The sequence below is a fragment of the Epinephelus lanceolatus genome, chromosome 13, assembly GCF_041903045.1.
Source record: "Epinephelus lanceolatus isolate andai-2023 chromosome 13, ASM4190304v1, whole genome shotgun sequence".
In the NCBI taxonomy this organism is placed as follows: Eukaryota; Metazoa; Chordata; class Actinopteri; order Perciformes; family Serranidae; genus Epinephelus; species Epinephelus lanceolatus.
The window spans coordinates 10,973-83,061 of record NC_135746.1 but is presented as its reverse complement, the minus strand read 5'-3'; the positions used below and the strand labels follow the sequence as shown (position 1 = coordinate 83,061).

At 41.4% G+C, this 72,089-nt stretch overlaps 2 protein-coding genes and 1 long non-coding RNA gene across 3 annotated transcripts; all 3 read right to left on the bottom strand.

Moving 5' to 3' along the window:
* Positions 1-23,143: 23,143 nt before the first annotated feature.
* Positions 23,144-40,273, bottom strand: allc (allantoicase). The gene is made up of 11 exons (XM_033647841.2): positions 40,057-40,273; positions 39,416-39,466; positions 37,650-37,737; positions 31,660-31,779; positions 31,098-31,177; positions 30,413-30,545; positions 30,109-30,264; positions 25,312-25,385; positions 23,856-23,964; positions 23,619-23,737; positions 23,144-23,386 (listed from the first exon to the last, which is right to left on the bottom strand). The coding sequence occupies exons 1-11, from the start codon at positions 40,144-40,146 to the stop codon at positions 23,225-23,227; spliced, it is 1,182 nt and encodes a 393-aa protein (XP_033503732.2). The 5' UTR covers positions 40,147-40,273; the 3' UTR covers positions 23,144-23,224.
* Positions 40,274-41,978: 1,705 nt separating this feature from the next.
* Positions 41,979-45,280, bottom strand: LOC117271279 (uncharacterized). Its single transcript, XR_004502858.2, has 5 exons — positions 45,144-45,280; positions 44,214-44,416; positions 43,409-43,671; positions 42,792-42,954; positions 41,979-42,425 (listed from the first exon to the last, which is right to left on the bottom strand). It is a non-coding gene; the product is annotated as an uncharacterized LOC117271279 (long non-coding RNA).
* Positions 45,281-51,555: 6,275 nt separating this feature from the next.
* On the bottom strand, positions 51,556-71,510 carry LOC117271263 (uncharacterized). The gene is made up of 15 exons (XM_033649413.2): positions 71,386-71,510; positions 67,648-67,750; positions 67,469-67,567; positions 67,102-67,218; positions 64,819-64,935; positions 64,459-64,572; positions 64,258-64,353; positions 63,965-64,043; positions 62,476-62,704; positions 59,817-61,629; positions 59,540-59,713; positions 58,910-59,083; positions 58,632-58,805; positions 55,157-55,203; positions 51,556-54,953 (listed from the first exon to the last, which is right to left on the bottom strand). Exons 2-15 carry the CDS (start codon positions 67,734-67,736, stop codon positions 54,373-54,375), a joined length of 3,903 nt encoding a protein of 1,300 aa, XP_033505304.2. The 5' UTR covers positions 67,737-67,750; positions 71,386-71,510; the 3' UTR covers positions 51,556-54,372.
* Positions 71,511-72,089: the final 579 nt, after the last annotated feature.

Sequence of the window (72,089 nt, the reverse complement as noted above, 5' to 3'; positions counted from 1 at the left end):
AGATTGTCATTTAGGGAAGACCAGAGAGCAGGGCATTACAGTAGTCTAAAAGGCAAGAGATAAAAGCATGCATCAGCACCTCCGTGTTAGCCTGAGAGAGAAACAGGCGGACTCTGGCTATCAAGACGTCTCATATATTCAAAGATGTAACTGGCTCATTTATGGGACTCAACATCCCATAATAGGTCCGTCTGACAATAAAAGAGATTAAATCAGAAGTCATTTCATTCAATTAACCTAAGATATACAGCAAATTATATTCAAATATATGAACACTGTTAAGATAGAAACATGTTTCTGTATGTTAGACACATGACCTCATCACATGACATCACATCACCTCACATATGAACACGCTCTGCAGGCTGTTCCCATCACACCTCACTCTGTTCAGCTGATGGAGCACATTGATTTTTCATGTCTTCAGATCTCTGATTCAGATTTGGATGAAATCAGTGGCTCTGCTTTTAACTCCACTTCCTGTCTCTGAGAATCATGTTATCTGCACTCTACTGATGATGTCTGTTGGTGCTCACTGTGACCCAGCTTCCCTCAGGCTGAACAGACTCAGAGCTGATTGAACTGATTCTGATCAGCTGTTCTGTTTCTCAGCTCAGGCTCAGTCAGCTCAGAGATCAGGATCAGGATCAGGATCAGAGTTGGTTGAGCCTGATCTCTGAAATAGGGCCCAGAAGTTTTATCAGAAATCCCAGAGAGCTGCCACTGTGATTTAAACATGAAGTCACGCAGGCGGTCAAGTCACTTGCTGATTAGACAGTTTTAGTGATGTCATCCAGCATCACAGGCGTGTGTGTGTTTGCTAAATGTAACCACGTGTGTGTGTGTTGGCCAAACGTAACCACGTGTGTGTTGGCTAAACATAACCACGTGTGTGTGTTGCAGGGCAGGAATTTCACGAGGGCCACAAGGGCCATGGCCCTGTGCCCTTGAAAAAAATATCTGCCCTAAGGCCACAGTGGCCTTGATGCCACGCCCGCACTCCCCCAGGTGATTTTTCGGTTTTCTCCTCTGCCTCTTTCCTGTCAACACGGCTTTGACACCTGTGTCTTTTGAGAAAAAGAAATGCGATGACATTCTGGATTTTTATTGGGCAACATCAAAGGAGACCATGCGTACATCACCAGTGGTGGGTTTGATTTGAACCTGGCATGAACCGCTCGGACGGGCTATAACAACATACATATCACCGGCCAACCTGGAGACTTCATCAACCGCACCCCCATGTGTCTGCGTCCACGAGGCTGTGATGTTGATGTTGGGTCTGAGACTGAGGAGAGGAGAAAAGTCAAAGGAGCTGAGGTAAGACAGAGTGATAAATTAGCGAACAAATAAGATAGGAATTTCAACATATAGTTAACGTTAAATTTACACAATACGCATTGCTCATACAGTATATTGCTACAACGTTGACCCAGTGTTTAACATGCAGACCGTAGCCTGTAACATTAACGTCAACAAACGCTTGCTAGCTTACTGTCAAATTTTTAAGCCTGGTAGGCTAACACCAGTGGCTGGCTTCATTACAACATTAACATTTACTCTTATTCATTTACCCCCAGCAATTATCATGCCAAACAAGCAACAGAGGGAGAGGTGCCTTAAAAAAAGCTTTCACGATGCAGCTAAAAACTGCAAAACCATGGATGTTTATTTTAGGAGGTGAGTGGTAAATTATGTTTCAAGAGGAAATGATATACTGTAGTTTGTTTGTTTGTTAGCTATCTAACAACACATCAAAAATAATTATAAGCCAGTCTTGTTCAGTGAATCAGTTTATCATGTACACTCAAAAAACATTTAGACCTAATATTAAAGATTGTTTGCTTATAAATGCATAAGCCTGGTTGTTCTATATTTAAAACACACTGGGTTTATTAGTGCTATTAAATAAATCATAATTACGTGTTTCTTTCTTTTCTTTTTTTTTTTTTTACAAATATGCATCACTTTAAGTTTATTAGTCTGTTAAAACTATGTAATCCAAATGGATGGAAATTTCATATGCAATTGAAATACATACATGTAAATATTAAATATTAGGCCTAATATTTTTTTAATGTAATTTTCTGTTAGCCATTTTTACCTAGTTGATTATGTGTCAATATTTTTCAGTTGGAGTAAGGCAGACCAGTTAGGTGACACAGGAGAGCCAGAAAACAAACGACAGAGAGTTGAACATGAAGGAGAACAGACAAGAGCAGAGAGACAAAGTCCAGTGCACAAAGATGAGGGAGGAGGAGACAATGAAGGACCAAATTATGAGAGAGAAGGAGAAAAAACAGGAGGAGATTTTGAAGTACCAAGACACAGAGATGCTAGAGTAGGAGAGAGAGATGAGAGAGGAGGGGAGAAGGCAGGAGGAGACAATGAAGGACCAAGAAACACGGATGAGAGAGGAGGAGAAAAGGCGGGAGAAGATGAGACAGGATACAGAAACAAGGGAGAGAAAAGGAGAGAACAGGTAGGAGATATGGAAGGACCGGGAAAAGGGGATGAGCAAGAGGTAGATGAAACCAGGAAAAGAAAAACCACTGCCACCACTGTAGAGTCCTGGGGTTATGACTGGCTGCACTTTGAGAAGGACAAGAAAGGCTATATTACAAAGTTGTGGTGCTGCAGGAAGCACTATAAAAAGCGCACTGCACAACACATATACATACATAATACAGATACATACATAACTGGCAGCACAAATGTTAAAAAATGCACAACTAAAACACATATTAACTCAAAAGCTCACATCACAGCCTGCCAGCAAGCAAACCAGGCTCCAATTAATTCTAATACAGTTACACAGCTCCAGAAACTTAATGACAAAACTGAAACAAAGATGTGCAAATTATTTGATATTGCATACACTGTGGCATACACTGAGCAGCCTTTTAGTCTGTAAAAGACTTTAGTCTCTGTGGAGCGCAAGCATAGGGTGGAGCTGGGGGTCACCTACCACAACTCAAAGTCCTGCTGCATATTTATCCAGCACATTGCTGGAAACATCAGAGACCAACTTCAAGCTCTTACAAAATGTGAGCCTTTCTACTGCTCCTTACTGTTCGATGGAAGCACAGACAAAGGAACATCAGATAAAGAAGTCATAAGCATAAAGCTTATTGAAAATAGCTCCCCCAGAATCAGACTACTTGGGTAAGGATAATGTAGACTAATAGTCTCTGTTGAATATGTTTTTTTCCCCACATGTAATTGTATGGTTATTTTTGCTTTATTGGAATAGTGTCATTCCGTAGAAAAGGGCAGGAAAGTTGGGAGAAAGGATGTCATGATGCAACATAGGTTGGGGTGATTGTAATTAAACTTCCAGTTCATCAAAAGTTTGAAGAACTAATTCTTCATTTCTTTCTTTGTGGTCCATATTTTTTAAAGTATTGCAGAGACAACAACATGTGATGCTGATGGGGTTTTTGAGGCCATAACGCAAAAGTGTGCAGAAAACGACCTGGATCTGAGTGGCTGCCTGACTGCAACAGCAGCTGATGGAGCAGCCGTCAACTTTGGAAAGACAAATAGTGTCCTGACCAAACTACAAGAATCTGTGCCATGGATGCTCAAAGTGCACTGTGTGGCCCACAGACTGGAACTGTGCCTGAAGGATGCCTTCAAGGGCACATACTTTGAACAGGTACTTTACTGTTGTTTCTGCAAATAACACTTTTAATGCAAGTTGTTGTTTTTTGGCAACACATTTCATGTTTTGCTCTGCTGGCAGGCAGGGGGTAGGGACTGCCATGTCCAAGGCTATTTATCTTGAAATCTGGAATTTGGTGTGCATAATCATGCCCCCAAAAGGAACCAACCTTGTTATTTTTTGTTAATTCATAAACTTTCCTTTAGCACACCATAGGGCCAAAATGTCAACTTTGCACATGAGCTAACTAATTTATTATCAGATTACCATGATATTTGGGGAGTGTATTCATACTTCCCAACATTTGTGATGCCTTTCTGATGCTTATTCTACATTAACTGAGCTCACTTTATATTTGCCTCATCAGTCATAATGACCTGTTGGGAGAAATATCACTTTGTCATTTAAAGGGCCAGTGTGTAAAATGGGTTGAAAACCGTTGGAAACAGTGACATCAGTGGTCAAATTCTAGATTGCAGGGCTCACTCGCTCACCCCTCCCGTCGGGTAAATGACGGTGGCCTCGTAGGGACAAAAAGCCTTGCGCACGAGTTTTTCAGGAGTAGGTCTATCTAGCGACGAGGTGAATGTTTATTTAGAAATCTAAACCATGTTACAATATTGTAATGAATCCCTCACGAGCAGGAGACCAGAGGAGCGTTGGGGAAAAAGGCCCGTTTATTTGAGCACTCCAGAAACTCCGGTAACACTCCAGGGGGTAAAAGACTCCGTCCCAAACTCTGACTCTTCTGGCGTAACAGACACACTTCCTAACTTTACACACATACTCGTTTTACCGTACTAAGTGGGGACCCCCCTCCCCTCTCTGCTCCGCCAATCTCCAGCCCGCACACTGACTGACAGCGTAGCCTGTAAACAGAGCTCAGCTGTTTATTTAGCCTAGCAATATCTCCGGACTATAGTAGCTGCAATGGACGACTTTGAACGCGATTTTGAAGAGTTTCTTGTAGCGGACACAGACCCAGAGCCATACCTGTTTGAGCCGGAGCATACAGATGAGGAACTCCATGTGTTTGATGCTGAGCAGGTGAGAAGAGAGGCTGAATGCACAGAATGGGATTCGGTGCTACTGCTGCCATCGTTGGGGAGATATATCACCAGGAGGAAAAGCGCCGCAGAGAGTGCATCACAAGGAGTGAAGTTGCGTCTTCTTTTCCTCGCAGATGACGGTTCAGGTTCATTCTCTCCTGTTGCGTGGTAAGTGTGGTCCATTCGCAAACTTTATAACTAAAAAAACTTTTCACTACTCCCTATCGACGAACTACTAACACTCTCTGCTGTTTCCTCCTCCTTCTTCCTTCCTTCCTTCCGCTGTCTTCATTGGTTCATTTATACACGCGAAACGCGTTCTCTGGCTGGCTGGATTGTCCACTCGGTCTGCCGTACATACATGGCGGCGCAAGATGGCGATCTCTCTAAAGCAAGGCCCTTGCTATATATATATATATAAAAAAGCATAATTATAAGGCTACGAAAACCAAACAAATTTTATTTTATAGCGATCATACACTTGTATAAACATATTAATGGGTAGAATATTCAGATTCAGATTCAGATTGACAATAAACCATGCCAAATATTACACACTGGCCCTTTAACCTACAGAAATCAGTCATGATAGCAGCCCATAGAAGCAACTTGTTAATAACATATAATATTCCTACCTAAAATGCAAAATAAAAATTTGTTGACATTTTGATTTGAGGAGTTGCCAAGTCTGTTATACAGCCAATTTACTTTAAATATTCAAATGTGCCTCTTTTGCAACAGATAGGCTTATGCCAGTTAGGGCATTTCTGATTAAACGTAAACGTAACCACATGTGTGTGTGTTGGCTAAACGTAACCACATGTGTGTGTGTATGTGTTGGCTAAACGTAACCACATGTGTGTGTGTTGGCTAAACGTAACCACATGTGTGTGTGTTGGCTAAACATAACCACATGTGTGTGTGTATGTGTTGGCTAAACGTAACCACATGTGTGTGTGTTGGCTAAACATAACCACATGTGTGTGTGTGTTGGCTAAACGTAACCACGTGTGTGTGTTGGCTAAACGTAACCATGTGTGTGTGTGTTGGCTAAACGTAACCACGTGTGTGTGTGTTGGCTAAACGTAACCACCTGTGTGTGTTGGCTAAACGTAACCACGTGTGTGTGTGTTGGCTAAACGTAACCACCTGTGTGTGTTGGCTAAATGTAACCACGTGTGTGTGTGTTGGCTAAACATAAACACGTGTGTGTGTGTTGGCTAAACGTAACCACCTGTGTGTGTGTTGGCTAAACGTAACCACCTGTGTGTGTTGGCTAAACATAAACACATGTGTGTGTGTTGGCTAAACGTAACCACATTTGTGTGTGTTGGCTAAACGTAACCACCTGTGTGTGTTGGCTAAATGTAACCACATGTGTGTGTGTGTGTGTTGGCTAAACGTAACCACGTGTGTGTGTGTGTTGGCTAAATGTAACCACATGTGTGTGTGTTGGCTAAACGTAAACACATGTGTGTGTGTTGGCTAAACGTAACCACGTTTGTGTGTGTTGGCTAAATGTAACCACGTTTGTGTGTGTTGGCTAAACGTAACCACATTTGTGTGTGTTGGCTAAACGTAACCACCTGTGTGTGTTGGCTAAATGTAACCACATGTGTGTGTGTGTGTGTTGGCTAAAGGTAACCACGTGTGTGTGTGTTGGCTAAATGTAACCACATGTGTGTGTGTTGGCTAAACGTAACAATAAATGTGTGTGTGTTGGCTAAACGTAACCACCTTTGTGTGTGTTGGCTAAACGTAACCACCTGTGTGTGTTGGCTAAATGTAACCACATGTGTGTGTTGGCTAAACATATACACGTGTGTGTGTGTGTGTGTGTGTGTGTTGGCTAAACGTAACCACCTGTGTGTGTTGGCTAAACATAAATACGTGTGTGTGTGTTGGCTAAACGTAACCACATGTGTGTGTGTTGGCTAAACGTAACCACAGGTGTGTGTGTTGGCTAAACGTAACCACCTGTGTGTGTTGGCTAAACATAAACACGTGTGTGTGTGTTGGCTAAACGTAACCACATGTGTGTGTTGGCTAAACGTAACCACCTGTGTGTGTTGGCTAAATGTAACCACATGTGTGTGTGTTGGCTAAACATAACCACAGGTGTGTGTGTTGGCTAAACGTAACCACGTGTGTGTGTGTTGGCTCAATGTAACCACGTGTGTGTGTGTTGGCTAAACGTAACCACAGGTGTGTGTGTTGGCTAAACGTAACCACATGTGTGTGTGTTGGCTAAATGTAACCACATGTGTGTGTTGGCTAAATGTAACCACATGTGTGTGTGTTGGCTAAACATAAAAACGTGTATGTGTCGGCATAACTAAAGGTCAGAGATATTCAGAGTTACAGCAGACGGTCGATGTTCTTCCTCTGATCATCGAGACGACTCGACTCTCAGATTGTTTGAGATGTGATTTGGGTGAAAATGAAAATGAGTCGTATTTTCTGTTAGATCTGTGATGACTTCATGAAATGTGCCTTCTAAACTTCAACATCTTCTGGTGCTTAGAGGAACAAAAAGTGGAATGGTTGATTGATTTTGATGCGTTTAAGTTACAAACTCCTGAAAATTAAAAACAGTTTCAAAATTTAGTTTTAGGAGTTTTTTTTAGATTTTTTTTTTTTAAATTTTTAAAGTCTGTGTTTTATTTTTCATTTCCAGTCTGATTCTCAGAGTTGACGTTTCTTCTTAAGTTCAGTTTGTTGTTGCCGACGGTTACTGTCTCTGTCCTGGCTCTGACACTTACATCCTCCTTCTCATCCAGGTGTTTTCACTGATGAGCCATACAGGTAGCAAACACACCTTGAACGTCCTCAGGTGTCAGACAGGTAAAGTCAGAGAGACTCTGAACACGTCTGAACTTGTCTGCAGGTGAGCAGGGGTCCGTTTCACAAAACAGGTTCAACAAACTCTGAGTCAAATCCTGAACTCTGAGTTGATCTACTCTGAGATAGGAAACTCTGAGTTTCTGGTTCCAGAACAGCTGATTTGAATCAGTTTAATCAACTCGGAGTAGTTTCACCTGGAGTTAAGCGCGTGCACCACAACTATAAAAAGCCTGCATCAATGGAGCCCCGATTCGACGAGTCACCATGGCAACGGGGACGGGGAGGGCTGCGTTTTTCACCCCACTAGAATTAGAAATCTTAATGCGCTCATACGGTGAGTTTGAACACGTTTTCAAAAAGAAGTGCAACACCGCTGCAGCTGCAAAAGAGAGGGAGACGGTGTGGGAGAATGCATAAGTTTAAATGTAGTCCTTTGCAATCACAATAATATTACAGGGGAAAACTGCTTGAATGGTAGCCTATTAATTTATTTCTTTTAGGTGCAATCCCGCGGGTGAGAAGCGCACTTGGCAGCAGTTTAGGATGAAATATAAAAACATTGTTCAAACAGGTAAGACCTCGGCATAATCTCATGGGGGAACCTCATTTTGATCATGTTTTACATTGTAAAGTAAATATTAAGTGGCTGTTTGACTGTGCAGTTGTTGTATCCCCAACATAATGCTGTTTTAACACACATGAATGTCTTCTCATCTATATCATGTTCTGTTAAATAATTAAGCCTATTTAAACTAACACAGACTTCTACTCAGCCAACAGAAAGAAGGCAGATGCCCATAAAACGAGCACACTTTTCTGACCGCCCCGCATAAAGTTGCCTTACTCAAGTGCTCAGCATCTCCGACATTGTACAAAAAACTTCCATTTGCAAAGAAACACAGCGCATTTTTATACAGTATGAGCGCAACACACAATATCTGCTGGGATGTGAGAGCATGACTACGATTGGTAATGTTGCAAATAAGGACGGATTAGGTTGTGTATGTAGATGATGGACTGTGACGTGAAACGGTACCGTTCAAAAAGATAATTGTGTGGAAATGCTAAAACATCTATGCGCGGTCTGATAACCATCTCCCGACGAATATTTAATTCTCTGCGCAGTAATGCTACACCTTCATCCACGGGATCGTTATCAAAAGGACATGCCATGTTAGTGAAAAAAGTCACCACCTACTGTGCCTAATGGACTTCTAATATACTGACTCTGATTTTTTAAATGATTTTTTTTAATGACAGACGGCAGAACTAGGCTACGCCAAAACTCGCCTGCTGACTGAATGAATGAGGAAATCAGATGGAGTGTGTGGCTCTGAAAGAGGGCGGAGACAGAGAGAAACTCGAGGTTCATTGAGAAAAACCTGGTCCCGACCAGGTTAGGTTCATAGAGTCTGTTACTACGGTAACTGACCGAGAGCTTAAGTTACCTCTCTCTCTGAAACAGGTTAGAGTTACCCCTCTTTCTCTGGTTTGAGTTACCTCCCTTTTTGAAACAGAAAACTCAGAGTTTCCCTCATTTCAGGGTTAACAGACTCTGAGTTTTCACTAAACCTGCTTTGTGAAACGGACCCCAGGTGAGGCTTTTCAGGTAATGATTCATCACGTGTGACTCAAATGTGACTGAAGACAGACTGACTCACTGAATCTGCTGCTGTGTTCGTGCTTACTCACACAAGTTGCTGATGTCATCTGTGACTCACTGATGATGTCACAAGAGGAAGAACATTTAACTCTTTATAACTCAGCATTTCAACACGTGTAATGTTTCTGCTGAAGATAAATATAAACAATACAATATTTATTTTAGGATTATTCATACACAATCTTATTTTGGAGGAGACGTGATGTTTAACAGAAATATAAATATGTAAAAAATAATATTTCATCCCACAAAGAAAATAAACAACATTTATTGTTGTGTTGTTTAAGTTGAATGAAGACATTATAGTTCTAGTTTACTGATGTATGAACAGAGGTTACATAAAACCAGAGTGACCGTCCTCTACTGACCAATCAGACTGCAGGGTTTCTAGCTCCACCTTTTAGTACCAGATCTGTGTGCTAGGTACCCCAACAGAGGGGGGACCAAACATGGGGACGCCAAGGAACGCTTCTGTTGGGACCATCCACAACTTTCACTGTGGGAACAGAAACTATGAACTGAACCGGACTGCTCTGTGGAAACAAGTCTTCAGTTTCAGAGCTGTGGGTGAGGATCTGGTCTGTAATCATCAGGATTCATCTTTTGAGAACCACGAATATCAACATGAACCCAACTGCAGTCTAGTGAGTTCGTTGTTTAGATTCGTACAGACCTGCCGCAGATGACGAGCGGTTGTGTGTCTCTATTCGTACAGACCTGCCGCAGAAGACGAGCGGTAGCGTGTCTCTACTCGTACAGACCTGCTGCAGATGACAAGCGGTCGTGTGTCTCTACTCGTACAGACCTGCCACAGATGACGAGCGGTTGCGTGTCTCTTTTCGTACAGACCTGCTGCAGATGACAAGCGGTGGCGTGTCTCTATTCATACAGACCTGCCGCAGATGACGAGCGATTGCGTGTCTCTTTTCGTACAGACCTGCTGCAGATGACGAGTGGTCGTGTGTCTCTATTCATACAGACCTGCCGCAGATGACGAGCAGTCGTGTGTCTCTTTTCGTACAGACCTGCCGCAGATGACGAGCGGTCGCGTGTCTCAACTTGTACAGACCTACTGCAGATGACGAGCGGTCGCGTGTCTCTACTCGTACAGACCTGTTGCAGATGACAAGCAGTCGCGTGTCTCTACTCGTACAGACCTGCCACAGATGACGAGTGGTTGCGTGTCTCTTTTCGTACAGACCTGCTGCAGATGACAAGCGGTGGCGTGTCTCTATTCGTACAGACCTGCTGCAGATGACGAGCGGCCGCGTGTCTCTACTTGTATAGACCTGCCGCAGATGATGAGCGGTCGCGTGTCCCTATTCGTACAGACCTGCCGCAGATGATGAGCGGTTGCGTGTCTCTTTTTGTACAGACCTGCCGCAGATGACGAGTGGCGGTGTGTCTCTATTTGTACAGACCTGCCGCAGATGATGAGCGGTCGTGTGTCCCTATTCGTACAGACTTGCCGCAGATGATGAGCGGTTGCGTGTCTCTTTTCGTACAGACCTGCCGCAGATGACGAGTGGCGGTGTGTCTCTATTTGTACAGACCTGCCGCAGATGACGAGCGGCGACGTGTCTCTATTTGTATAGACCTGCCGCAGATGACGAGCAGTCGTGTGTCTTCATGTGTCCGTCCTGATGTTTGAGTCGTGTCTTCATGTGTCTGCTCTGATGTTTGAGTCTCGTCTTCATGTCGTGTATCTGTCCTGTCCAGTGGACTCATGAAGACAACAACACTTTACTGTTGTTAGAGGACATAAAATTTTTCATGGACATCAGAAGACGTGTTGATGAGTTAGATCCTGACAGCGTTTGTCTCCACTGAACTGAACGTCTTGTTAGCAGCAGCACTTCAAATGCTGTGTGTCCGCGAGGCGCTGCGCTTGTCAAGGCTTTACTAATTAGACAGGAACAGATCCCCTGCTGATGTGACGGAGTTCACCAAAGTTCAGCAGCAGGTCGTTGTTTGATGTTTCCTCTGTGCTGCCACAGTTTCCTGTTTCCCTGGAGCTAACCCAGCAGCTCAAGTCAACATGACAGAGACGTCCTCGAGTCCTCAGCCAGCGTCTCTTCTGTCAGCCGTCTCCTCTTCGTTAACAGACGGTGAAATCTGAGTCATTATCAGCTCACCTGAGGAGTGCAGGACAAAAATAGATATATGAATAAATAAAAAAATAAAGAAAACTGAATACACTGATATCAAAAGGAGCACAAACACAGACGTCCTGCAGAGAAAAGTCTGACTGTTATACGACAGATAATTAGAGAAAGATTTAAAGAACACTTCACCTCCAAATGAACATCTGTATATTAATGACTTGCGCCATGTTACTCCAAACTCGTTGAGACAGCAGTTTCTTGAATGCCTCCACGATGAATGGAGAATTTAAACAGAATATGAGAATATTTATGGTGAATAATAAAACAAAGTGACTCAGTGATGGATGTAGCTGTGAACCAACAGATTCTGTTCGGGAAGGTAAAATAAAGAGACGACGTCACATTTCAGTTTCCTGTTTGTGAAGCTATGATCATCTGACTGAATAAATGAGACTTAAACAACCTGCAGGAGTAAATGAATGATTTGATATGGTTTTTGTTGAGTTGTTAAATGTCTTCCCTGTTTACTTCAATTCATCAAAAACTTTCTCAGTGTTTGGATTCTTCGTTCACTGGAGCTCTGAGAGAAAACAAAACGTAACACACACTGAATTACGGATATAAAAATGATCAATTTGGTGGTGACGTTTTTCTTTAAGGTAATATACAGGAAAAAATAATAATTTGACAAGAATGAAATTTAATGATAAGTAGTAGCAGGAAGAAATCGGAAATCATCTTTTAAAGATGTTTACCATAAGCTAGCCGTAAAATTTAGCAATATGCTAACGGAGCAAGGCAAGCTAATTGCTAACGTGCTTGGTTAAAAATTAAAACAGCCACTACTTTGAGACGATTGTCAGAGACGACAGAGGTACGATCACGTTGTTCTGTCTCAGCTGTTTTATTTCACAGTCGCTCTAGAAAAGAGGATTAGCATATCATGAGTATTGGAAAACAGCGGTTCCAGTCTGGCGCCAGAAGTCGTGTCCATAGTTCACACAAGGAACGATGGGGGACAGGAATACAGAGGACAGAGGTAAACATAAAATGTGGAAACAAATCAAGGACAGCCATCAGGACACGTCCCTGATTTTCTGTGAACATTAGTTTGAATTGATAAGTTATCAGTATTTTTATATATTTGTTAAATATTGCGATCAGTTATTTGTTGTCCTGCATACGATCTGTTGAGACGAGTCTTTGCTGTTGGCTGAAACATGAACTTAGCTTAGCTCCGTCACATCAAAGTGACAATGAACAGAGGCACATTTAATAAGAAGCTGTCTTCTTCTTAATGAGCTCCTCCAACATGAATAATATAATAATATAATATATATAATATATTATTTTATTTCAAAGCCGACAGGATGGCGTCTGTGGTCTTCGGGACAGAACAGAGATGTGATGGTTAGAGATGAGAAAGGCCTTAGGCGAGACTCCAGGACACCGACACGTTACAGAGACCTTTACTCTGGATACTCAGACAAGAAAAGACAATGACACAGACTGAAAGTCTGTCTTTCACTGATGAAAACAATGTGTGTGTTCAGAAGAAATAATGATTTAATTTTATTGTTTGAGTGGCTTTAAAGGGATAGTTTGTATTTTTGAGGTGTGGTTGTCTAAAGTTTGTAGAAGCAGGCTGAAGTCCGACACTGAAGCTCAGAGATGTCCTTCTGGGGACAGAGGCAAGAACAAAACATACACCTATAAGAATCAGTATCAGTTTAAGGGTACGATATATTGAGATTATTTTCATCACTTTAATGTCACACAGTGATTTCCAACTTTAAAATGAAGCAGTTATATCTCTCTCATCAGAGCCAGACTTCATTGATAAAACCAATGATTTAACATCAGTGAACTCAGGAGCTGCTGGTCTACTGCTGCTCCATCAGTTAGGGTGTTTGTGTCACTTTGTGACTTTGGTGAATCTCAAGACCTCAAAGAGACAAAATAAGACCTAAAAGAAACACAAGACCTCAAAGAGACACAACAAGACCTCAAAGAGACACAAGACCTCAAAGAAACACAAGAACTCAAAGAGACACAAGACCTCAAAGAAACACAAGACCTCAAAGAAACACAACAAGACCTCAAAGAAACACAAGACCTCAAAGAGACACAACAAGACCTCAAAGAAACACAACAAGACCTCAAAGAAACACAACAAGACCTCAAAGAAACACAAGACCTCAAAGAAACACAACAAGACCTCAAAGAGACACAAGACCTCAAAGAGACACAACAAGAACTCAAAGAGACACAACAAGAACTCAAAGAAACACAAGACCTCAAAGAGACACAACAAGACCTCAAAGAGACAAAATAAAACCTCAAAGAAACACAAGACCTCAAAGAGACACAACAAGACCTCAAAGAGACAAAACAAGACCTCAAAGAAACGCAAGACCTCAAAGAAACACAAGAACTCAAAGAGACACAACAAGACCTCAAAGAGACAGAAGACCTCAAAGCAACACAAGACCTCAAAGAGACACAACAAGACCTCAAAGAAACACAAGACCTCAAAGAGACACAAGACCTCAAAGAGACACAACAAGACCTCAAAGAAACACAACAAGACCTCAAAGAGACACAACAAGACCTCAAAGAGACAAAATAAGACTTCAAAGAAACACAAGACCTCAAAGAGACACAACAAGACCTCAAAGAAACACAACAAGACCTCAAAGAGACAAAATAAGACCTCAAAGAAACACAAGACCTCAAAGAGACACTACAAGACCTCAAAGAAACGCAAGACCTCAAAGAAACACAAGACCTCAAAGAGACACAACAAGACCTCAAAGAAACACAAGACCTCAAAGAGACACAACAAGACCTCAAAGAGACAAAACAAGACCTCAAAGAAACGCAAGACCTCAAAGAAACACAAGAACTCAAAGAGACACAACAAGACCTCAAAAAAACACAACAAGACCTCAAAGAAACACAACAAAACCTCAAAGAGACACAAGACCTCAGAGAGACACAACAAGACCTCAAAGAAAAACAAGACCTCAAAGAGACACAACAAGACCTCAAAGAGACACAACAAGACCTCAAAGAAACACAACAAGACCTCAAAGACACACAACAGATATTGACTGTGTGTTTTGATGTGTCACTGACTGTGTGTTTTGATGTGTCATTGACTGTGTGTTTTGATGTGTCATTGACTGTGTGTTTTGATGTGTCATTGACTGTGTGTGTTTTGATGTGTCACTGACTGTGTGTTTTGATGTGTCATTGACTGTGTGTTTTGATGTGTCATTGACTGTGTGTTTTGATGTGTCATTGACTGTGTGTGTTTTGATGTGTCATTGACTGTGTGTTTTGATGTGTCACTGACTGTGTGTGTTTTGATGTGTCACTGACTGTGTGTTTTGATGTGTCACTGACTGTGTGTTTTGATGTGTCATTGACTCTGTGTGTTTTGATGTGTCACTGTGTGTTTTGATGTGTCACTGACTCTGTGTGTTTTGATGTGTCACTGACTGTGTGTTTTGATGTGTCATTGACTCTGTGTGTTTTGATGTGTCACTGACTGTGTGTTTTGATGTGTCATTGACTGTGTGTTTTGATGTGTCAATGACTGTGTGTTTTGATGTGTCACTGACTGTGTGTTTTGATGTGTCACTGACTGTGTGTGTTTTGATGTGTCACTGACTGTGTGTTTTGATGTGTCACTGACTGTGTGTTTTGATGTGTCACTGACTGTGTGTTTTGATGTGTCACTGACTGTGTGTTTTGATGTGTCACTGACTCTGTGTGTTTTGATGTGTCAATGACTGTGTGTTTTGATGTGTCACTGACTGTGTGTTTTGATGTGTCATTGACTGTGTGTTTTGATGTGTCAATGACTGTGTGTTTTGATGTGTCACTGACTGTGTGTTTTGATGTGTCACTGACTGTGTGTTTTGATGTGTCATTGACTCTGTGTGTTTTGATGTGTCACTGACTCTGTGTGTTTTGATGTGTCACTGACTGTGTGTTTTGATGTGTCACTGACTCTGTGTGTTTTGATGTGTCACTGACTGTGTGTTTTGATGTGTCACTGACTGTGTGTTTTGATGTGTCATTGACTCTGTGTGTTTTGATGTGTCACTGACTGTGTGTTTTGATGTGTCACTGACTCTGTGTGTTTTGATGTGTCACTGACTGTGTGTTTTGATGTGTCACTGACTGTGTGTTTTGATGTGTCACTGACTGTGTGTTTTGATGTGTCATTGACTCTGTGTGTTTTGATGTGTCACTGACTGTGTGTTTTGATGTGTCATTGACTCTGTGTGTTTTGATGTGTCACTGACTGTGTGTTTTGATGTGTCATTGACTGTGTGTGTTTTGATGTGTCACTGACTGTGTGTTTTGATGTGTCATTGACTCTGTGTGTTTTGATGTGTCATTGACTCTGTGTGTTTTGATGTGTCACTGACTGTGTGTTTTGATGTGTCACTGACTCTGTGTGTTTTGATGTGTCATTGACTCTGTGTGTTTTGATGTGTCACTGACTGTGTGTTTTGATGTGTCACTGACTCTGTGTGTTTTGATGTGTCATTGACTCTGTGTGTTTTGATGTGTCACTGACTGTGTGTTTTGATGTGTCACTGACTCTGTGTGTTTTGATGTGTCATTGACTGTGTGTTTTGATGTGTCACTGACTGTGTGTTTTGATGTGTCATTGACTCTGTGTGTTTTGATGTGTCATTGACTCTGTGTGTTTTGATGTGTCACTGACTGTGTGTTTTGATGTGTCATTGACTCTGTGTGTTTTGATGTGTCACTGACTGTGTGTTTTGATGTGTCATTGACTGTGTGTTTTGATGTGTCACTGACTGTGTGTTTTGATGTGTCATTGACTCTGTGTGTTTTGATGTGTCATTGACTGTGTGTTTTGATGTGTCATTGACTCTGTGTGTTTTGATGTGTCACTGACTCTGTGTGTTTTGATGTGTCACTGACTGTGTGTTTTGATGTGTCATTGACTCTGTGTGTTTTGATGTGTCACTGACTGTGTGTTTTGATGTGTCATTGACTGTGTGTTTTGATGTGTCACTGACTGTGTGTTTTGATGTGTCATTGACTCTGTGTGTTTTGATGTGTCATTGACTGTGTGTTTTGATGTGTCATTGACTGTGTGTTTTGATGTGTCACTGACTGTGTGTGTTTTGATGTGTCACTGACTGTGTGTTTTGATGTGTCATTGACTCTGTGTGTTTTGATGTGTCACTGACTGTGTGTTTTGATGTGTCACTGACTCTGTGTGTTTTGATGTGTCATTGACTCTGTGTGTTTTGATGTGTCACTGACTGTGTGTTTTGATGTGTCATTGACTCTGTGTGTTTTGATGTGTCATTGACTCTGTGTGTTTTGATGTGTCACTGACTGTGTGTTTTGATGTGTCATTGACTCTGTGTGTTTTGATGTGTCACTGACTGTGTGTTTTGATGTGTCATTGACTGTGTGTTTTGATGTGTCACTGACTGTGTGTTTTGATGTGTCATTGACTCTGTGTGTTTTGATGTGTCATTGACTGTGTGTTTTGATGTGTCATTGACTGTGTGTTTTGATGTGTCACTGACTCTGTGTGTTTTGATGTGTCACTGACTGTGTGTTTTGATGTGTCATTGACTGTGTGTTTTGATGTGTCACTGACTGTGTGTTTTGATGTGTCATTGACTCTGTGTGTTTTGATGTGTCATTGACTGTGTGTTTTGATGTGTCATTGACTCTGTGTGTTTTGATGTGTCATTGACTCTGTGTGTTTTGATGTGTCACTGACTGTGTGTTTTGATGTGTCATTGACTGTGTGTGTTTTGATGTGTCACTGACTGTGTGTTTTGATGTGTCATTGACTCTGTGTGTTTTGATGTGTCACTGACTGTGTGTTTTGATGTGTCATTGACTGTGTGTTTTGATGTGTCACTGACTGTGTGTTTTGATGTGTCACTGACTGTGTGTTTTGATGTGTCATTGACTGTGTGTGTTTTGATGTGTCATTGACTGTGTGTGTTTTGATGTGTCACTGACTCTGTGTGTTTTGATGTGTCATTGACTCTGTGTTTTGATGTGTCATTGACTGTGTGTGTTTTGATGTGTCACTGACTGTGTGTTTTGATGTGTCATTGACTCTGTGTGTTTTGATGTGTCATTGACTGTGTGTTTTGATGTGTCACTGACTGTGTGTTTTGATGTGTCATTGACTCTGTGTGTGTTTTGATGTGTCACTGACTCTGTGTGTTTTGATGTGTCACTGACTCTGTGTGTTTTGATGTGTCACTGACTGTGTGTGTTTTGATGTGTCACTGACTGTGTGTTTTGATGTGTCACTGACTGTGTGTTTTGATGTGTCACTGACTGTGTGTGTTTTGATGTGTCACTGACTCTGTGTGTTTTGATGTGTCACTGACTCTGTGTGTTTTGATGTGTCACTGACTCTGTGTGTTTTGATGTGTCACTGACTGTGTGTTTTGATGTGTCACTGACTGTGTGTTTTGATGTGTCATTGACTGTGTGTTTTGATGTGTCACTGACTGTGTGTTTTGATGTGTCACTGACTCTGTGTGTTTTGATGTGTCATTGACTCTGTGTTTTGATGTGTCATTGACTGTGTGTGTTTTGATGTGTCACTGACTGTGTGTTTTGATGTGTCATTGACTCTGTGTGTTTTGATGTGTCACTGACTGTGTGTTTTGATGTGTCACTGACTCTGTGTGTTTTGATGTGTCACTGACTGTGTGTTTTGATGTGTCACTGACTCTGTGTGTTTTGATGTGTCACTGACTGTGTGTTTTGATGTGTCACTGACTGTGTGTTTTGATGTGTCATTGACTCTGTGTGTTTTGATGTGTCACTGACTGTGTGTTTTGATGTGTCATTGACTCTGTGTGTTTTGATGTGTCACTGACTGTGTGTGTTTTGATGTGTCACTGACTGTGTGTTTTGATGTGTCACTGACTGTGTGTGTTTTGATGTGTCACTGACTCTGTGTGTTTTGATGTGTCACTGACTGTGTGTGTTTTGATGTGTCACTGACTCTGTGTGTTTTGATGTGTCATTGACTCTGTGTGTTTTGATGTGTCACTGACTGTGTGTTTTGATGTGTCATTGACTCTGTGTGTTTTGATGTGTCACTGACTGTGTGTGTTTTGATGTGTCACTGACTGTGTGTTTTGATGTGTCACTGACTGTGTGTTTTGATGTGTCATTGACTGTGTGTTTTGATGTGTCATTGACTCTGTGTGTTTTGATGTGTCACTGACTGTGTGTTTTGATGTGTCATTGACTCTGTGTGTTTTGATGTGTCACTGACTCTGTGTGTTTTGATGTGTCATTGACTCTGTGTGTTTTGATGTGTCACTGACTGTGTGTTTTGATGTGTCATTGACTCTGTGTGTTTTGATGTGTCACTGACTGTGTGTGTTTTGATGTGTCACTGACTGTGTGTTTTGATGTGTCATTGACTCTGTGTGTTTTGATGTGTCACTGACTGTGTGTTTTGATGTGTCACTGACTGTGTGTTTTGATGTGTCATTGACTCTGTGTGTTTTGATGTGTCACTGACTGTGTGTTTTGATGTGTCATTGACTCTGTGTGTTTTGATGTGTCATTGACTGTGTGTGTTTTGATGTGTCATTGACTGTGTGTGTTTTGATGTGTCATTGACTGTGTGTTTTGATGTGTCACTGACTGTGTGTTTTGATGTGTCACTGACTGTGTGTTTTGATGTGTCATTGACTCTGTGTGTTTTGATGTGTCATTGACTGTGTGTGTTTTGATGTGTCATTGACTGTGTGTGTTTTGATGTGTCATTGACTGTGTGTTTTGATGTGTCATTGACTCTGTGTGTTTTGATGTGTCATTGACTCTGTGTGTTTTGATGTGTCATTGACTCTGTGTGTTTTGATGTGTCACTGACTGTGTGTTTTGATGTGTCATTGACTGTGTGTGTTTTGATGTGTCATTGACTGTGTGTGTTTTGATGTGTCATTGACTGTGTGTGTTTTGATGTGTCATTGACTCTGTGTGTTTTGATGTGTCATTGACTCTGTGTGTTTTGATGTCAATTCAATCAATCAATCAATTTTATTTATAAAGCCCAATATCACAAATCACAGTTTGCCTCTCATCGTCTCATCTGTACATGAAGTTTTCTGTCTGCAGGAGTCAGACTGTGTCTCTGCTGCCCCCTGCTGTCACACACACACACACGCACACACACGCACACACACACACACACACACACACACACACACACTCAGCCACTTAGCCCGTCACCGCCAAGTGACATCTCCAGGTGATGTCACTCATTCACCCAAACACAGTGGGCAGAACAAGATGGATGTGATGTCATTAGAAGAGCGAGGCTGGGCTTTAATTTCCTGTTTGTGCTTCATCTTTATGAACGACAGATGGACACTCGATGGTCAGAAGCCCGCCTACAAATTTTGTTCTGCCGCAGAGTTCATGACGTTGAACTTGTGGCGTGAGTCTAAGACAACAAAGAGCTGCTGTTGTGGTTAGTTTGTTTACATGTTTACATCGATGATGAAACAATCTGAACCTCATCGTCGTCTCAGAAAATCCTGCTGTGAAAGCAGCACCACTGATTACTCAGCCCCAACCGATGCTCGCCTGATGCCACCTGACATCACCTGACATACCTGACATCACCTGAGGACATTTATCGGACTTCACTCTGCAGCTTCCTCTGGAGACACTGGAGGTTACACAGACACACACACGCACAGAGGAAGGCTAATTACCATAACCTGGTTTGAGTGACATGTGTGTGCCTCAGGAGGTCAAAGGTCAGGCTTAGGCTGATTTGAGTTGACCTTGATGATGAGAGCAATCAGCAGGAAACAGACAGATGGAGGAGACTGAAGGATCAATGAACAGGAGATCAATGACTTTGATTTGATTTGATCAGTAATTTCTGCAGCAGAAGAAGAAGATGGAGATGTTATTGATCAATGTCATCCACCACCTGACACAGGTGAGTCGGATTAAACATCATCCACCACCTGACACAAGTGAGTCGGATTAAACGTCATCCACCACCTGACACAGGTGAGTCTGATTAAATGTCATCCACCACCTTTCACCACCAGCTCCCTTCCCTGGTTTAATAATGAGTGTCTTGCACTGTTAAAAGTTAGAGATCAGCTGCTCAAAATTTCACAGAAAACTGGTCTAATCATTGACCATCAAAAATTCACATTGGCACGCAACAAAGTAACATTAGCATTACGAAAAGCTAAAGCAAACTTCTTTTTAAACATGATTGAGAGTGCAAAAGGAAATTCAAAAAAAGTGTGTAAAGAGATAAATAACCTAACCGGCCGACAGACCAAACAGAGCAGTAAAGGACTGGAACTAAACATCAAGAATCAATTAGTGAAAAATCCTGTCACCTTGGCAACAGAATTGAATTCTTTTTTTTTATAAATTCCATCTATTTTGTTTTCTCTATACATAAACGATTTCTTTGATGTCTGTAAGGGTGTCGATGCACAGTTATATGCGGATGACGCGTCATTTTCACCCCCGCGAAAAACACGACAGAGGCTGCCCAAATACTCACAACAGCATTGGCTCATGTTCAGGCCTGGCTCACTGATTCATGTCTTTCGCTAAATGTCAAAAAAAGTGTCTGTATGATTTTTGCTAAAAAGCAGACAAAAATTGTTCATTCTGGTGTGATGGGGAGGAGCTCGCTTTGGTGAACGAGTTCAGGTACCTGGGGGTCATCCTGGACTCGACACTTTCATTTAAGAAACACATCAAAAAAGTGTCTAACTCTGTCAAATACAACCTGGCTAATTTCAGACATATCAAGAATTCTCTAACTACCAGTGCAGCGTTGATGTTTCTACATTGTATGACGCTCTCACATATAGACTACTGCTTAACGAGCTGGTCTCTGGCATGTACAACAGCACTTAAACCAATAGAATCTCTCTACAAGAAAGCCCTAAAGACTCTGGATAAAAAACCCTTCTCCTTCCATATCTGCAAGACCCTCAAAAATCATAATTTTAAAACCTTTAGATTTGCCTGCTTTGTGTATAAAAGCCTCCATGGTCTTGCTCCACCGCCGCTGAACGAATACATTAGGAAAAAGGACTGTGGGAGGTATGAGTACCAGGACTTGTGCTAGAGGAGACTGTGAAATTCCCCACAGGCGCACTACGTTTGGGAGGAATGTGTTTTCTGTTATGGGGGGGAACGTCTGGAACAGTCTTCCCTAAAACGTCATCCACCACCTGACACAATTGAGACTGATTAAACATCATCCACCACCTGACACAGGTGAGTCTAACTAACAATTCAATTCAATTCAATTTTATTTATAAAGCCCAATATCTCAAATCACAATTTGCCTCACAGGGCTTTACAGCATACGACATCCCTCTGTCCTTATGACCCTCGCAGCAGATAAGGAAAAACTCCCCAAAAAAACCCTTTAACTGGGAAAAAAACGGTAGAAACCTCAGGAAGAGCAACTGAGGAGGGATCCCTCTTCCAGGACGGACAGATGTGCAATAGATGTCGTACAGAACAGATCAGCATAATAAATTAACAGTAATCCGCATGACACAATGAGACAGAGAGAGAGACAGAGAGAGAGAGAGATGCAGGTAATGACAGTAGCTTACAACAACATTATTGAAAGTAATAATATTATAGTTATAGTTCTGGCTACTGTGGTACAATATGTTGAAGGTATGTATTAATATCTGGCAGTATACATGTGTGACAATAATCATATGTGTATAATAACAGTAGAAGTATGACTAATGACTAATGATGGCAGCACCAGCAGGAGGCATCTGGCAGGACCACGGCAGCAGCACAACCACACACGTCACGCTGTCCAGGCACCGCTGTGATATGAGTTAATCTGAGAGACAGTGGAGCACAAAGGCTCCGGAGAAGAAGCCGAGTTAGTGACATCCAGAATGGCCGAGTTAGCAAGATGCAGTAATAGAATACGAGAGAGAGAGAGAGAGAGAGAGAGAGAGAGAAGGAGAGAAGGTGCCCGGTGTATTATAGGGGGGTCCTCCGGCAGACTAGGCCTAAGTCAGCCTAACTAGGGGCTGGTACAGGGCAAGCCTGAGCCAGCCCTAACTATAAAGCTTTATCAAAGAGGAAAGTCTTAAGTCTAGTCTTAAATGTGGAGACGGTGTCTGCCTCCCGGACCATAACAGGAAGATGATTCCACAGGAGAGGAGCCTGATAGCTAAAGGCTCTGGTTCCTGATCTACTTTTGGAGACTTTAGGGACCACGAGTAACCCTGCGTTCTCAGAGCGCAGTGTTCTGGTGGGATAATATGGCACTATGAGCTCTCTAACATATGACGAAGCTTGACCATTTAGAGCTTTATAAGTTAACAGTAGGATTTTAAATTCAATTCTGGATTTTACAGGGAGCCAGTGCAGCGAAGCTAAAACAGGAGAAATATGATCTTGTTTCTTAGTTCCTGTTAGTACACGTGCTGCTGCATTCTGAATTAGCTGGAGAGTTTTTAAGGACTTACTAGAGCTACCTGACACCCTAACACTGGTAGATGATGTTTAATCAGACTCACCTGTGTCAGGTGGTGGATGATCCTGACTCACTGACACAGAGTGAAACAGAGAAATAAAATAAATCTGCTGAAGGAATAAAAACAGTCTTGACATTCTTTCTAATCTTAAATGATTCAGACGGGTTGACGGAAGCCTGTGAGGGACAAAACAGATCAGGAAGAATTATGGGATGTTTTGTGTTTATTTCAGTGTACGAGTGTTAAAGACCATCAGACTGTTGAGTATCCACCTGTTTTATTTCTCAAACATCATCAGTCACAGATCACAAACTTTAAATCCTCTCCGAGTGTTCACAGCATCACAGTTTGGACGCCGGTCTATTCTGATTGGCCGTGGGTCGACCCCACAGGCGGAGCCGGCTGACTCCTCCATCAGGGCTGATGATGAGACGGACGTGAGTGACAGGTGAGCTGAGAGTGAGCTTGGACTGGCTGTACAGATGTCTGTGATGAGGACGAAGCTGCAGGACAGACAGGAGGACATGAGGACAGGAAGCCGTTTAAATCCAAACACTCATCATCTTTCTCATTTAAAAAAACAAAACAAACATCATATAAAGTTTAGGATTCATATTTAATTTCAATCTGATAAACTTTTCTAAACATCACAGATATATACATGAAAAATTTCTGTCAATCAGGGACACAAGATGGACGTCAATGGGAACCATTTCACAGGACAAAGACACGTACTTTCTGAGGGGAAAGAAGGACCCGCCATTTCCCAGAATTCCACCTGCTCCTGATGCACTGAGCTTCCTCCTCAGCGGTCAGAGAACAAACCTCGATCCTGCAAGAGTCCGGGAAGTTACCTAGATGGAAACAAACAAACAAAAAAACACTTTAAGATTCTCAGCTGCTCATAAACAAAATTCATTTTAAATTTTAATCTGTAAAATAAAAACAGGAAGTAGTGAGGCGTGTGTGGACCTTTGAAGTGGTTGGTGTCGACTTCGACGCTGCTGATCACTCCGGGATGACCGAGACGAAACACCGCCCACTCCGAGCCGGGGACCTGCAGGATGCCTCGCTGGTCCACCTGCAAGACAACCAGCAGGGAGACATTTAACAGGAGTGGACACATTTAAACTTATTATTCGTGTTCACATCGACCAACAGTTTCAGGAAGAGAAGTTTGTAAAGTGTAGACATCTACAGAAAGTTGGTGAGGACATTTTTTTTTAAAGTGAGGACAGTTTTAAAAGAGACATCAAATTGAAATGGGGACATTTTAGAAAGTGAGACAGTTTTTAGTTAGAGGTCTTTTTTTTTAATGCAGTCTCATTGTGCTGTCATGAGAGGACATTTTAAAATAAATGTGAAATGTGAGGACATTTCAGAAAACATTTTTAGAAACTTGGGTGAGAAAATTTTAAAGACGGTGGAATACTTTTAATTGAGGACATTTTGGACACATTTTAAAGACAGTTTTTGAGAAATTGTTAAATTTATTTTGGGACATTTTTAATTCTGAGACTGTTTTTAAAGTGAGGACATTTTAAACAAAAAGTGAGCTCATTTTGAGGAAAGTCAACATTTATGAAAAGTGAAAACAATGCTTTGTTTTTTGAAATATGAGGGAATTTAAGAAAATTTTAACATTTTAAGAAACTGAGTTCAGTAAACTTTAGAAAGAGGGAATATTTTTTCAAAGTGAGGATCGTTTTAACAATGTGACATCATTCTTAAAAAAATTAAGGACGTTTTGTCTTGTCCTCACTTCCTGAAATGTCTGTTTGAGAATTTAAGCTTTGTTTTAAAGTTAAAATCATGTTAATGTTAATAAACCTGAAGTTTTCACTTACAGCAGTGGCCCTTAGTATGTGTAAATGTTGGCATGGAGGTAACAAAGAACGTTAATATAGAACGTTAATATAGAACATAAATATAGGACGTTAATACAGAACGTTAATATAGAATGTTAATATAGAACGTTAATATAGAACATTACTATAGAACCTTAACAGATAACGTTAATATAGAACGTTAATATAGAACATTACTATAGAACGTTAACAGATAAAGTTAATATAGAATGTTAATATAGAACATAAATATAGGACGTTAATACAGAACGTTAATATAGAATGTTAATATAGAACGTTAATATAGAACATTACTATAGAACCTTAACAGATAACGTTAATATAGAACGTTAATATAGGACGTTAACAGATAACGTTAATATAGAATGTTAATATAGAACATAAATATAGAACGTTAATATAGAACATTAATATAGAGCGTTAATATAGAACATTAACATAGAACGTTAATATAGAACATTAATATAGAATGTTAACAAAGACCGTTAATATAGAACGTTAACAAAGAACGTTAATAAAGAACATTATAATAACAATAACATATTGTACTGTGTGGTAACCTTCAGGTGTTTTGGTCTGTCCAGCCTGCGAGCCGTCTCCCAGCCATCGGCCATGTTCACGGCTCGGCCAAGACCTGCAAACACAGAACACACAAAGTGTCACCAGAGTCACCGGTGTCAGCAGAGTCACAAGAGTCAACAGTGTCCCCTGAGTCACAAGAGTCACCAGAGTCATGAGTTTCACCAGGGTCACAAGAATAGACAGTGTCACCAGAGTCACAAGAGTCAACAGAGTCACCAAAGTCACCAGTGTCACCACATTCACCAGTGTCACCAGAGTCACGAGAGTCACGAGAGTCACATGAGTCAACAGTGTCAACAGTGTCACCAGAGTCACCAGTCACCAGAGTCACCAGTGTCACCACATTCACCAGTGTCACCAGAGTCACAAGAGTCACCAGTGTTACGAGACTCACATGAGTCACATGAGTCAACAGTGTCAACAGTGTCACCAGAGTCACCAGTCACCAGATTCACCAGTGTCACCAGAATAACAAGAGTCACCAGAGTCACCAGTGTCACCAGTGTCACCAGAGTAACAAGAGTCACCAGAGTCACCAGTGTCACCAGTGTCACGAGAGTCACCAGTCACCAGATTCACCAGTGTCACCAGAGTAACAAGAGTCACCAGAGTCACCAGAGTAACAAGAGTCACCAGAGTCACCAGTGTCACCAGTGTCACGAGAGTCACGAAAGTCACGAGTCAACAGTGTCAACAGTGTCACCAGAGTCACCAGTGTCACCACATTCACCAGTGTCACCAGTCACAAGAGTCACCAGTGTTACGAGACTCACATGAGTCACATGAGTCAACAGTGTCAACAGTGTCACCAGAGTCACAAGAGTCACCAGAGTCACCAGTGTCACCAGTGTCACCAGAGTCACCAGTCACCAGATTCACCAGTGTCACCAGAGTAACAAGAGTCACCAGAGTCACCAGTGTCACCAGTGTCACGAGAGTCACGAGAGTCACGAGTCAACAGTGTCAACAGTGTCACCAGAGTCACCAGTGTCACCACATTCACCAGTGTCACCAGTCACAAGAGTCACCAGTGTTACGAGACTCACATGAGTCACATGAGTCAACAGTGTCAACAGTGTCACCAGAGTCACATGAGTCACATGAGTCAACAGTGTCAACAGTGTCGCCAGAGTCACCAGTATAACCAGTCACCAGAGTCACCAGTGTCACCAGAGTCACCAGTGTCACCAGTCACCAGAGTCACCAGTGTCACCAGAGTCACGAGAGTCACATGAGTCAACAGTGTCACCAGAGTCACCAGTGTCACCAGTGTCACCACATTCACCAGTGTCACCAGAGTCACCAGTGTCACCAGAGTCACGAGAGTCACATGAGTCAACAGTGTCACCAGAGTCACCAGTCACCAGTGTCACCACATTCACCAGTGTCACCAGAGTCACGAGAGTCACATGAGTCACATGAGTCAACAGTGTCAACAGTGTCACCAGAGTCACCAGTCACCAGAGTCACAAAAGTCACCAGTGTCACATGAGTCACGTGAGTCAACATTGTCAACAGTGTCACCAGAGACACCAGTCACCAGAGTCACCAGTGTCACCAGAGTCACCAGTGTAACCAGTCACCAGAGTCACCAGTGTCACCAGAGTCACCAGTGTCACCAGTCACCAGAGTCACCAGTGTCACCAGAGTCACATGAGTCAACAGTGTCAACAGTGTCACCAGAGTCACCAGTCACCAGAGTCACCAGTGTCACCACATTCACCAGTGTCACCAGAGTCACAAGAGTCACCAGTGTCACGAGAGTCACATGAGTCACATGAGTCAACAGTGTAACCAGAGTCACCAGTCACCAGAGTCACCAGTGTCACCAGAGTAACAAGAGTCACCAGAGTCACCAGTGTCACCAGAGTCACCAGTGTCACCAGTCACCAGAGTCGCCAGTGTCACCAGTGTCACCAGAGCAACAAGAGTCACCAGAGTCACCAGTGTCACCAGAGTCACCAGTGTCACCAGTCACCAGAGTCGCCAGTGTCACCAGTGTCACCAGAGTCACCAGTCACCAGAGTCACCAGAGTCACCAGTGTCACCAGAGTCACCAGAGTCACCAGTGTCACCAGATTCACCAGAGTCACCAGTGTCACCAGTGTCACCAGTCACCAGAGTCGCCAGTGTCACCAGTGTCACCAGAGTCACCAGTCACCAGAGTCACCAGTGTCACCAGAGTCACCAGTCACCAGATTCACCAGTGTCACCAGAGTAACAAGAGTCACCAGAGTCACCAGTGTCACCAGTCACCAGAGTCACCAGTGTCACCAGAGTCACCAGTGTCACGAGAGTCACGAGAGTCACGAATCAACAGTGTCAACAGTGTCACAAAAGTCACCAGTGTCACCACATTCACCAGTGTCACCAGAGTCACAAGAGTCACCAGTGTTACGAGACTCACATGAGTCACATGAGTCAACAGTGTCAACAGTGTCACCAGAGTCACAAGAGTCACCAGTGTCACCAGAGTCACATGAGTCACATGAGTCAAGTGTCAACAGTGTCACCAGAGTCACCAGTATAACCAGTCACCAGAGTCACCAGTGTCACCAGAGTCACTAGTGTCACCAGAGTCACGAGAGTCACATGAGTCAACAGTGTCACCAGAGTCACCAGTCACCAGTGTCACCACATTCACCAGTGTCACCAGAGTCACAAGAGTCACCAGTGTCATGAGAGTCACATGAGTCACATGAGTCAACAGTGTCAACAGTGTCACCAGAGTCACCAGTCACCAGAGTCACAAGAGTCACCAGTGTCACATGAGTCACGTGAGTCAACAGTGTCACCAGAGTCACCAGTATAACCAGTCACCAGAGTCACCAGTGTCACCAGAGTCACCAGAGTCATTAGTGTCACCTGTGTCACCAGAGCCACCAGAGTCACCAAAGTTACTATAGTCACCACAGTCACCAGAGTCACTAGTGTCACCACAGTCACCAGAGTCACCACAGTCACAAGAGTCACCAGTGTCACTAGTGTCACCACAGTCACCTGTGTCACCTGTGTCACCAGAGTCACCAGTGTAACTATAGTCACCACAGTCAACAGAGTCACTAGTGTCACCACAGTCACTAGTGTCACTAGAGTCACCAGAGTCACTATAGTCACCAGAGTCGCCAGAGTCACCAGTCACTAGTGTCACCTGTGTCACCAGAGTCACCAGAGTCACTATAGTCACAAGAGTCACCAGAGTCACTAGTGTCACCACAGTCACCTGTGTCACCACAGTCACAAGAGTCTCTAGAGGCACTAGTGTCACCACAGTCACCAGAGGCACTAGTGTCACCACAGTCACTAGTGTCACTATAGTCACTACAGTCACCAGAGTCACTATAGTCACCACAGTCATGAGAGTCACTAGTGTCACCAGAGTCACCAGTGTCACCACAGTCACCAGAGTCACATGAGTCACATGAGTCAAGTGTCAACAGTGTCACCAGAGTCACCAGTATAACCAGTCACCAGAGTCACCAGTGTCACCAGAGTCACTAGTGTCACCAGAGTCACGAGAGTCACATGAGTCAACAGTGTCACCAGAGTCACCAGTCACCAGTGTCACCACATTCACCAGTGTCACCAGAGTCACAAGAGTCACCAGTGTCATGAGAGTCACATGAGTCACATGAGTCAACAGTGTCAACAGTGTCACCAGAGTCACCAGTCACCAGAGTCACAAGAGTCACCAGTGTCACATGAGTCACGTGAGTCAACAGTGTCACCAGAGTCACCAGTATAACCAGTCACCAGAGTCACCAGTGTCACCAGAGTCACCAGAGTCATTAGTGTCACCTGTGTCACCAGAGCCACCAGAGTCACCAGAGTTACTATAGTCACCACAGTCACCAGAGTCACTAGTGTCACCACAGTCACCAGAGTCACCACAGTCACAAGAGTCACCAGTGTCACTAGTGTCACCACAGTCACCTGTGTCACCTGTGTCACCAGAGTCACCAGTGTAACTATAGTCACCACAGTCAACAGAGTCACTAGTGTCACCACAGTCACTAGTGTCACTAGAGTCACCAGAGTCACTATAGTCACCAGAGTCGCCAGAGTCACCAGTCACTAGTGTCACCTGTGTCACCAGAGTCACCAGAGTCACTATAGTCACAAGAGTCACCAGAGTCACCTGTCACCAGAGTCACTAGTGTCACCACAGTCACCTGTGTCACCACAGTCACAAGAGTCTCTAGAGGCACTAGTGTCACCACAGTCACCAGAGGCACTAGTGTCACCACAGTCACTAGTGTCACTATAGTCACTACAGTCACCAGAGTCACTATAGTCACCACAGTCATGAGAGTCACTAGTGTCACCAGAGTCACCAGTGTCACCACAGTCACCAGAGGCACTAGTGTCACCAGAGTCACTAGTGTCACTATAGTCACTACAGTCACCAGAGTCACTATAGTCACCACAGTCATGAGAGTCACTAGTGTCACCAGAGTCACCAGTGTCACCACAGTCACCAGAGGCACTAGTGTCACCAGAGTCACTAGTGTCACTATAGTCACCACAGTCACTATAGTCACTAGTGTGACCACAGTCACAACAGTCACTAGTGTCACCAGAGTCACCAGTGTCACCAGAGTCACTACAGTCAACAGAGTCACTAGTGTCACCACAGTCTCTAGTGTCATCTGTGTCACCAGAGTCACCAGTGTCACTGCCGCAGAAGTAGCCAGTGACCAACAGTGACTTTGCGTCATATATTATAAAGAAATCAACAGGGAGTGAACCTACAGAACATTTATACTGATACTAACCAATCATGTTGCGTGGATGCCCAAAGTGGGCATCGCTGTAGCCAAGGCAGACTCCCCCATTGGTCAAACCTACCAGGTCGACATCCTGTTGGGAGGAGACAGATAACCAGTCTCTCTGTCCGACACCGTACGCCCGCAGCCTGGCTATCCCTCCATCTGACCAACAAACACAGAAACACACAAACACACAAATAACAAGTACATAACAAATACACAAATACACTCTGTAGTGTTATAATTATTACTTTTATAGTCATTGACTGTGTGTGTGTGTGTGTGTGTGAGTGTGTGTGTGTGTGTGTACCTGGGTGCATGTTCAGGCGCAGGTGTGTGACTCGGTGGTTGAAGTTGACCTTGAAGTGATTATGGCAACAGTCTGAATATCCAGGCTTCAGCTCCGACACACACACAAGCTCTGGCCACGCCTCAGAGCCCAGCTGTCAATCAAACACATGTCAGCTGTCAATCAAACACATGTCAGCTGTCAATCCAGCACACGTCAGCTGTAGATCAAACACACGTCAGCTGTAGGTCAAACAAATGTCAGCTGTCAATCAAACACATGTCAGCTGTCCACCAAACACACGTCAGCTGTAGATCAAACACACGTCAGCTGTAGATCAAACACACGTCAGCTGTCAATCAAACACACATCAGCTGTAGATCAAACACATGTCAGCTGTCAATCAAACACGTCAGCTGTCAATCAAACACACGTCAGCTGTAGATCAAACACACGTCAGCTGTCAATCAAACACACGTCAGCTGTGGATCAAACACACGTCGGCTGTCCACCAAACACACGTCAGCTGTCAATCAAACACATGTCAGCTGTCCACCAAACACACGTCAGCTGTCAATCAACCACACGTCAGCTGTCCACCAAACACACATCAGCTGTCAATCAACCACACGTCAGCTGTCAATCAAACACACGCCAGCTGTCAATCAAGCACACGTCAGCTGTCAATCACATTCCTCACAGTAACCTTGGCAACAGCAGCCAGCTGAATGTCGGAGGCGGCCATGCCGGTTCGGTCTCCGTCCAGGCTGAAGGTCGGTGGTTTGTCTGGTGAAGAACTTTAAATATTAACATAGGTTCATGTCCGCTCTCACCTACGTCTCAGTGGTCACTTTATTAGGTATACCTTTACATCTGAACACAGTCGTGTACATCAGCTCCGACACCTCTCTGTATGAAATGTATAATTAAATTAACTAAAATGTTAAGTAAGTTTTTTGTTGACACTGCTTGAAAAGATTAAATTCAATGACGTGTGTGTAACTGAGGAGGTCGTAGTTAAACACAGTTTATTATCATCCATCTTGATGTTTCAATTTCCTGGTTGGTTGTTTTCTTTACGTCGGGGTTCAGGAAATGTGACGCTGCTTCCTTCACAGATTACATCTGTATTCGTATAAATATAATAAAACCTGCTGGGTGTTTCTGTTTGTGTCACAGATTAAAGTTTCTCACAGAGTTTGAGGAGTGAAGCATCGTATGAAGTGAAGCGTCTCATACTTTCCGATGAGTATCAGAAGAATTCATACCCAGACAGCTGGCCTGGATGGAAATGTGAGGTGAATGATTTCCAGTGAAGAAGGACGTGTCGACATCAAAACCATAGATCCGTCCTGGTACACCCAGCTGGATGATGCACCAGTCATGACCTTCCAAAAAAAACAAAAAAAAAAATGATTAGGTCGTGTCCATGTCAAACAAAGTCCAACAAATTCATCTGTGCACGTGAACAAAGATTCAGACTATTGACAGCAGCTCTAAACTAAAAAAAACCCCAAACAAACAAACAAAAAAAAAAACTCTTAAGAGTTTTCTGGATCAATAGATTAATATCAGTTAATCACAGATATACTGACACATTCATCAACTGATCAGTAAATGTCACAGATATGTTTGAAGACAATTACAAACAGAAAACTATACTGAACAAAAATATAAATGCAACACTTTTGTTTTTGCTCCAATTTTTAATGAGCTGAACTCAAAGATCTAAAACATTTTCTATATACACAAAAGACCATTTTTCACAAATATTGTTCACAAATCTGTCTAAATCTGTGTTAGTGAGCACTTCTCCTTTGCCAAGATAATCCATCCCACCTCACAGGTGTGGCATATCAAGTTGCTGATTAGACAGCATGATTATTGCACAGGTGTGCCTTAGGCTGGCCACAATAAAAGGCCACTCTGAAATGTGCAGTTTTGCTTTATTGGGGGGGTCTGGGGGGGGTCAGAAAACCTGTCAGTATCTGGTGTGACCACCAATTGCCTCACGCAGTGCAACACATCTCCTTCGTATAGAGTTGATGAGGTTGTTGATTGTGGCTTGTGGAATGTTGGTCCACTCTTCTTCAATGGCTGTGCGAAGTTGCTGGATATTGGCAGGAACTGGAACACGCTGTTGTATACGCCGATCCAGAGCATCCTAAACATGCTCAATGGTTGACATATCCGGTGAGTATGCTGGCCATGCAAGAACTGGGATGTTTTCAGCTTCCAAGAATTGTGTACAGATCCTTGCAACATGGGGCCGTGCATTATCATGCTGCAACATGAGGTGATGGTTGTGGATGAATGGCACAACAATGGGCCTCAGGATCTCATCACCGTATCTCTGTGCATTCAAAATGCCATCAATAAAATGCACCTGTGTTCGCTGTCCATAACATATGCCTGCTCATACCATAACCCCACCGCCACCATGGGCCACTTGATCCACAACGTTGACATCAGCAAACCGCTCACCCACACAACGCCACACACGCTGTCTGCCATCTGCCCTGAACAGTGAAAACCAGGATTCATCCGTGAAGAGAACACCTCTCCAACGTGCCAGACACCATCGAATGTGAGCATTTGCCCACTCAAGTCGGTTACGACGACAAACTGCAGTCAGGTCGAGACCTGATGAGGACGACGAGCATGCAGATAAGCTTCCCTGAGATGGTTTCTGACAGTTTGTGCAGAAATTCTTTGCTTATGCAAACCGATTGTTGCAGCAGCTGTCCGGGTGGCTGGTCTCAGATGATCTTGGAGGTGAACATGCTGGATGTGGAGGTCCTGGGCTGGTGTGAGGTTGTGAGGCTGGTTGGATGTACTGCCAAATTGTCTAAAACGCCTTTGGGGACGGCTTATGGTAGAGAAATGAACATTCAATTCAATTCACGGGCAACAGCTCTGGTGGACATTCCTGCAGTCAGCATGCCAATTGCACGTTCCCTCAAAACTTGCGACATCTGTGGCATTGTGCTGTGTGATAAAACTGAACATTTTAGAGTGGCCTTTTATTGTGGCCAGCCTAAGGCACACCTGTGCAATAATCATGCTGTCTAATCAGCATCTTGATATGCCACACCTGTGAGGTGGGATGGATTATCTCGGCAAAGGAGAAGTGCTCACTAACACAGATTTTAGACAGATTTGTGAACAATATTTGTGAGAAATGGTCTTTTGTGTGTATAGAAAATGTTTTAGATCTTTGAGTTCAGCTCATGAAAAATGGGAGCAAAAACAAAAGTGTTGCGTTTATATTTTTGTTCAGTGTAGAAAACTAATTTAAATGATCTTAATTAGAAACATTCATATTTTAATTGATTGCTCATCATTTTTATTGTAATTTATTTAAAAATCAAAGCTACAACGTGCTTTACAATAAAAACAATAATAAAGTTTGAAAAAACAAACAGACCAAAGTAGTAAGATAAGGTAAGGTAAGGTAAGATAAGATAAGATACGATGATAAGATAAGGTAAGATAGGAAAAGATAAGATAAGGTAAGGTAAGATAAGATCAGGTCAAATAAGATAAGATAAGATCAGGTAAGATAAGATAAGATAAGATACAATGATAAGATAAGGTAAGGTAGGATAAGATAAGATAAGGTAAGATAAGATCAGGGCCCGTATTCACAAAGAATCCTAAGACTAAAAGTACCTCTTAGTGACGTCATTCTAAGAAAAATCTTAGAATTCCTCGATTTCTAAGATTTTTCTTAGAATTTTCCCTTGGTAAGATAAAAGTTATTCACAAAGCATCTTAGGCCTTAAGAGAGCTCCTAAAGTGAAAAACTGTTAAGAGGAGGGAGGAGGACTTTTTAGAAGCCTAAGAGTGTCTTAAACAGAGAAGATGGCGGAAAGACAGAGAGGAAGGAGAGATATTCTCCGTATATTGAACGACAGTGATTTAATAAGACGCTACCGGCTTGATCGTGCAGGGATAATGTTTGTGGTTGACCTCATCAGGGATGAGCTTACTTTTCCCACCCAGCGTAGTAACGCAATAACGCCCTCTTTGGAGTGCAGCATGTACCAGCGCTTCTCACACTCATCACTTGTGCGTAAAAGGAGAGGGAATTGATGTGTCGGGCAATGCGCTCCCAAGTCTGCCTCTTCCCTTGTGCCGTGATCCTGGGACCGAATTTCCCTCTTAAAACTCCGTTGTTCTCCTCCACGAGCTGTGCCAACAGCAGGCACTGCTCTTCTGTCCAGTTCGGCTTTCTCGTTCTTTTTTTCTCCATTTCGTTAATTGTTTTGGTCATTCTGCCAAATCAAACCGCTTTTTACAAGGAGGCCAGCAATCTGACAGCTGAGTCTGCGTCCACCATTAATATCAAATAGATTAAGTAGTAAAATTACCAGCATGGCGAGTAAACGTAACAATAAGCAAATCAATAAAATAATCGGCATGTGAATGAGGTACGTTCAAACATTTTGAAGCTGTGTAACAATTAATTTAATTTTGCTGAGTTTCATCATCATGACATAAAATTATTTTCACAATTACACATTTCTTAATACAGTCTAAGTTCTATGATCGGTTCATTTCACTGTCCATTCATTACTAGGAGCGCATTTATTTTTTCCTTTTTGTAATAACCAATCACAGCTTTTAGAAGACTGCGTCATACCTAGCAATGGGGTCAACCACACCTCCTCACTAAATAAAAGTTTCTGTCCCCTCCTTGCTCAGAGTTGCTCTCAGAAACTTCCTGAATCACTCTTAAGCTAAGATTCCTTGCTAGGAATTTTTAGGCTAAGTTAGGAGCTCTCTGAGAGGAATCTGAGTATCTTTGTGAATACGAGTCCAGGTCAGATAAGACAAGATAAGATAAGATAAGATAAGATATGATGATAAGATAAGGTAAGATAAGGTAAGGTAAGGTAAGATAAGATACGATGATAAGATAAGGTAAAGTAAGGTAAGATAAGATAAGATCAGGTAAGATAAGATAAGATCAGGTAAGTATACTATCAGATATTAATATATACTTTCAACATATTGTACCACAGTAGCCAGAACTATAACTATAATATTATTACTTTTATTAATGTTGTTGTAAGCTACTGTCATTACCGTCTGTCCTGTCTCTCTCTCTCTCTCTCTCTCTGTCTCTCTCTCTCTCTCTCTCTCTCTCTCTCTCTCTCTCTGTCTCATTGTGTCATATGGATTACTGTTAATTTATTATGTTGATCTGTTCTGTACGACATCTATTGCACGTCTGTCCGTCCTGGAAGAGGGATCCCTCCTCAGTTGCTCTTCCTGAGGTTTCTACCATTTTTTCCCCGTTAAAGGTTTTTTTTGGGGAGTTTTTCCTGATCAGCTGTGAGGGTCATAAGGACAGAGGGATGTCGTATGCTGTAAAGCCCTGTGAGGCAAATTGTGATTTGTGATATTGGGCTTTATAAATAAAATTGACTGACTGATTGATTGATTGTTCATTTGTCCATGAGGGGACATTTCAGAGTTTTGAAGCCCTACAGAAGGATCATGGATTGGGAAGAGATGAGTTTTTTAGATACCTGCAAGTGAGACATTATTTTAACAAAAATCTGAAAGAGGTTCCATGAAAATGTAAATCAGGGTTCATGGTGGTGTTTTATAATTGATTAAGCCTGGATCATACAATAAAATGATCTCTAAATTTATATAATACCATACTATTATCCAAACAAGAAAGTGCAGAATACATAAAGAAGAGCTGGGAGAAAATACGCCAGCTACAATGTTTCTCAGCTGGGTCGAACATGTGGCGGGAGTTCTGCTGGAAGAATATTGTGAGTTTTTTTTGTCACACCCACTCAGACACGACATCAAGACAGCAGGAATGCTTGTTGGAGATTTTGTGGGTCTAATGAGGCCAACCGCTTTCATATATTTTGGGACTGCCAGGTGATAAGGACTTACTGGGAGGAGATCCACAAACATATTAAAAATGTATTTAGCATACATACTCCATTCAAATGTGAAACTATGTATTTGGGCGATTTGCTGTTTGAAACATGGAACACTAAAGACCAAAAACTGCTGGCTATATTGTTGGCTGCCAGCAAGAAGTCAATCACAAGAAAATGGTCAAAGGTAGAACCACCTACCATTAACGAATGGATTGACATTGTAATGAGATTTATGTTATGGAGAAGATGGAATTTTCTCTTAGAGTTGAAAAAGAAAAAAATCTATAGGACCTGGACCAAATGGACAGAGTATGTAAAACCGATCAGATCTGATTTAATTTGACTGTACTTGTGCTTTGTGTGAACCAGTCCTCTTTTTCATTTGATTGTTGAAAAGTTGGAGGTGATGTGCTTCCTTGTTTTGTTCTGTTGTTATTCATAACAAAATCACCCATGGCGGCAATATGGATATTATATATATGGAGATTATAGATGATCTGCTATGGACAAAGAATTGCTGTAAACTGTGTCTTAAGGAAATTTGCCTTTCTTAAAAAAAAAAAAAAAAAGATAAGATAAGATAATCCTTTATTTGTCCCACAGCAATGAAATGTGCATCATCACGGCAGCAGAGGAACAAACAGGAAGTGATGTATAAGTATGTATCAATGAAAAGAAAAACACATGTTGGTGTCGCATGACGATCACACACGTTTTTATAAATATTAATATTATTATTATTGTGTTTATGTGTAACATAATATATCTCTGTAACACATTCGGACTTTGTGGAAGTGTATTTTTACTTTATGTATTTTACATATACTAAAAATATATTGTACATACCATGGTTTACCTTATTGTGTTATTGTGTGTTATTGTGTGTTGTTGTGTTATTGTGTATATTGTGCTTGTTATTGACACTGATACCTACAGTTAATAATCGTACAGTTCACACGTGGTGCTGCAGTCAGACTTTCTATAATCTGAGATTTTGTAATGAATACATTGAACTCTTTAGTGTCACCTCTTTAATTTATTTATTTATTTTATTTATTCCCTTATTTTTTAGTTATTTATTTATTTTTCTTTTACCTTTCGGCTTGTGTCTGAAGTCTTATCTGAAATTCACATTATATATTATTATTATTATGATTAATTATCCTGACAGTCAGAAAATATTTATTATAGACAGTTATTAATGTCTCATTTAAATTATTTTAAGGATATTATTAAAGAGACATATTAATGTGTTTAATCTGTGAATGTGCTTTGAAGACGTCATGTTATTCTGATTTTATTTGGGTGAATTTCAGAGAACAGCAGAGTTTGTTTCTGATACTGACCCGTCGTCCTCTTCCTCCTCGTCTCCCATCCGTCCATCCACTTCCCAAACTCAGTGAAGGCTGACGGGATGAATTGCGGTGGCTCTCTCTGTATGAACACACTTAAAGTTAACGTCAGGTGATATTCCCTCACCTTTGTTTACTCAGTCCCACACACACCATCCTGCTGCCCTAAATGTGGATTCATTCACCACTGAAAACAGTCCCCAACAAACGAACTGTTCCCTCTAGTTGGTTTGATGAAGACGACAATAATCAGCTGTTTGACAGACGAACTGTTAGTTTAGATCTGAGACATGAGCACCAAACATATGCTCATTTATAAATCAGTTACTCAGCCTGTGTTACGTTGAATTCAGCTCTCAGACGAACGCACAATCTGAAAACATTCTGGATGAACTGAAGTCAATGGATCCAACATGTTCAATGACAAACTACATCAGAGTGTAGTTTTGTTTTGTTGCTAAATGTGAACCCTGTTGACTTCAGTTCATCAAGAATGTTCTGAGTTTTTGGGATTCTCCGTTCACCTTGATGGTCTGAGAGAAAAACAAAGTTTTCTTTATGACTTCAGTGAAACAGGTGGAGAGTAACTGATGTATATGTGATCATGTTACAGGTGAAGTTTTTCTTTATTAAAAGAAAAATCACTGCCCATGTTTTCCTAATTTACCTCCAAAAAAAGGAATAGATATCATTCTGCAAATTCCCACGCATCATAGAGGTCTCATCTCAAAAATTTATAATACTATCACATCATTCAATAAAGTGATGCTGGATAAGATTAGAGCAGACTGGGTAGAAGAACTTGGGATAAATATCTCCAATGCAACCTGGGATGATGCTTTATATAGAGTAAATGGGTCAACCTCATGTGCTCGCCTTGGCTTAATTCAGTTCAAGGTGCTCCATCGAATCCATTATAGTAGAGCCAGACTCTCTCGGATCTATTCTAATGTCAGTGAAACATGTGAACGTTGTCATATAGCTAAAGCTGATCTGGCCCATATGTTCTGGTCCTGTAATAAACTGTATAATTTTTGGATTACGATATTTAAAACTTTATCTGAAGCTTTTAGCAGAGATATCCAACCTAGTGCTGAAATGGCTATATTTGGAGTCCCAGGAGACGGTTCATCATTGACAAATAAAATTAAAAACGTGCTTGCTTTTTCAACTCTCCTTGCCCGGAGAAGAATCCTGTTGGAGTGGAAATCAGCACATCCACCCAAATCCTCCTCCTGGATGAAAGACCTGATTTTATTTCTAAAGTTGGAAAAGATAAAATATTGCATTAGAGGGTCAACCCAAAAATTCTATGAAACATGGGCCCCTCTACTATCTTATTTTGAGAAACCTGAAGTCCTCCCACAAGACTGAAAATTAAGAAGGCATGATTCCATATCCACTTTTTCTTATTTTTATTTTTTATTTATTTTATTTTATTATTATCATTATTATTGTTTTTACTTATGTATTATTATTTTAATCTTGTATATTTTCATACCTGTAACCTCTTCCGTATATCATTGGAGGTGTGCCTTTCACTCACCGAATTTATTTTTAATATTTAATTTATTTTTCGTGTTGGCAGCATGGTGGGGATGGGTGGGAGGGAAGAAAATAAGAAAAATGATGTATGTTGAATATCTGTGATGAATGTTCATTTCTTCAAATAAAAACATGTTAAAAAAAAAGAAAAATCACTGAACTTTATACTGAGAACAAAAATCAAACATTGTTGACATGGTGAATCAGTGTTGTACCTTCAGCAGGTTGGCAGCAGGAGCGAACCATTCGTCTGTAGCAAAAATAACCTGAAGGAACAAAAACAGAACACACAGTCACCAAACTTCAACGCGAACCAAAAAACAGGCCTGAAAATATGACACAGCATCCAGATGTTAAAGCTCAAAGCTGCACAGATACAGGCCACCATCTGGAGATACGAATAAGTTTATTAATTTCAGATTAGTTCAGACTGAGACTTCACATCCGCACGAAAAGTAAGAAGCTACAGCCGCTTAGCTCAGCTTAGAATAAACATTAGGAACATGTAGAGACCGACCCTGAGGTTGGACTAAACTAACTAACTCTATATAAAGCAGCAGCTCCATCAGTAATGTGCTGCTGTGACCTGATGATGTCACAGACAGTCACATATGTAAACGCTACAATCAGCTGTGTGGAGGGAAACGCATTAAGTGTCTGATGAACGTTAATCATCTCAGATTAATTAAAAAAAATCAATTCACAAATTAAAAAATGTATTTAGGCTACATGTTTGTTTAATTTACTGTGTTTTAACATGTCTGATCAAATGTGTTTAGTTACCAGAGGTTATTAACTTAATTAACATGTGTGTAGAACATGTGAATGTATTTGTGTTTGTATGTCAGTGACTCACCTTCCCGCCGACCGCCTCACAGGCCAGGTCATTAAATTGCAGGAAGTTGGGCTCAGCTGTTGTTGTCACCGCCGCTCTCCTTTCTGCCATGATAACACTTTAAGTTTCTCCTAAAACATGAAGAGAGACATTGAAGCAGCTGCTTGCTGCGTCTCCACCTGAAGGACGACTCAGACCGCCTCTGTCCTGCAGGACAAAGTTCATCGACTGCTCAGTCACACACAGTACACTTTTTATTTATACAGTGAGGGGTCACTGACTTGCTGCAGTCAGGTGTGAAGCTCAGATCGCTCCGTTAATTCTCTGTTGACACGGATCATCGACCTCCATGTTTACAACCTTCAGCTGAACACGTGTGTTACATCACACACGTGAAACACGAATCTGCTCTGCTCTGTACAGGAAACAGGTGTGAAAACAGATACGTGAACTATCATCAGTTTTAGAGGTAGCAGAACTTACAGTAACAGATTACTTTCAGCAACAAAGTAATACAAAGAGTTACGGAATGGGAAATGCTGAGCATTCTGGGAGCGGTGCCGCCATCTTGACAGGATGAGCGTCCGCAGCCTCATTCTGTCAGTCGTTCATCATCAGGAAGAAAAAGAAGTGTGATTAACAAACACTGATACACAGAGAAACATAGACAAGTGAAATATTACAGAAGTTATTATTCAGGATTTAATAATATGTGGTAATAATATGTGTCTCAGCTGCCTGTTTACAGTCGGCTCTGTGCCTTGTCATGATTAATTTACATCGTACCAAAATGATTGTGACGATCAGTGTGTCCCCGAGATACCACCTAAAGATGAATACATGAAAGTGTAATAGGTACATGTATCCTTTCATTTAAAGTTTGTGGAGGTTCTGATCAGGACTCTCAGTGATGATATGGAGGGTGATAACTGCGTGAGATCTGATGCTGCTTCATTTCCAGACTTTATTAATTCTCACAGTTCATGTGAGCAGGTGGAGAAGATGAAGGTGAGCTGACTGAAGAAAGAAAACTGTCAGCACTGGGGCATGTCCGGTGACAGTTAGGGTTACTGCAGTGACCTTACACACAGACCATCTGAAAACGTGAGTCGTACTTGGTGAAATATATTTAAAATAATATCAAAAACTACTGACACTGTTCTTTATTATATGAGAGGATCCACAGCTGACCTCGAGTGTCAGAGGCATCCAAACCATCCGTCCCCTCTGTGCTGCTGCTGGGTTGAATGATAAAGTGAACCACGAGGTGAGAGATGTCGTTAAACATATAATAATTCATCTCACATACAATACATAATACAATCTCAGTTCACCTCACCATCTGTGTCCGAACTGCTCATGGCTCAGAGTTTCTCCACAGCTGCGCACATTCTGACATCAACTCTGTTTTTATAAATCACAATGTATTAGAATTAGTGTTTTGGTTTCTTATGTGGTCTCTAGCACCGCCCTGTGGTGATTGTAAGTATCTGCACTGAAGAGGAGGTGAGCTAATTGACAAACAGGAAACAGTGAGCATCTCATTGTAACAGTCTGCATAATCCTTGGCCTAAAAGTCCACACAACGGCTTCATCTGTAAGTAATCTACACTGCAAAAAGATAACCGTAAAATCTACAGTAACTTGCTGGCAGCAAATGGCAAGTAAGTTGCTGTAGTATATTCTACAGTATGCTTACTGTAAATCACATATACGGTAATATTATTAAGTACTGTATTATTCTTGAAAGTAATAGTAACAGTACTGTAATACTCCTTACAGTAACAGTGCTGTGCTATATTTTTTACCGTATTTATTACTGCTAATATAAGACTACTGTAATAAGAATTATTGCATTAATTTTTAATACTGTGACTCAATAACTGTGGAATAATTACCTACTGTAAAATCAAGACACATTTAGTCACCAAAAATGCATTTATTCTTGTTAATGCCAAAGATTACAAACAATACAATGAATGAAACGTGAACACAATATGTCTTCCAGGCTGAATCTGATCTGAACACACCATCATTATACATTTTCAAGTTTTCTTTTGACAATCCATCAATAACATTAGAAACTTTTTCATCTGGAATTTCAAGCTTTGATAATTCTTCACAAAGTCCACTGAACATTTGGGACATAACATTGTGCAAACTTCTTGGAACTCCTCTATCAGGGGATATTAAGGACACAGATAAAATAATCTTTGTTTAAAACCAAAAGAGACAAGTAAAAAAGAGCCAAATACGTAAGAAAAAGATTTTTTAAAAAAAGAAAAACATGCCTGTTCAGGTAGCTCTGATCATAGCCAGCATTTCTTGTGCGTACACATCAGGGTAGTGGGCTGGTCTCTCACTTGTTCGCGTGGGTGTAAGTCTTCTTCCTGGCAGTGGGTGGAAAAATCAAACATTCATTATAGACAAGAATGATGGTATTTTGTCACCAAGGGATGTCACCAATAAATGGCGTGTTTGTACAATGTGTGTGTGCATTTCATGAAAATATTAAAGAAAACGAGAAACAGCGACGGCATTCAGATCCAGGGCTAGTGTTATGACAACAAGCTGAAGGAGTCAGAAAGCTGTCTCTTTTAGGTCGCCACTGGCGAGGTCATGCAACAAGTTTCCATTAGATAGGTGCAATTCAACCAGTACACACTACAACCAGTCCACTGACACTGACACTAAAACCAAAAGAGACAACTTCCTGACTCCTTCAGCCTAAAGATAAAATGAGTGAATTGTCTCACCTGGTATCAGTTCTTCCAATCATAATCGATGAAGCCCCTTATGAAGGAAGCGACGTGTGGGTTGAGGGACTCGTTCTTCCTCTGGACCGTCTTTCCCGTCCTTCGGCTCACCTGCGTCTTTGCTGCACACTTGCTGTGTTCCGGATTTATCCTGACGAAGAATCTGGAATTACAAATACCGAACCCCAGTCGTTACATCCCAGCACTAGCCTGGATCACACCACAGACTCCACCCACTCCACTGTGTAGGAAGAAGCTTCAGTTTGATACTCTGGCTATCCCAGCACTCCATCCCGTCCCATTGCATCCCATTTTGAAGATGTATAGACTACGTGCTTAACTGTAGGCCACCTCGAGTACTACCTGGATGAAGCACACACATCGGTTTCCTCTCAAATACTAATGGATGAAGTGATTAATGACAGGTGTGCAGTCGGGTGAGGGTATTGTCTTGGTTTAAAAACTGGATCCTTTCTCTTAGCTGTTTGCCTAAACAGAAATATCCATTGCCCATCCGCTCTCCCTCTTCTGTTCTGTCTTCTAAAGACTCTGGGTATATGTCTACTATAGTCTTGGCCAGTTCAACACACTGCCTGAGCGGGGGGGTTCAAGCAAACCTGTTTGATGTTGTCTGCGATGACTCGCACCATATGAAGCCTATCTTCTCTTTTTGGTCTCTCCTTCTCAGCAAGACACCTTCTCAAACTTGGTCGCGTTTTCTCCCATGGCACGGCAAATGTAGACACCCATGTGCTATTCTGGACAGGAACAGGGCTTGTTGTAGCAGCCAATAAAGGCTCTGAATTAGGTGCTGTGTCAGTGCAAGGTACAAGTGTCAAAATAATTTCTTCTGGCCTTGGCTGAGTGTTGTCTTGTGCAGCTAAGAAAGAAAAAGCACCAAATATCTAGGTTAGAGAAGGTGTGTCATGACAACACCATCAATGGCTGCTGCTTTGCACTGTGTGCAAAGCACTGTCTATGCACCTAATAATGCAATATCAATTACATACAATTACAGATCATATTGTTGTGTTCTGTAGTAACAATGGTGAATAAAGGAGATCTGAATCTGAATTAGTGATTTAAACATACATTGTCACTAGATCTTTTACTCAATAACCTGAAGTCTAAATATTAACATATCCGTATTGTATTATGTTCATGGTTGTTTATTCATTGTTGATGATATATGTGACTGTGAACTACATATTTATTTTGTGTCGTCTATTAAGTTCATATGGGCTGAGCACAAACTGAGGTGTTAGACACAAACATTTCTATTAATCAATGAAAATTTCAATGAATGAATTAATCAATCAATCAAACATATGGAATGAATAGTTTCGGGATCAGTATGAGGATTTGTTATTTGTATTTTGTAACAAATTGTACATATTTTAACTCAAATACATAATAATGTACCTTTCTTGAATGTGTGGATTAGTTTCCTGCAGTCTACTGGTGGCAGGATGTGGCTCAAATAAGTGGCATTTATGAATTCCAGGTCCTCAGCTGTTCTCACACCCATGGTTGTCAAGTCTAGTAAAATCTTGTTCAATGACTCATTTTCCAGATAGGGGAGGGCACCTTTTACTGTTTCTTCCATGTCTTCCATTACACTTCACCTGAAAAGACAGAATGATGAAGTGCAGTCACCTCAAGGTCAAAGAGCTTGTACAGTGGTAGTGGGTAATAATCAGCAAGGGTATCCACACTAACACAAACAAAGTGGGCCGCGGTGTCATGCTGCAGGATGTGAACACCTACATCCAAAGCTGGGACGGAGTAAGATTTTTCACAAACAAAATAAACCTTCTCCTGACTGACCAGAAGCAGAACAATCCTACCAACCTCATAACCTTGGTCATTAACCCTGAGGAATACAGCCATTCCTTTCCGATATGTAGTGCCCTTGTATGTGACAGAACCTGTTTCGACTGTGTTTTCTTTCCTAAGACCTCTTAGTCTAACAGCTTTTTGAATGTTGTCATTGTACAATTCATCATGGAATTCATTGGCTTGGTCTACTTGAAGTATGGGTGGGAACAAGTTCCCTGCGTGTAAATAGGCCTGTAGCAATTGATGCCTTTCTGCCAAAGTGGTACAGAGGTTTTTAAAGTTGTGGAGCTTCCGTGCACATTCTTTAAAATATGTATGTTTACTCTCAAAGCGGAGCGTCCAGAGGCGAATGAGTGGTCCGAACTTTATTATAAGGTCTGGGTAATGGAGAAGGAAGTGATGTTTTGGCTTTAATGGTTTGTCTGAAAACACTGTTGCTCTGAGCTCCAAATATTCCTCAACAAGTAACTTAAGATAGGCTACCTGGTTTGTGTGTATTTTGGGAGCACATACCAGTTCGACAATCTCTCGTAGCTTCAGACACAACTGCCAGACTTGGTCTTCAAGTGGATTCTTGATACAGTACAGGCCAAAAGTTTGGACACACCTTGTCATTCAATGCATTTTCTTTATTTTCATGACTATTTACATTGTAGATTCTCACTGAAGGCATCAAAACTATGAATGAACACATGTGGAGTTATGTACTTAACAAAAAAAGGTGAAATAACTGAAAACATGTTTTATATTCTAGTTTCTTCAAAAAAGCCACCCTTTGCTCTGATTACTGCTTTGCACACTCTTGGCATTCTCTCCATGAGCTTCAAGAGGTAGTCACCTGAAATGGTTTCCACTTCACAGGTGTGCCTTATCAGGGTTAATTAGTGGAATTTCTTGCTTTATCAATGGGGTTGGGACCATCAGTTGTGTTGTGCAGAAGTCAGGTTAATACACAGCCGACAGCCCTATTGGACAACTGTTAAAATTCATATTATGGCAAGAACCAATCAGCTAACTAAAGAAAAACCAGTGGCCATCATTACTTTAAGAAATGAAGGTCAGTCAGTCCGGAAAATTGCAAAAACTTTAAATGTGTCCCCAAGTGGAGTCGCAAAAACCATCAAGCGCTACAACGAAACTGGCACACATGAGGACCGACCCAGGAAAGGAAGACCAAGAGTCACCTCTGCTTCTGAGGATAAGTTCATCCGAGTCACCAGCCTCAGAAATCGCAAGTTAACAGCAGCTCAGATCAGAGACCAGATGAATGCCACACAGAGTTCTAGCAGCAGACCCATCTCTAGAACAACTGTTAAGAGGAGACTGCGCGAATTAGGCCTTCATGGTCAAATAGCTGCTAGGAAACCACTGCTAAGGAGAGGCAACAAGCAGAGAAGATTTGTTTGGGCCAAGAAACACAAGGAATGGACATTAGACCAGTGGAAATCTGTGCTTTGGTCTGATGAGTCCAAATTTGAGATCTTTGGTTCCAACCGCCGTGTCTTTGTGAGACGCAGAAAAGGTGAACGGATGGATTCCACATGCCTGGTTCCCACTGTGAAGCATGGAGGAGGAGGTGTGATGGTGTGGGGGTGTTTTGCTGGTGACACTGTTGGGGATTTATTCAAAATTGAAGGCACACTGAACCAGCATGGCTACCACAGCATCCTGCAGCGACATGCCATCCCATCCGGTTTGCGTTTAGTTGGACGATCATTTATTTTTCAACAGGACAATGACCCCAAACACACCTCCAGGCTGTGTAAGGGCTATTTGACCAAGAAGGAGAGTGATGGAGTGCTGCGGCAGATGACCTGGCCTCCACAGTCACCGGACCTGAACCCAATCCAGATGGTTTGGGGTGAGCTGGACCGCAGAGTGAAGGCAAAGGGGCCAACAAGTGCTAAACACCTCTGGGAACTCCTTCAAGACTGTTGGAAAACCATTTCAGGTGACTACCTCTTGAAGCTCATGGAGAGAATGCCAAGAGTGTGCAAAGCAGTAATCAGAGCAAAGGGTGGCTATTTTGAAGAAACTAGAATATAAAACATGTTTTCAGTTATTTCACCTTTTTTTGTTAAGTACATAACTCCACATGTGTTCATTCATAGTTTTGATGCCTTCAGTGAGAATCTACAATGTAAATAGTCATGAAAATAAAAAAAACGCATTGGCCTGTACTGTACGTGTACCTACAAGGACAGGGAGAAGACGTAGTAAGCACCAGTTCTGTGCTGCACTTCCTGCTAACTTCTCACATCAGCTTTAACCACACAAGGGCGGTTATTAGCATCACTGCCTTTGTACTTAAGTTCAGAGATCCTCCTATTCAGCTGCACAAATGTGAAGTGTTTTCCAGTGGATACAAGATGTTTGAGGTAGAGTTGGAGATCTGTAGACACAATACCCTCAAAGAGATCATGACCAAGACATGGCGGAAGTCCTGGTTTGCAGACATGGAAATGCTCCAAAGAATTGAAAATGGAGTCAAATTTTATACCATCTACAATGTTCTCAGATCCCTCAGACAAGATGTCCACACTACTCTTATAGTTTTCTGGTGTCCTTGGTGAGCCTAGCTTTGTAGGATCACTGGCAAATTCATCTCTGGTTATAATACAGTACCTACAGAAATGTTTGCTCTTACTGAAATTCTCAGTGAAGCCTCCAAGTGAATGTGAGCCCAGGTTGTCACTAGCGATTGCAACTACTACCCCTTTCACTGTCTCACCTGACTCCAAAGTAATGCCAGATTGCTCAATGTCTTTTAAGTCTTTTACAAGGGAAGAGAACACTTTCTCATGTCCAAAAAATTGGTAGTCAGACTCCCTGCAAAGCATGACTAACTGCACAGGTTCAATGCATGACCTGTTATGAGGCAATATCTCGCCAAGTGACATGTACACAGCTAGTTGCTTGTGTTTCTTTTTTCCTGATCCAAAAGGATTCACAACCTCAAAAGCATCTTGGTACAAGATAATTGAAAGTGAGGAAGGCAACTCTTGTAAGAGGGTGTTTTGTTTAAAGGTTTTACCATCCCTCACATCCTCAAGCACATCTGGATCTTCTGGGGGGTGCATTTCTGACACACTATATTGCTCTCTCACTGATGGCAGGCTCAACAGGGCTGTTAGTAGGGGTGTAACGATTCATTTTTACAACGATTCAATTCATATCATTTTCCATGGTTCTGATTCGATTCAAGAACGAACATCTAGAACGATACGATTCAATTCGATTCAAGGGCTAGAAATCGATTCAGTAACTTTTTTTGTTTTGCCAAAAACTGAACCAGTGTGACTGTGAAATACATACCTGAATACTGTGGACAGTGCAGGGGAGTTCTTTCTTGAAAGAGAATCAGGGATTAATTAATTTTGGATATAAATAAGTAAACACAATGATTAATGGCAAAAACATTCACCTTTTATTAAATACTATAATTATCACAAGTTCAGAACCTGCTGATCAAAAGACAAAAAAAGTGTGATCAACATTCCTCCAGGCTGAATTACAGCTGAACAGTAGGTTTCCCTGCTACTTCTCTTGTGATTTTCAATCAGTATAAGAAGAGTACAATAATACACAAAAATAAAGTGCAACCTATTAGGTTGAATGGACAGTAGGTTTCCCTGCTACTTCTGTCATTTTACTCAGTATAAAAGGAGTACAATAATATACAAAAATAAAGTGCAACCTTACCTATCAGGTTGAATGGACAGTAGTTTTCCCTGCTTCTTCTCTGTCATTTTACTCAGTCAGTACACATTCGACAGACAGCCACCGACTTGTCCAGAACACCTCCTTTTTTGCAGAAACCAAAGTGTTTCCACACACCCGACTTCAAATTTGGCTTGAAAATCTCCAGCTCGTCCGCCTCCTCTTTGCTGTGTTAGCCATGCTTCATTTTGTTTTGAGTCGGCACTACCAGCACATTCCGATGATGTCACACTCAGGGAGAGTGAAGCGAATCGAGCAACTTTACGATTAGAAGTGATAAAAATACATGTATATAATGTTGTCGTGCTTAAATAGAACGCACAAATGCTTAGTAATCGATATAATCGATTTTTGACCTTGTAAATCGATTTCACAGCGATATCGTCATCAGTGAGGGACAACTTGCCAAGGCTCTATCGATGCAGTTAGATTGTAGGAAAATAAATCGATGCATCGATGTAATCAATGAATCTTTACACCCCTAGCTGTTAGTGTCTCCTTAAGTGGGACATACTGGTAAAACTGCTCTTTACCAGAGGCATCAAAACCAAGACGGACCTTTACAGGCTCAACATAACTTAAGTTTCTCTTAAAATATGTCTTACGGGTTGAATCTGATCTGAACACCCTCTCATTAGACATTTTCAATAAGTTTTCTTTTGACAATCCATCAATAATACTAGAAACTTTTTCATCTGGAATTTCAAGCTTTGATAATTCTTCACAAAGTCTACTGAACATTTGGGACATAGCATTTGTGCATACTTCTTGGAACTCCTCTATCAGAGTGGATATTGTGGACACAGGTAAAAGCATCTTTGCTTGCATCCTCAAGTAAAACAGAGCCAAATTGGTAAGAAAAGGATCCCTGTCTTTATCTCCATCACCAACATCAGGGGGAAAGTTAACAGTCTCTGTCATGTCAGCTTCCATATCAAAATCATCATCATGCATTCCTGTGTTATCCGTGCTCACCCTTCCATCTGTGCTATCTACCAACTCTTTTGCATGTTTCCGGCTTATGTGTGATGTGAATGATGATTGGATGCTGAATTGCTTTTGACAGCTACTGAAGGGACAGACAATCCTTTTCCCATCCCTCATGTGCATCTTTAAATGCCCACACACACTTGAAAACTGTGAACTTTTAAAAGTGCACCCCTCAACCTGACATTCCTCAACGAAGCACTTGCGAGGTCTAACGGCAGGTTTAGGTTTTGTGTGGTTGCGGTACATGTGTGTGCGCAAGGCAGACCAAGCCTTGAAATTGAAGGGACACATCCCGCATGGAAACCTATGGTTGGCATGGTTTCTGTGTACTTTCGCATGGTTTACATACTTCGGTATTGTTTCTGCAAAAAAGCCACACTGCCTACACTTGAAAAACATTGTCAAAACTGTTGGTTCGTTAAGATATGAAAGTCACTGTTACCTCTTCAATTCGGTGATGCTAACTAACGTTAGCAAGGGTTTTCCGACGCCAGCAAAGACAAACGGGGTTTCCAGAAGGCGATAGTGGTCCTTCCTAAAATGGACAACAACCGTTAGACAACCATGTCCTAAGGAAAAGAACAAAGTGCCGCTTTAGGGCACAACACGACTGACGTTACCGTTAGCTAGCTAACTTAGCTAAGCTGCCAATTTGCGGTACCGCAGCCGCCGTCTTGTTTGGCAACTCCACCTGGACAAACTTCATTCCGTCACTTACCGTATGGCCTGTTCGCGCACTTTCGGACAAAATTCAGTTCACTTGCTAAGTTGATGTAACTTCGGGCAGTGACAGTTAGCTCCAACCGAATAAGCTAACAAATTTAGCTGTCAGCTAACGTTGCACACCACACCACACGTTACACAATTCAAACGTTAATGTTACTAACGTTACTAATTAAACTCACCAAGCTAAAAGTTAATTTGTTAAGTCTAGTCTAGCTTCTCTCAGGCGAATTCTCTTACCCCAGAGACAGTACTAAGCGAGCTTGTAGCTACCGATGTCATTGGCAATGAGTCAAAGGGTAAAATAGACTATCAGGGCAGGTGTAGCTAGTCTACAGTTAAGTGAACACAGGCTGCTTTTTCTCTTCCACTGAAATGTAAATTGTTAAGTGTGTGCAGTTAACTTACCAGCTTTGCCTTTGTAACACCCGTCCTGTTCCCGCTAGAAATTACTGTAGTCTGATCAGCAGGAAGAAATTATTTGCTGTAGAATTTAATTTTGACCATGATGCTTTGCAGAACTACAGCAACATGCTGAAAACACGTTTTACAGTAAGGATTTGTCCATTATACAGTAATAATGCTGTGAAAACTACAGACTTTTGTTACAGTGTACTATTTACATTTATATTAATATTTTTATGTCACAATTTTTGCACTTGAGTGCAGTATTTTTGATGATGGTTAGTTTACTTAAACTACAGTACTACATGTGGATGTATAAGTACTTGATAGTTAAAGCATTCTTACTTTTGTAATTGATGTTTCCTGTTGTACTTTCATCAGTTATCACATATTTTGACATACCTTAAAGTGTAAGTAAACCTTTCTCTGACATATGTCATTTGGTACTTGTTTGTATTCGGTGCTCTTTTTGCAGTTTTACAAATGAAATATTTTCTTTCATTAAATCCTGCTAAACGCAACGACCTGTCTGTTCCTTGGAGGAAACACAGCTGGATAATATAATGTTAAGCTGGCTGTATAGCTAAAAAATGTTTTTTTTTTCCAGTGACACTAAACTCACTAAACTACTGAAGGTGATGAAAGCAAAACTCAGAAAAATGACCAGCTAAAGAAATTATATTGAACCTGTTCTGGCTGATTTTGTAGATATCAAGAAGTGAAACAACTTCTCAATAACTGGCCTGTTTTAATCTGTGTTTAATGATCTCGAGGTCTGTGAATGCATCAGAGCTAAAACTACTCTAACAGGAAGTAAACAAAAATAAACAAAAATGTTACTGAAGACTTGCAGCGATGCAGTTGAGGAAGATCTGATGGGGATCCGGAAATCTCTAAACGTCATGTCGGTTGCATTTAGCACAGTGGCTACAAGCTACGATACTTGACTTGAATCAAGATGAAGTGAAACAACAGAAGAATCTTATGGAAAAGTAGAAAAAGTAAACTGATGGCTGAGAACTAAGAATAGATGACTTGGAGAATTACACAAGAATGGATGATTTAAACAATCAATCATTAATCATCATCATCAACAGACAAGATTATTTATTTTAATTGTATATGTTTGATGCGATCGCTGTGAGTGACAGTCAGCTTGATGATGATAAATTATATGACAAGATATCAGATGTTGAGGATCAATAAAAGAAGAAAAGGGTTAGGCCTGATATGTTGTACAGTTTTAACCCTATGGGCCCGAACGACGCATAGTGTGTCCAAATTCACACTTGTTCTTCTCTGTGGATTTTCTCCACGTCCGTGCATCATAGTGAAAAGCCACACATATCACGTGAAACAGCGGAACTGTAGCTTTCCGAGAAGGCCAAGCACTTGTCGGTAGTCCAATGTTTTCACAGCAAAAAAAAAAAGATAAATTTACACTAAAATGATGTATAACAGAGCTTTCATACAGCTTTGCACACACATTACTCTTGGATAGATAACTCGCGAATGCAGGCTTGCACAGAAGTGCCACGCATATCACATGAAAGCGCAGGACAAAAGCTTTCCAGGGATACCACACACACCATTGTGCTGTCATCCCATCATGCTATAAATACAGATTGATTGTCTACAAAATAAAAACCTGATGAATTTCTTTACAATCCATTATACAGATCTTGTTATCAGTCACTTCATATAGTGAGGAATATCGTATCTTACCACGTCTTAGGCTTGCGTGTGTTTCTCCCTGTCTATCCACATTTGTAGTCCAGCTTTCAAGATGCAAATATCTCCATATTGTCCAGTTGACACTCCATCAAACTTTGTATGACAAGACCAGCCACTTCACCTTTGCGCACCCAGACAACTGCAGCCTAATTATGCATGCATGAAAGGGCCGTAGTCACCATATACATTGAGGGGGACACGTGGCCCCCAAACCAATGCCCAAAATGTTCCCCCAGTATATAACTGAAACTGAAAAACAAATATTATCTTGGAGGACATCATTGCACTTGGTTGACTATTTTTCTATTATCTTAGATGTAAATATTGAATGTTTCTTTAAGATAAAACACATTTTTGACTTGTGAATGAGTCAATGCAATTTCTTGCAATAATGAAAAAATGCTGGCAATCATGTCCGCCTGGCACAAACCACATGTTTTGGACAGCTGTGAAGTGACAGAATGTCCCAGCATCATGGTTCTTATATTCTTCATATATGGCAGAATATGTCTTCTTCCAACTTACTATGGTGAGATACATGTAAAAATGTAAGAATTTAGTAACACGGATTTGTTTCTTTCATTGATATAAAAATCAATATAAAATACAGATACATAGAAGAACATGGAATGATGGCAAATCTGGTTAGCCCAGATTGTCCTGAAAAAAAAACAAAACAAGATATAGCATTTGTATGTAGCCTTTATAATGACTGTGACATGAGCTTAAAAGTAAAGGCAGTAAAAATACCCCAAAAACGCCTAGGGCCCAAAGGGTTAAGATGCAGTTGAATACATCACAGGAAATAAACAACTCAGAAGTAAACAAAACAGTGTCTGGATTTGAAACAAAAAATGTTATTCATTTTCTCACATGTACCTGTCGAAACATGAGCTATCAGCAAAGTTTTTTTTAATACTATTGTGGCGTATTGATTATGAATACAGTCCATCTGATGCTGGTTTTGTTTCATCACTGTAGCCAGTATCTCACTATCACTATCCTCATTCAGATTTTAAGAAGCTACAAATTATATTCAGCCACAAAACAAACCTGAAAAGCTGCAAATCAGAATGAAGCACAGAGAGTTGTTGACTAGAGATGATACGCCGTCTCATGGTGGTCACTTCCTGTCGATGTTACAGATCAGAAGCACAGAGAGTTGTTGACTAGAGATGATACGCCGTCTCATGGTGGTCACTTCCTGTCGATGTTACAGATCAGAAGCACAGAGAGTTGTTGACTAGAGATGATACGCCGTCTCACGGTGGTCACTTCCTGTCAACGTCACAGATCAGAAGTACAGAGAGTTGTTGACTAGAGATGATACGCCGTCTCATGGTGGTCACTTCCTGTCAACGTTATACGAGAGTTGTTGACTAGAGATGATATGCCGTCTCATGGTGGTCACTTCCTGTCAGCGTTACAGATCAGAAGTACAGAGAGTTGTTGACTAGAGATGATACACCGTCTCATGGTGGTCACTTCCTGTCAACGTCACAGATCAGAAGCACAGAGAGTTGTTGACTAGACATGATATGCCGTCTCATGTTGGTCACCTCCTGTCAACGTCACAGATCAGAAGTACAGGGAGTTGTTGACTTGAATTCATTTTGTTTCCCTTTTTATGTTGTAGTGAGAAATTTTACCACCATGCCCTGAGTATTTTCACAGGAAACACTTTGTGCTGTAAATTAAATGCTACATTGATGTACCCTGCAGATTGTGGTAGGACGGTGGTCAGGATGGATGGTGGGTGTACAGAGTGCTGGACTTTGACACTGGACAACAAAATTCAAATTCTTAGTCTCTTTTGCATCATAATATGATAACCTCCCACACCAGTTTTGGTTTTTCAAGGACAGCGTGTAATTTTACGCTAGTTACAGGCAAAGCCTCTTTTTAAAATACACATCTGTTTTGGCAGGAAATGTTCAGTTTCTGCTCGTTAGATGCATCCAGTCTTTTTCAAGATAAACTTAGAACTCAGGTAAAAGTACGTCTGTGAGTGACGCTGAGGTCCACTGACTAAGCATTGGTGGTATTTGATGAGTTGGCAGTGAGAACAGCGTGATATTTTGCGGTCAGTATCAAAACTGCTCCATGTAAAAGAAAGGAAAAAAAAGATTCAGGGGTGAGAGTGTGGGTCATCAAAGATAGACTTGTCCTCCTACAGTGGACACAGAGACACTGAGGAGTCCAGTGACAGCATCAAGGACTCCACCCCAAAGCCAAACCCAAAGCCAAACCCAGGATAAAGAGGTTCAGTGAATGTGGTGTTGAAGGTGTGGAGGTGGATCAGTGTGTCAGATGAGACCCTGTAGAAGGACAGAGTCCCAGCAGGAAAGTCCACATACACTGCTACTCTACCAGAGACAGAGGAGGAGGATGAGGATGAGGAGAGACGGAGGACTGTTTCTCTGTTACTGTGCCAGACGGAGTAACCACCATCCCAGCAGCTCAGAGTCCACGACTGATTGTTTCTTCCAAACCTGCAGTCAGCAATGTTTCCTGTCCTTCTGATTCCTCTGTACGTCACTGCTACATCAACCTCTCCTCTCCACTCCACTTCCCAGTAACAGCGACCAGTCAGACCATTTATACACAGCAGCTGACAGCAGCTGTCAAATCTGTCTGCATGACTGGGATAAGGCTGTTCTTTCTCTCCCACCAGGGTCACCTTCCTGTTGTCTTCAGACAGTTTGAGCTTTTTGTGAGTAGTGTTTTTGTCCACTGTAAGTTCACAGGCATCTGACAGGGACAACAAGACACGATGGCAGCAGTTTATAATCTATTCAGTTACTGACATACTGGAAGTTATATAAAGTTCCAAAGATTGAATAACAAAATTCAATTTAAAAGAAAAATATAAAGATAGATGTAAACATTTACCTGTATTGTGATATTTAAATGTCATGTTTAATGTTTGTGAATCAAACTGATTTCACACTCACACTTTCTCAGACCAGGTTTTAACCTCTGTTTCCCAGCATGGTCCAGCCTGGAGGAAGAAACACATCATGTATGATCTTGGATTATTTAATATCATTTGCTCTAAATGACACGAGTCCTAACTGCTGTTAAATGTGTTAAAGTGTTTCTCAGCTTGCTGGTATGACTAAGAATCAATCTCAGTTGCATTTTTGATGTATGAAAGGCGCTATATAAATAAAGTTTGATTGATTGATTGATTAACTTTTCCGTTTCCTCACTTGTGTCCGCAAAAGAAAAAATACTATAATGTGATGTACTGTACAAATAATAAACCTTTAAAATCATTTTCTTCAATGAGCAGCGATTTTATGCAGTAACTGAATACTTACAGGTGAGATGTTTGTGCATTTTGTAATTGAACCCTTCTGACTTTGATCAGTTTCAAAGAACTGACTGTGATCTAAAAACTCAGTTGATTTTAAGGCCACTAGAGAATGAAAGGAGGCATGAATCATGGTGGTTGAGGCACAAATGAAGTTCTGACAAGAATGAGCCTTGTATTCCTTTAGCCCTTAGCAGTAATGATTTTATGAGCTTTATTAATGACAAAATTCTAACTAGTAGAGGCAAAATTCATGACCTCCTGTCCTCAGATAGTACCTATCTAACCTCAAACACAGCTGTAAGACCTAATATATATTTAGATTGCTTCTCCCCAATTTCTCTTCAAGAATTGACAGCACTGATTTCTTCATCTAAATCATGAACGTGTCTCTTAGACCCCATCCCAACTAGGCTACTTAAGGAGGTCTTACCTTGAGTTAACACTCATATATTAAATATGATCAATATATCCTTATTAACAGGCTATGTACCACAGTCTTTTAAGGTAGCTATAATTAAACCTCTCCTAAAAAAGCCCACCCTGGATCCAGAAGTGTTAGCCAACTATAGACCAATATCTAATCTTCCCTTTATGTCAAAGATCCTTGAGAAAGTAGTCACAGACCAGCTGTGTGATTTTCTCCATGATAATAAATTATTTGAGGAATTTCAGTCAGGATTTAGAGTGCATCATAGCACTGAGACAGCACTAGTTAAAATTACAAATGACCTTCTGATTGCTTCAGACAAAGGACTTGTCTCTGTTCTTGTTTTATTAGATCTTAGTGCGGCGTTTGACACTATTGACCATCAAATTCTGCTACAGAGACTGGAACATTTAATTGGCCTAAGAGGTTCTGCACTAAGCTGGTTTAAATCTTATTTATCTGATCATTTTCAGTTATTTGACGTTCATAATGAATCATCCTTACGTACCAAAGTTTGTTTTGGAGCTCCGCAAGGTTCTGTGCTCGGACCAATCCTATTTACTCTATATATGCTTCCTTTAGGTAACATCATTAGAAATCACTCTGTAAATTTCCATTGTTATGCGGATGATACACAGTTGTATTTATCTATGAAGCCAGAAGAAAGTAATCAATTAACTAAACTTCATAACTGCTTAAAAGACATAAAAACCTGGATGAGCACCAATTTCCTGATGTTAAATTCAGACAAAACTGAAATTATTGTTCTTGGCCCCAAACAACTCAGAGACTCTTTATCTGATGACATAGTTTCTCTAGATGGCATTGCTCTGGCCTCTAGCACTACCGTAAAAAATCTCTGAGTAACATTTGATCAAGATTTGTCGTTTAATTCTCCTTTAAAACAAACCTCACGGACTGCATTTTTTCATCTGTGTAATATTGTGAAAATTAGGCCTATCCTGACCTGAAAAAATGCAGAAAAATTGGTCCACGCTTTTGTTACCTCAAGGCTGGATTACTGTAACTCTCTATTATCAGGTAGCTCTAGTAAGTCCTTAAAAACTCTCCAGCTAATTCAGAATGCAGCAGCACGTGTACTAACAGGAACTAAGAAACGAGATCATATTTCTTCGGTTTTAGCTCCAGAATTGAATTTAAAATCCTACTGTTTACTCATAAAGCTCTAAATGGTCAAGCTCCATCATATCTTAGAGAGCTCATAGTGCCATATTATCCCACCAGAACTCTGCACTTTGAAAATGCAGGGTTACTCGTGGTCCCTAAAGTCTCCAAAAGTAGATCAGGAGCCAGAGCCTTCAGCTATCAGGCTCCTCTCCTGTGGAATCATCTTCCTGTTGTGGTCCGGGAGGCAGACACCATCTCCACATTTAAGACTAGACTTAAGACTTTCCTCTTTGATAAAGCTTATAGTTAGGGCTGGCTCAGGCTTGCCCTGTACCAGCCCCTAGTTAGGCTGACTTAGGCCAAGTCTGCCGGGGGACCCCCCTATAATACACCGGGCACCTTCTCTCTCTCTCTTTCTCTCTCTCTCTCTCTCTCTCTTGTATTCTATTACTGCATCTTGCTAACTCGGCCATTCTGGATGTCACTAACTCGGCTTCTTCTCCGGAGCCTTTGTGCTCCACTGTCTCTCAGATTAACTCATATCACAGCGGTGCCTGGACAGCGTGACGTGTGTGGTTGTGCTGCTGCCGTGGTCCTGCCAGATGCCTCCTGCTGGTGCTGCCATCATTAGTCATTAGTCATACTTCTACTGTTATTATACACATATGACTATTGTCACACATGTATACTGCCAGATACTAATATATACTTTAAACATATTGTACCACAGTAGCCAGAACTATAACTATAATATTATTACTTTCATTAATGTTGTTGTAAGGTACTGTCATTACCGTCTGTCCTGCATCTCTGTGTTTCTCTGTCTTTGTCTCTCTCTGTCTGTCTCTCTGTCTCTCTCTGTCTGTCTCTCTGTCTCATTGTGTCATACGGATTACTGTTAATTTATTATGTTGATCTGTTCTGTACGATGTCTATTGCACGTCTGTCCTTCTTGGAAGAGGGATCTCTCCTCAGTTGCTCTTCCTGAGGTTTCTACCATTTTTTCCCTGTTAAAGGGTTTTTTGGGGAGTTCTTCCTGATCACCTGTGAGGGTCCTAAGGACAGAGGGATGTCTTGTGCTGTAAAGCCCTGTGAGGCAAATTGTGATTTGTGATATTGGGCTTCATAAATAAAATTGATTGATTGATTGAATTCAGTTAGGTAGATTTAACTTTTGCATGCTTAGACCTGTAATTTATTTCTTAGACCATCTGCTATTCACTCCTCACCTGCATGCTCATTTATAATTTCTGGCTGTCATTGTCCGGTGCTGTCAATTGAGGTATCAGCTGTTCCATCAGCTGATATCTGCACACCCTCCACCTCCCCATCCCTACCATTTATCAGATTCATCAGCCACAGCCATCTCAGCTGTTATTAGCAATATTCTGACAACACCTTTGCTGATATTCCAAGGACTAAAAGAGTCAGTTTGGGTCTGATCATCACCCATCATCTGTTAACCTGCATGCCTGTGATCTGTAATGAACATTTATATTTACTTCACTGAATTGTCTCTCCTACAAATTCTGACCTCTTTTCTGTTTACTCGTACCTGAGAGTGTCCAGTCTCCAGAGTGCATCCTCCAGTCCAGCAGTCAGCAGCTTCACTCCTGAGTCTCCTGGATGATTGTAGCTCAGGTCCAGCTCTCTCAGATGGGAGGGGTTGGACTTCAGAGCTGAGGCCAGAGCAACACAGCCTTCCTCTGAGACCATACATCCTGACAGACTGAAAAAAGGTTGGTTAGCAAAAAGACAGGACTCCTCACTGACATCAACCACCATGAAAAGCATTTAAATGCTAATTTCTTTATCAAACTGCAAATCACTTACCCGAACATTTCCAATGTACAGTGTGGACTATCCAATCCAGCAGACAGCAGCTTCACTCCTGAATCCTGGAGGTCGTTGTTTCTCAGGTCCAGGTCTCTAAGACTGGAGGGCTGGGAGCTGAGAACTGAGGACAGAGCCTCACAGCTTCGCCATGACAGTTTACATACACCCAGCCTACCAAGAAATGAAAATATTTTCTGCAATTTATTTGAATATTTAATGCAATTTATACCTGCATGTGTGAGAATCAAGGCAAACATGATTAAGTGTCAAAACCATAAAATTTCCAGTGCTACCACCCAAATTAATCTAAACCATCTTATGTTCTACACAGACATGTGGTGCTTTAATGTATTAAAAAAGAAATGAATTAAAAAAAATTGTTTTGACTTAAATAAAGCATTTCTCTTGCAAATTGACTAACATAATAATATACCTTAACTGTCCCGTTTTACTAAGGGTGGTGGAAAATCGATACTCACGATATTTTGCGTGGCAATATGGTATCAATACATGGAGACCAAATAACTACATTTTTTTGTCATAGAAATATAAATAAGAATTGTGTCACTATTGTATCGTGGGGCCTTTGGTGATTCCCACCCCTACATTTTAAAGATTAAACCTGACCTAAGCGTCTCCAGTGTACAGTGTGGACTCTTCAGTCCAGCAGACAACAGGTTCAACCTGGACTCCTGCAGGTTGTTGTTACTCAGGTCCAGGTGTCTCAGACTGGAGGACTGGGAGCTGAGAACTGAGGACAGAGCTTCACAGCTTCTCTGTGAGAGGTTACAGCCACTCAGCCTGAAGAAAAATTAGTGATGGTCAAGTTTCAATGAAAATACTGTTTATCCTCTGAGACATATCAAATATTAACATTCATATATTCAATGAGTCATTCACTTACAGAGCTTTGTTGGAGGCTTTGACCACTGGCAGCAGCCTCAGAAGAGCCTCCTCCGAAGCAGAGTATTTCTTCAGGTCAAACACGTCCAGATCTTTTTCTGATGACAGTAAGATGAAGACCAGAGCTGACCACTGAGCAGATGAGAGTTTGTCTCTGGTGAGACTTCCTGAACTCAGGTACCGCTGGATCTCCTCCACTAGAGAATGATCATTCAGTTCATTCAGACAGTGGAATAGGTTGATGCTTCTCTCTGCAGACAGATTCTCACCAATCTTCTTTGTGATGTATTTGACTGTTTTGTGATTGGTGTCTGAGCCACTTCCTTTCTGTGTCAGCAGACCCTGTAGGTGTTTTTGATTGGTCTCCAGTGACAGACCCAGGAGGAAGCGGAGGAACAAGTCCAGGTGTCCATTTGGACTCTGTAAGGCCTTGTCCACAGCACTCTGGTGGAGATATGTTGGTTTAGGTTTGTCTCTGAAGACTTTAGACAGCCGAGTGGTGCCTGTTGGTTGTTCTGCCATCAGGTTGACTCCAGAGTTGATGAAGGTCAGATGGACATGAAGAGCAGCCAGAAACTCCTGAACACTCAGATGGACGAAGCAGAACACCTTGTCCTGGTACAGTCCTCTCTCCTCTTTAAAGATCTGTGTGAACACTCCTGAGTACACTGAGGCTGCTGTGATATCGATGTCACACTCTCTCAGGTCTGATTCATAGAAGATCAGGTTGCCTTTCTGCAGCTGATCAAAAGCCAGTTTTCCCAGAGACTCAATCATCTTCCTGCTCTCTGGACTCCAGTGATGATCTGTCTCAGCTCCTCCATGATACTTGACGTTCTTCAGTTTGGACTGAACCACCAGGAAGTGGATGTACATCTCAGTCAGGGTCTTGGGCAGCTCTCCTTCCTCTCTGGTCTTCATCACATCCTCCAGAACTGTAGCAGTGATCCAGCAGAAGACTGGGATGTGGCACATGATGTGGAGGCTTCGTGATGTCTTGATGTGGGAGATGATTCTGCTGGCCTGCTCCTCATCTCTGAATCTCTTCATGAAGTACTCCTCCTTCTGTGGGTCAGTGAACCCTCTGACCTCTGTCACCATGTCAACACAGTCAGGAGGGATCTGATTGGCTGCTGCAGGTCGTGTGGTTATCCAGAGGCGAGCAGAGGGAAGCAGTTTCCCCCTGATGAGGTTTGTCAGCAGCACGTCCACTGAGGTGGACTCTGTAACATCAGTCAGGATCTCATTGTTGTGGAAGTCCAGAGGAAGTCGACACTCATCCAGACCGTCAAAGATGAACACAACCTGGAACTCTTCAAACCTGCAGATTCCTGCTTCTTTGGTTTCAGTAAAGAAATGATGAACAAGTTCCACCAAGCTGTACTTTTTCTCTTTCAGCACATTCAGCTCTCTGAAAGTGAATGGAAATGTGAACTGTATGTCCTGGTTGGCTTTGTCTTCAGCCCAGTCCAGAGTGAACTTCTGTGTTAAGACTGTTTTCCCAATGCCAGCCACTCCCTTTGTCATCACTGTTCTGATTGGTTCATCTTTTCCAGGTGAGGCTTTAAAGACGTCTTCTTGTCTGATGGTTTTTTCTGGTCTGTCTGGTTTCCTGGATGCTGTTTCGATCTGTCTGACCTCATGTTCATCATTGACCTCTGCAGTCCCTCCCTCTGTGATGTAGAGCTCTGTGTAGATCTGATTCAGAAGGGTCGGGTTTCCTGCTTTAGCGATCCCCTCAAACACACACTGGAACTTCTTCTGCAGGTTAGATTTAAATTTCCTTTGGCATAAGAGAGCTGCAGCACCAGTTCCTGAATGGTAAAAAAGATCCAAATGAAAATGTGTCGATGCTCATAAACCAGATATGTGCGAACACTAAATTCAGATAAAGGTAGATAGATAGAGTTTCTGCTCAGAAAAATTAGTGCATAGAAAACAAAATAATAATCATGAAGTATGGATGCCTCTAAAAAAGCACACTGGTGACTGAGCCATTCACACTCCCAACTTGTTAAATATCGATGTCTTGTCAGTGGACATCATCGTCAGACATGGATGCACAGAGGCACCTTTCTCAGCGGTATGATATGCAGTGGGTGGAGTCAGGTATAAAGAGTGAGAAAGTCCATATAGGGTGGGAGGGAGGGTGGTGCAGGGTCGAATATACTCTGGACTCTTACTCAAGAGCCCAAGGGAACCCACTCCTTGAGTTTTGTTGTATAACCCTCAGGACATTACCCTAAAACATGAAGTGTTTGACCTAAGTTCTGAGTTAATCTTAGAAAAGACTGTGTGCAAAACAGAAGTTCATTTTAAAATGGCACAATGCATGTAACTCTTATTAATTGATATGTGCTCTCATGGAGGAGGGTGCCTAATGAGTTGTATTTAGATGTGTGGGTCCACTGACAAAGCAGCAACATTTGACTAGGTTGGATGAGAACATGTTGGATGATCCACTCCAAGGTAATTGGAACCACACTAGTCAACTTCAAAGTTTAACCACAGATTCTTCTATTTCATTTAGCTTATTTAACTCGTCCTTTATGGACGAAGAATTCCCAAGATTTACAACAAAGATTCAAAGATTGAAAACATATATTTCTGTCATGGTGGACTTATTTCTGGTCATATTATTATATTTCAAAGACTTTTACTTCTCTGCAGACAGTCAGCCAGCTCCTCCTGTTTCATTCTCCTAAGAAAGTGCAGTGTGATCTTCAGAAACGCCTCCCTGCTGCTGCTCCTCTGCTCTTCATCACCACCATCCAACACCTCCTTATTCTCAATCTGAATCTCGGAGTATTCTGGGTAATCTGGATTCAGAACCTTCTGGAATTTATTCAGTTCATTCTTCACAAAACTGACAATGTTCTCCTCAAGCAGCTGGAATAGATAAATATTCACATATAAATTAACAGAACACAAATATGTTAAAAGGTAAGTTCATTCGTGCAGCACCCTCAACAAAGAACTTCCCTTGGAATATAAAATGCATTAAGAAAAAACCACAAGTCAGTGTTAAAAGAAAAGAAAGACAAAATAAAAACATAAGATAAAATACAGTAAAACTGATAAAACAGGATGATGAACATAACAGTACAGTGCAATATATTGAGTATCCCCAGATTTAATTTAATATGATAGAGTTGCAAAAAGAAAAGTTTTTCAGCCCAGATTTAAAAGAAGTAAAGTTAGAGCAGACCTCAAGTATTTGGGGAGTTTGCTCCACATGTATGAAGCATGAATTATAAATGGTTCTTGTTTAGTTTAGGCTCTGGGAACAGTAAGCACACCCGTCCAGATGGCCTGAGAGGTCCAGATGCTTCATAACAATGAAGCAGATCAAAAATTTACTTTGGCCATAATTGCAACAGTTATAGTTTAAAGTAAATTCTTTGACACACAGTAAACACACAGTAAACCAGTGTAAAGACTGAGAGCTGGACTAATGTGGTCTCTCCTGGTCTTAATGAGAACTGCAGCGGGAGCACATTGAATCAGCTGTCTGATCTGAGACAAGTAAAAACACTGTTCAGCCTGCTGAAGAAAAATTCTAGTTTTTCTAAATGGTATGGTGATAGTGGGATGATTTTGTCATTGTCTTAATGTGGCTATGGAAATTTAGGTCTTAAGTCCAGGACTACCCAGCTGACATTGGGTGAGATATCAGCTGTGATAGGCTCCAGCACCCTCGCGACCCCTAACAAAATAAGTTGTTACAGAGAATGAATGAATGAAAGTCCAGGACTACACCATGATTTCTGGTTTGGTTGCGTATCTTTAATGTTAGTCTGACGTTAATCACTCTTTTTTCTTTGGCTCCATAAACTGTGTTCTCTTTGTTTACCTGAAGAAAAATGGAAGTGCTCATCTGGGACCAAGTTCACCTGGTAATACCTTTATATGAATAAGTGTATTGTTTACATTTTGATAAGATATTTGGTTGTTTTCCATAATCTGAGTTAGTGTGACCACGTAGATGTTGGACAGAGGAGGACCAAGAACGGAGCCTTGGGGAAGTCCAAGTAATTTTTGTCAAGCACATGATGTGGCTGCTGGTCCACAGGGTGCAGAATGGAGACTGCTAAGACCAGAATGACAGTGTGTGTTGTTAGCAGTTGCTGTTCTTGCTCATTTACACACCATGAATATGGAGTCCAGGTGAGTTTGATGCTGCTGGGTAGACTGACCACTGGAAACCTCGAAGGTCTGTTGCTGAACGCTGTGAAAATATTCTCACATTTTTAAACATTTATCTTTAATACACAGTGATGATTTTGTATGGTAGAAACACAAGATGAAGACATTAAAGTCTGATCCGATCATTGAATGTAAAAGTGTGTTTAACAGAGGAAGGTAAGTCAAGTCTTCCACTCTGTATTAAAACATGACAATGTTCTCAGCATAGTGATGAATAGATCTGTGTTCATTCTTACCTTTGACTCTTGAAGTCAACAGGTCGACCCTTTGACCGGTAACTCTTCATGGACACACAGCTGATTTCAGAGGGATCTGGTCTCTGTAGAAGGACCCTGTTTAAACACAACACCAAGTAATTCACACGTGATAATAAACTCTGCCTGGATGCTTAACTCTTTACTAATATTACATTTTCTTATCCAGCTTTCAGTTCTCACCCTGGATCAGCAGACTGCTGTCCACTCTTGAAGTCAACAGGTCGACCCTTTGACCGGTCACTCTTCATGGACACACAGCTGGATACAGGAGAGTCTTGCTGCTGTTTGATCCTCCTACAAACACAGGATGTTACAGCTTAAATACACTGTTAGATGAATACCACAAGCTTCACTGCAAAGATTAATAATTTACTCATCATTTATTTTCTTTTAACGCTGAATCAAAGTTTTTATGGTACTTTTCACTGACACTGTGCCGAGTGCAGTGTTGTCTCATCTATGCACTTTTGATCCTGACAGAAAGAACATGCTGATAAATGCATCCAAAACTTCTTTATGCAGAAACTACTGAGTTCTCACTTTTGATCATCAGACTTATGTCCATGTTTGAAGTCAACAGGTCGACCCTTTGACTGGTTGCTCTTCAAGGACACGCAGCTGGACAGAGGAAAGTTCTTCTTCTGCTGTTGGATCGTCCTTTAAACATAAGACATGATATGAAGCTCAGTGTAAGTCCAGTCAGGAAGACTTTCCTGTGCTCATTAACACAATTCTCCCTTTCCCAAACCACTGCTTCCTCCAGTCAGCTGTCTTTGGGTGTTCACTCTTCTAGCTATCCAATCAAACTTTGCCATGACCTCCATCAGCCAATCAGGATGTTACTGCAAGATTTTAAATCTGCTCTCTCCTCTGCTGCTGTCAGCTGACTACGGATTCATCACCCTCCTTAAAGCACACCATCCCATAGGGGTCTAATCGCCAAAGACTTTTCACATTTTCATTTTCATGTGCACAAGCTATTATAAAGTCTCTTTTTACCAAAACCAAAAACAAGTCTCTCCTGACTGAAATATAAACACAACATTTACTGTCTCACTTAAATAAAATGAATTGAAGTACCACACTTATCAATGCTTATGTACATATACATTGAACAAAAATATAAACGCAACACTTTTGTTTTTGCTCCCATTTTTCATGAGCTGAACTCAAAGATCTAAAACATTTTCTATACACACAAAAGACCTTTTGTCCTCAAATATTGTTCACAAATCTGTCTAAATCTGTGTTAGTGAGCACTTCTCTTTTGCCGAGATAATCCATCCCACCTCACAGGTGTGGCATATCAAGAATCTGGTTAGACAGCATGAATACTGCACAGGTGTGCCTTAGGCTGGCCACAATAAAAGGCCACTCTGAAATGTTCAGTTTTATCACACAGCACAATGCCACAGATGTTTCAAGTTTTGAGGGAGCGTGCAATTGGCATGCTGACTGCAGGAATGTCCACCAGAGCTGTTGCCCATGAACCAAATGTTCATTTCTCTACCATAAGCCGTCTCCAAAGGCGTTTCAGACAATTTGGCAGTACATCCAACCGGCCTCACAATTGCAGACCACATGTAACCACACCAGCCCAGGACCTCCACATCCAGCATGTTCACCTCCAAGATCGTCTGAGACCAGCCGCCCGGACAGCTGCTGCAACAATCGGTTTGCATAAGCAAAGAATTTCTGCACAAACTGTCAGAAACCGTCTCAGGGAAGCTCATCTGCATGCTCATCGTCCTCATCGGGGTCTCGACCTGACTGCAGTTTGTCGTCGTAACCGACTTGAGTGGGCAAATGCTCACATTCGATGGCGTCTGGCACGTTGGAGAGGTGTTCTCTTCACGGATGAATCCCGGTTTTCACTGTTCAGGGCAGATGGCAGACAGCGTGTGTGGCGTCGTGTGGGTGAGCGGTTTGCTGATGTCAACGTTGTGGATCGAGTGGCCCATGGTGGCGGTGGGGTTATGGTATGGGCAGACGTATGTTATGGACAGTGAACACAGGTGCATTTTATTGATGGCATTTTGAATGCACAGAGATACGGTGATGAGATCCTGAGGCTCATTGTTGTGCCATTCATCCACGACCATCACCTCATGTTGCAGCATGATAATGCACAGCCCCATGTTGCAAGGATCTGTACACAATTCCTGGAAGCTGAAAACATCCCAGTTCTTGCATGGCCAGCATACTCACCGGATATGTCACCCATTGAGCATGTTTGGGAGGCTCTGGATTGGCGTATATGACAGCATGTTCCAGTTCCTGCCAATATCCAGCAACTTCGCACAGCCATTGAAGAGGAGTGGACCAACATTCCACAGGCCACAATCAACAACCTCATCAACTCTATACGAAGGAGATGTGTTGCACTGCGTGAGGCAATTGGTGGTCACACCAGATACTGACTGGTTTTCTGACCCCCCCCAGACCCCCCCAATAAAGCAGAACTGCACATTTCAGAGTGGCCTTTTATTGTGGCCAGCCTAAGGCACACCTGTGCAATAATCTTGCTGTCTAATCAGCGTCTTGATATGCCACACCTGTGAGGTGGGATGGATTATCTTGGCAAAGGAGAAGTACTCACTAACACAGATTTAGACAGATTTGTGAACAATATTTGAGGACAAAAGGTCTTTTGTGTGTATAGAAAATGTTTTAGATCTTTGAGTTCAGCTCATGAAAAATGGGAGCAAAAACAAAAGTGTTGCGTTTATATTTTTGTTCAATGTATGTATAAATACTACATACAAAAGTATGTAGAATAGTCTCTGACAGACAAACAATGTTCTTTCAGTTTTGGATTCTCACCCTGGATCAGCAGACTGTTGTCCATGTTTGAAGTCAACAGGTCGACCCCTTGACCAGTCACTCATCATGGACACACAGCTGGATACAGGAGAGCCTTGTATCTGCTGGGCAATCCTTCTACAAACACAGGACAATCATTTTTAAAAGAGCTTCATAAATCCTTTACAGTAATAAAATATGCTTCCAAATAGCAATTTAATTATAAAGATGTTTTCATATGAACCTGATAAAATAACTTAATTGGTTGCTTGTCATTAAAACACAGATGAGTTCATGTTGTGGTAACTTCAAAAATATTCAGGATAAAATACTGCTGAAATTAAATTTCTGTCAGACAAATCCTGTACTGTCAGTTTTCGAGTCTTACCCAGGATCAGCAGATTGTTGTCCATGTTTGAAGTCAACAGGTCGACCCTTTGACCGGTCACTCCGCATGGACACACAGCTGGACACAGGATAGTCTGATCTTTTGAACACAGATACAGAGCTGTGAATAATGATGGTGGAGTGATTTGAGTCATGGACGGTTAGAGATCCTGGTCTCACCTCTGAGCTTTGGTCTGGCTGTCATGTTCCCCACACAGAGTGGTTTTAGAGGGAGGGACTATTTCCTCTCTGTCCTCACCCTGATTCATAGCAGAGTTCACACCTTCACACAGACACAACAACATGTAGTCACTCATAAGTTTTACGTCACAGGACACATCTGTTCTTGTCACCGTCACTTAGACTCAGAGATAAAAGAACACTGGTTTTGATTACTGTAAAATATATTCCACAATCAAACTGTGGTCAAATAATTTGTTCTACATTTTTTAGGGATTGAGGCAGAAACACTTGCTGCTGGAGTTGTGTTGTATTTGTTGACATTATTCTTCACCTCCCTTTCTTTGTTACCTTGGCTACTTATTTTTTTTTCATAAATCAAAAACTCACCAAATTTGGCAGGTGGGTTGCAAATGCCGCCCCCCTAGTCAGGCACATCAAATGATACTCATTGAAAACAAGGTGGTGCTGTTTATGTTATTACAACTATGTTACTCCAAAGCATCAGACACCAATGAAATAAGTCATCCTTTCACCTCGGAACGATTCATGGGTGGTTGTTCTTATTGTGTAATGGTAGGTGGTGACGTCAGGGTGAGATGTAGTGGGACAGTAACACAAGTTAACACAAGTTAAGGTGGCAGAATTCTGAATAGGGCAGGTGAGTGGGGTGGTGGATGGATCGAAAAACCACCGACATTCATTCAGGAGGTTGGTGTTCACTCTCTGACAGATTGATAAGCCAAACCCTGTTCTTTCTTCCTAAACCCAACCACGTGTGTGTTGGCTAAACGTATCCACGTGTGTGTGTGTTGGCTAAACGTAACCGTGTGTGTGTGTGTGTTGGCTTAATGTAACCTGTGTGTTTTGGCTAAATGTAACCACGTGTGTTGGTTAAACATAGCCACGTGTGTGTGTAGCTTAAACGTAATCACGTGTGTGTGTTGGCTAAATGTAAGCACGCGTGCGTATTGGGTAAACGTAAGCACGTGTGTGTGTCGGCTAAATATAACCACGTGTGTTTGTCAGCTAAACATAACCACGTGTGTCGGTTAAACGTAACCACGTGTGTGTGTGTTGGCTAAACGCAACCACGTGTGTGTGTTGGCTAAATGCAACCATGTGTGTGTGGTGGCTAAATGTAACCATGTGTGTGTGTTGGCTAAATGCAACCATGTGTGTGGTGGCTAAATGTAACCATGTGTGTGTGTTGGCTAAACGTAATCACGTGTGTGTGTTGGCTAAGCGTAATCACGTGTGTGTGTTGGCTAAGCGTAACCACGTATCTGTTGGCTAAACGTAACCACGTGTGTGTTGGCTTAATGTAACCATGTGTGTGTGTGTTGATTAAACATAATCTGGTGTTGTAGGAAAAAACTAAGTTGTACTGACATAGTGCTTTTATTTTGAAAGAGACTGTATGCAAACTGTACATTTCCTGTGAAAACAGAAGTGTATTTTGAAAATAGACTGGGGCGCTGAAAAGGGGGGAAAAAAGAGAAGGATTCTAGGGGCCCATGATTAAGAGGGGCCCAGAGAGGGCCGTAATAAAATTATAATACTGACAAAAAATAATATGACACCAAGTTATTAACTAACTTATAAACACAAATGTATTTTATTTACAATGTACTGGTAACAAAAACTTTATTTGTTTTGGAAACATTCAGACAGCAGGTAAGGAGGCGGAGATGGCAATTTGCCTCAAAAATCAAGTAGCCATAAATGGAAAGAAAGGAAGCTAAGAGAGGAGAAAGAAGCAAAGGGTCGACAGTATGTCAACCAGTATATCAAAAAGCAAGGTGGGTTTGTTAGTGGTCCACGTGGTGGAAAGTTCTGGAATATTAAATTTGTCTGTGGTCTATAATCTAGCTCACTTTTCTCCCCATGTTAGCTTATATTCCTGAAGAAAACTCTGGATTTGTACATTTCACTGTTGTCTTAGTTAAATAATCAGTACAGTCAAATGTTTAGCAAGCTGCACATATTCAATCAGTTGACCTCCCCTCTGTCCAAATGATGCTTTGTTCTGAACAGATACATCAAGTGCTGCAGCAGCTGTCTGTCAGCGGCCCACTCCAGCTGCCCCTGAACCAGTACCCCTACGAAGAAGGAGGTGAGCAGCTGTGTGTTGAATTAATAATAATGATAAACTGTATTACAGACTCAAGTGTTATTTAAGAACAAAAAACAATACACACAAAATATATAAAAGATGAATCTATTATTATGGAAAAGATTATTTCGAATAAATGAAATAAAAATCGTTCTGAACAATTTTAATGGTTTTATATATATATATATATATATATATATATATATATATATATATATTTAACTTTTTTGTTTTGTTAAAATTCAGCTGTTACTGAAATAGAAGAATTGCAGTAGGAACAGAGGAGAAAATTTGTGGTGTGTGCAGTAGACTGGGTGACTGCTGTCAATCCAATAAGAGAAATGTTTACATATTCTGGAAATCAGAAGATTAAATAGATTAACGACAATATAGCCTCATATATGTATTTTTTCACCCCAAATCCAAGGCCACCACCTGTGAGTCCACAGTTTTGGAGATAAATTAGACCTACAAGAGGGAGACAGTGAGCAGTGGGGGATTGTTAGTGAAAATTCCATTTTTATTTGTTATTTTTGGTGAAATCACTGAAAGCACCTTTAAGTAAAATAAAATGGTGGGAGCCCACCTGAAACGTGACTATGATGCTATCATCATAGTTAGGCTACATAATAGAAAATACTATACAATTTATGTACGTCACGTACACTCTACAGAACCAGGTCCAGGATCCTCTTCAAGTTTGTCAGGGAGGAATGTGGAAGTGGAGGAAGAGATTGTTCTTTTTCACAAATATGGGAATGATAGTGAAAAATATTATCAAAATGCATCGTTTTATGTAAAATAGCACCAAAAATCTTCGCCAGCCACCTGGTTGGCTGTGTAAGGGGCACAGTAAAAATTCTTTTCATGGGGCCCAAAATCCCTGGCAGTGCCCCTGAAAACAGACAATGCATGTAACAGGCTGAAGTTGACACGGCGTCCCAGAATGTCAACAACCAACACACCCAGGGTACCTTGGATGTTATGTGGACGTGCAAAGTCCATGACAAATGTGGACATGTGACGAAGTCACACTGAGGATGTGTTAATTTTTCTGCATGTACAGTTTAGTGTTTTGCAATTAAAATGGCTAAAAAGGTTTCTGTTTACACTGGATTTGGATTTTGGATAATCATTTCCTTTTTTTAACGTGTGATTGTGCTATGTTTAGTTCAATCAGATCAGCATTACTAATAAACATGACTTTATGATCATTGAAGAATAAATGTAGTTAGCAGGAGTAAAAGGCAAACGTTAGGCTGTAAACAAAGTTGAGCACCTGACTTAACGTCACCACAACATTGACAAACTCTTCAATGTGAAGATCAGACCAAAAGTAGGATGTAGCTTTTAAAGGTTTGCATCAAAAAGTAAAGTAATAAACAAATCAATAAAAAAAACTGTGTAAAAATCTTAGTAATGAAATGACTGGGGTGAAGCTTACATTTACATTTCTATTTCAGAGGTACATTTGTTGTTTCATAAAACCCTGAATACAGCTACAACCTTTGCTGTCATGAAAGCAGAGTAAAATTTGACATGCTTACAGGAAAATGGTGGAAAATTGTTGGTTAAGTGACATTTTGATGATGAAAATTAAGAGTTTTAACATGTTGACTTACGTTGAAATTTATTCAGGAAGTTGATGTAGAAAAATAACAAACATGAAACTCACAGCTGACGGTCTGCAGATACAGGGTGAACTGCCTCAATTGTCCCACTGAAGATTTATTAGAGGAAATGTAATCACTGAGAAGGTCTGAACTTTGGAACAAAGACCTGAAGTCAAACATTAACAGTATAAATCCTTAGCCCAGGACCATAAAGATCAGGCCCCAGTATTTCCAACGTCTGGTTTCCAAGATCTGATAGGATAGGGATAGAGGTAATAACCAAAAGTGGGACCCCTCCCACTTGTTTTTTTTAGGACGAAAGGAGTTGAGTCTCATCGTCGAAGACGATGAGACTAAAAGGCACAGTCCATCATCCCTCCTCAGAGTCCCTTCCCATAGTCAAAGGCGTGTTTGGGGTCAAAAGTCAAGTCCCAGTTAGGGTTAGGGTTGGGTTAGGGTTAGGGTTAGGGTTAGGGGGGTTAGGGGGTTAGGACGAAAGGAGTTGAGTCTCATCGTCGAAGACGATGAGACTAAAAGGCACAGTCCATCATCCCTCCTCAGAGTCCCTTCCCATAGTCAAAGGCGTGTTTGGGGTCAAAAGTCAAGTCCCAGTGGCAGTAGTGTAGAGCCAATTTGGGTTGAAATGAAAACCTAGAGTCCACCTTGTTCTGGTAGGGGTTAGGGTCCGTCAGGGGTGTATTTAGAGTCAGAGG

What these genes read in the sequence shown, in the direction of transcription:
- allc (XM_033647841.2), bottom strand. Translation starts at nt 40,146, where the DNA reads ATGGCAGAAAGGAGAGCGGCGGTGACAACAACAGCTGAGCCCAACTTC. An exon ending in CTGCTGCCAACCTGCTGAAG is followed by an intron (nt 37,738 to 39,415) that starts GTACAACACTGA and finishes GTGTTCATACAG; the next exon opens with AGAGAGCCACCGCAATTCAT. An exon ending in GCATCCACGCAACATGATTG is followed by an intron (nt 25,386 to 30,108) that starts GTTAGTATCAGT and finishes CTGTGTTTGCAG; the next exon opens with GTCTTGGCCGAGCCGTGAAC.
- LOC117271263 (XM_033649413.2), bottom strand. Translation starts at nt 67,736, where the DNA reads ATGAATCAGGGTGAGGACAGAGAGGAAATAGTCCCTCCCTCTAAAACC. An exon ending in CAACAGTCTGCTGATCCAGG is followed by an intron (nt 64,936 to 67,101) that starts GTGAGAATCCAA and finishes TTATGTTTAAAG; the next exon opens with GACGATCCAACAGCAGAAGA. An exon ending in CATAAGTCTGATGATCAAAA is followed by an intron (nt 64,573 to 64,818) that starts GTGAGAACTCAG and finishes CTGTGTTTGTAG; the next exon opens with GAGGATCAAACAGCAGCAAG.